A 63,665-nucleotide genomic window follows, 5' to 3' on the forward strand; every position below is an offset into this window, starting at 1 on the left:
TCTCTCTCTCGAATTGAGGCCCCTTCACTACTTTGCATATATTAAGCTCGACATTTCCTAAAGGATTTGTGTTGTTTTACGAAAACTAAGGCAATGGCAAGGGTAATATTTTTATGGGGGACTAATGTGCATCTTAATACAGCGCACACACACACACACAGTGCTTCAGGCTTCTTCACTACGCAGCGTTTTGTATACTTGTGATTTATTTCTCATTAGACAGTGTTTCCGAAATTCTCTCTCTCTCTCTCTCCAGAAGTTTCGTGACTATTCCCTGGGTAAGCGAGGAACATGTCTCTTGCTTGTGTTTATAGTGTTAATATTAATACGTCATTTGCAGCGGGACTTTGTGTATGTGTCTGTATTTTTGTTTATGAGAAACCTTTGTTTATTTTATTCCAACACACTGCGCATTTTGATTTCATGTTTCTTCTTCTTCTTCTTCTTTTTCTTCTTCTTCTTCTTCTTTTTCTTCTTCTTCTTCTTCTTCTTCATTGCGATTTCTTTTGTCTGTGTGTTCTCATCTCCTCAGGTTCTTCAGTTGATGTTCAGGGACATGGCGTCTTTCTGATTGCTTGTGGTTGCTGAATAAAGTGAGTGCCTTCCTGCTTAATCTCTCTCTCTCTCTCTGAAACAGAGCAGCAAAATAGATACCTGGTTGTCAGTCGACTGTCGAAAGCAGTGGCGTTAACCAGAAAACTCGAAATACTTGCAAAGAAACTTCTATAAACTTGAACACAACTCGAAAAGTTCCGCTGCAATGGAGGCAAAATCTTAAACGCTGTACACACGCTACCAAGAAACATGCACCTCGCTTGCCAGGGAATAGTAATGAAACTTCTCAGAGAGAGAGAGAGAGAGAGAGAGAGAGAGAGAGAGAGTGCACAAACAAAACTCTCAAAACAGAAACAAGTGATTTACATCCAACCGTCATCAACAAACGGTACCGGAAATATTCCCCCGATAAATGTTATCATTATTAATTTTATTACATCTCGAACAATGAATCGTACATATAACTTCACATAAAAGAGAGACAAAATCAGGTGAAATCATTTCGACGCAGGACAGCGTTTAAACAGCTTTGCTCTCTCCCAGAATAATAGAGGCTTTATTGAGTGAAAAGGATAAAAATCCCCCCATGTTGGGAGGAACCCCGTGACGTCATAACTCTTTAGCTCAATGTCGCTGATAAAGATTCACATTGAAAATTCAAACGACGGGAAAATGAAATACGCATTTCGGACGAAATGGCTCGACATTATGAACGCCCCTTCCCCTCGATATGGGGCATGGGGTGAGGGAAGGGGTTGCGTGTCATTGCAGTCTTCTGTTGGTTGGGTGGGGTGGGGGGGGGGAGGGAATCGCCATTTTATGGAAATTGGTGCATTTTAAACTGTTCAGCTGATGCTTCCCGTAAATGGACATGCAAGTATGTGTGTGTGTGAGAGAGACAGACAGACAGACAGATTGGAAAATGGTAGCTTATTGGGAGAGAGAGAGAGAGAAAGAGAGAGAGGAACACTGCAATCACTGTCATGAACATTTGTTTAAAGCGAACTTCATAGGTGGTGTTGTTTTCAGTCGAGGCGAATTTGATCAAAGAGGAGGTTGTTTGATTGAAAATCCGTGTCTGGGTTATAAACCTCCATAATATATGATATTAAGGTTTGCTGACTTCGACAAACAACTCAAATTGGAACACATCTTAATCCGGGTAACATTCCCTTCCTCTCTCTTCCTATTTCTGCTTAAATATGACTTCGGGTCGTGTGAAACATTGTTACCTTCAGCCTCAGAAACAAATCTTTTTCTCTGCAAGAAATTATGCTCATAAATGGCAGGCGTTTTTTTTTTTTTTTTTTTTGTTTTTTTTTTTTTTTTTTTGGGGGGGGGGCGGGAGTCGCTAACCACGGCCACCTATAGAGCCGTACGCTAACTCTCCTAAATCTCGGAGCGAGGCCGTAGAGTAGTAATTAGTATGTTTGGTATATAATAGGGGAAAAAGGAATGTGCGTTTGGTAATTTTGCTCGTGCGCGCATTCAGAAACCTACCTCTCTCTCTCTCTCTCTCTCTCTCCAGTGGCAGTCAGAGATAGCCATGTTCCCTAAATCCTCAGTCAGTTTACAATGTTGATAACTTTCTGTATATGTGGATTATTGATTTTCTCTTGAAAGACAGTATAAACATTGTATCTGGGGGTTAGTCGACTGTGGTTATTTTGATCATTAAGGCTGTTAGCCATGAAATTGCATTATGGAATAAACGATAATTCTGTTTATTGACGAGAACAATAAACAGAATTGCTTCCTGAACCTTAACCTTCACTTGAACCCAAAATTGAACCTAATTTGAAAATTCAACCCAAAATTGAACCCAACCTCAAAATTCAACCCAAAATTGAACCTGATCTCACCCTTCCCACCTTGGGAGTTGTCCTAAGCTCCTATCAAAAACAAACACATGGTGTAGAATAATATAAAGTAATCCTCATTGAGTTCACAATTACCCAAAAGAAAGTAACCTTATTTATTCTCGAGGCTTCAAACTTCACAAATCACCTCTTCAGTAAACCTGAAAATAAAGTATATAAATTACTTATTCGTAAGATATTTGATGACACAATGAATACAACTGTACTAAATCTACATAGTTTAATCTTGTGATAAAACTGTGAACCTCAAAATTAAAAACTATACAAAATTAAAACTATCAAATGCACACAGCGACAAGACTGGGCAGTTAAAAAAAATGGTGGAGGAAAAATCTAAAAAATCCAGTGACCTCAGACAGTCCAGGATCCCGTCAGTCCCTCTCGAAGTATCACAAAAATCAATAAATAAATATATAAAATATTTGCGCAACATTTCTCCTGTTTTATATATAGTGGCTGGCACCAACTGGCAGATATTAATTCATTCACATGAATAAAAAATAAAGTCTCCCACGAACTCACGAAATGACATTTGTAATGCGTGCTGCTGATGGTAGGTTATTAGTCATGTGTTTTTATTTACGACGATTTTGTCCGGAAACTGCGGACACAATCAGCTGCTGAGAAGGAGAGAGAGAGAGAGAGAGAGAGAGAGAGAGAGAGAGAACCATATAACGCCCCAAAAGGAAACTCTTAGGGGAAAATAAAAAAGCATAGAACTGAAGTCTACGGTTGAATATTTCATGCGACAGACTTTGCAAATGGATTCACGAGAGACTGGGTCTATATAGTCGCAGGCAGAAAGGTCAGTGTTTCTTATTTGGGGGCTCCATCTGTAGGAAATCCGCTCATTTCGGTGCCCCGTTTCCGCTGCCGCTTTCGCCAGAGAGAGCAATGTGGTGCCACAACTTCCCCAAGTCTCCTTGTGGATATATTACAGTGCTGTCGCTTCGAAAGTCTGGCTTCGACCGGTAGTTTCTAGTGGCAGTTTCTGATCGTGAACTTCGGAATAATCAGAGGGCGTTTCAAGACGTTCTCCCGAAGGGCCTAAGGCTTCTTCCTCTCCCTCCGATATCTGGGGGGAGCTTCCTGTGTAGTCTTGGCTGTGTAAAAGTCCTCCTCACGGAGCCCCTGAAACAAGTGACTGAGGAGGGACAAACGAACCACCTGATAAGTGGAAATGAGTGCAGTGACAATGCAAATCTCAAAGGTGTAGTTCCTTGTGTGTGTTCTCTACACCAGTGACAAATGAGTGTAGTGAATGCAACTCTCAAAGGTGTAGTTCCTTTAGTGTGTTCTCTACACCAGTGAAAAATAGTGTAGTGAATGCAACTCTCACAGGTGTAGTTCCTTGTGTACTATCTTCCAGAGAGAAATAGTGGTAGTGAACTCTCAAAGGTGTAGTTCCTTTAGTGTGCTATCTACACCACTGAAAAATAGTGTAGAGACTGCATCTCTCAAAGGTGTAGTTCCTCTAGTGTGTTCTCTACACCAGAGAAAAATAGTGTAATGACTGCAACCCTCAAAGGTGTAGTTCCTTGTGTGTGTTCTCTACACCAGTGAAAAGGAGTGTAGCAAACTCTCAAAGGTGTAGTTCCTTTAGTGTCTTCTCTACACCAGTGGAAAATGTCTTGCAACAGAAATCAGAAAGTGGTTCGGTGTAGAAAATGCGTCAGCCAAAGGACCACTCGATGAACTCCTAAGGAAATGCAAGAATTCTATCGAGAAAGTATAAAGGGTAAACCCCCCCAAAAAGTTAAGTGAAATCCCAAAGTGATGTTTCAGTGAAGACTTTGAGAGACAGTGCTGAAGAGTTTGGTGGTGTTTCTGTGTGCTTGACCTTTTGAAAAAACCTGTCCAGACAGAAAAATAGCTCTTAGAAGAACCTGTTCAGACAGAAGAAGAGCTCTTAGAGGAGAACCTGTCCAGAATTTCTGCTTCCCTGTAAGTACCATGATGATTTCCCGGTTCAGAATTTCTTTGCCCTGAATGTCAACTTTCAACTCGAGTTCATTTCATGACTGTGAATGCCAGGGTGAAGTTTCTGTTTACGAAATGACTTGGTGATGTGATATTGTCTAATCCAGACGGACTGTTGTAGGGTTCAGGTCAAATCTTGACGTTTCACTTAGTGTCCACTGCAAGATAACGTGAGAATTTCTGAGTGGCTGAATCCAGTTGCTGAATAATTCCTTTTGTGCTTCTTCCATAACACGTATATACATACATACATATGTAGCCACATACACACACTTACGTACAGTTATTTCTATTCTAAACTTCCTTAAAAGAAGAAGAAATCTTGCTGAGCCACTACCTTTTCAGGCCAGTACACATAGGGGATCTTTCCTAGAGATAGTGAGTGACCTCCCCCCCCACCCCCCAAAGGGTCACTTACTCTTTTGACCCGGTATGGATCCACTAATAATGATCTGCCCCCCCCCCCCCCCACCCCCAGATATACTAGCCCTAAATAACGACCCCAGAAACCCCCTGGGGATCACTAACCAGGAAAGATCCCCCCGGGAGAAGGTTCTACGGAGGAGGCAAAATTCCTTGAGAACTGCAGTGGCAGTCTCTTGAACAGTAGTGGGTGGCAGCCTCTGAAAAGTAGGTGTTTTTTTTTTTTTTTTTTTGCTTTTTTCTTGTATTTTCTTTCTTTTTATATAATTTTCTGAGTTTTTTGCTCTTTTTCTCTATTTTTCTGAGTTGTTTTTTATCTTTTTCTCTAATTTTTTTAGTTTTTTGCCTTTTCCCCGTATTTCCGCTGGTGTATCACTGAAATATTGAAATGAGTATGTGACTGATAGAAAGTCTGAGAAAATCACAGCTGTTCTAAAACAAAACCCAACTATAATTTGATTTGCCTCCCAACAAGGCACCTGCCTGGATGGATGTGCAGATATATATATATATATATATATATATATATATATATATATATATATATATATATATATATATATATATATATATATATATCTATATCTATATATATATCTAAATCTATATATATATATATATATATATATATATATATATATATATATATATATATATATATATATATATATAGATATATATATAGATAATGAGCGGATTTCCTACAGATGGAGCCCCCAAATAAGAAGCACTGACCTTTCTGCCTGCGACTATATAGACCCAGTCTCTCTTGAATCCATTTCCAAAGTCTGTCGCGTGAAATATTCAACCGTAGACTTCGGTTCTATGCTTTTTTATTTTCCCCTAAGAGTTTCCATTTGGGGCGTTGTATGGTTCTCTCTCTCTCTCTCTCTCTCTCTCTCTCTCTCTCTCTTCTCTCTCTCTCTCTCCTTCTCAGCAGCTGATTCTGTCCGCAGTTTCCGGACAAAATCGTCGTAAGTAAAAACACATGACTAATAACCTATCATCAGCAGCACGCATTACAAATGTCATTTCGTGAGTTCGTGGGAGACTTTATTTTTTATTCATGTGAATGAATTAATATCTGCCAGTAGGTGGCAGCCACTATATAGAAACAGTCCAAATGTTGCGCAAATAAGGCCTTTTTTGTATACGAAACTTCGAGAGGGACTGACGGGATCCTGGACTATCTGAGGTCACTGGATTTTTTAGATTTTTCCTCCACCATTTTTTTAAACTGCCCAGTCTTGTCCCTGTGTGCATTTGTATAGTTTAATTTTAAGGTTCACAGTTTTATCACAAGATTAAACTATGTAGATTTAGTACAGTTGTATTAATTGTGTCAAATATTTTGCGATTAAGTAATTTATATACATTTATTTTCAGGTTGAGTGAAGAGGTGACGGACTCCTACTTTACCTGATTTGTGAAGTAGACCCTTGAGAATAAGGCTACTTTCTTATGGGTAATTGTGAACTCAATAAGGAGTAGTTTATATTTTTCTAGACCAGGAGATCTGATTGTATTTATTTTTGATAGGATCTTGGGACAACTCCCAAGGTGGGAAGATTGTTGAGAATATGTGTGTAGTTTTTATGTCTTTTATTAGTTTACGTAAGCATTTCCTCTTATAATGTATAAGCAAAGAAGTAATGACTTGCTTTGCGACTGCATTTTGTCTCCACGATCTTAACGAGAGGTATTAAAGAAAACAGTTCGATTCAAGATGGCTGCTGCTGGCCTCACATTTTTTTTTCTGAACCAGATTGTCTTCATTCCAGCCTTGTGATCGCCTCAGGATCTACAGACCTGACTACCCAAACAGACCTCTGGAGGGGAGACTTGGATAAAGAAATTGAGAGAGAGATCTTGGTATACTGACGACACCGATAGCACAAGTTCCCTGCCTCCTGATTTCGTCTTGCTAGAAGAATAGCCCCTAATTTAACGACCAGAATACGACCAGAGAATCCCAAGACAACCAACAGATGATACTATATAAGTCCTGATCTCGGACAGGAGTATGGCTGGCTACCACTATGGAAGAGGCGGTTTGGAATTAAATATAGAGATGTCTTTGGTTTAGACCAAGATATTTCAATATTTACCTCTTCTCTAGCTTCAGAACACGTCTGTATTGGTAAGGCCAAGTCCAGAGGTCCAAGCCTTTGCCTCTTGGTCAAAAGAAAGTTTTGAGTTCGCAAATATTCATGTGTATATCAGATATTTTGGTTTCTTTGCCTTTTAAATGAAATGTCGTCCCAGTAATATATGATAACATCACATACGATCACTTTGGCTAACTATCTGAGTGTATGTGTGTTTGTGTGCGTGTTGATGCACATTAAATGTGTAATAACAGTAGACGAAACGGATCTACTATGTCTCCCATTGCCAATGAAGGTGATACTTTTAAGGAATTGGAAGTCCTGTAGAATTCATCCGTAGTTTCGAAGAACTCAATTAATACCTACAAGAAAAGAATAGAGATGGATTTTAATAACAGCCAAATCCGAAGTAAAATTCGCCCAGACATCCAAGTCTCCTTTCCAATACTTTTTTTGTTTTCTGGTTATAGCTAATCCCATAATGGTCACATACTCGAATAATCTGGGAGGGTTTACAATACACGACATTAATTTGCAATAAACGTCATCAGCTTGCAATACAAGACATCATTTTGTAATACACGACATCAACTTCCAACACAAGATATTACCTAAAGTCTAATTTTCATGGTCTACCTCGCAATAATAAGTCGAAGTCGTTTTCTATGATTACTCTCATAAGAAAGAATAAATTTTAGGGATGACTATGATATAAATATTTTCTTTTTTCAGGTCTTCAGAGAAAATTTGCTATTTCTACTGTGTGTGTGTGTTTTTTTTTTTTTTTTTTTTTTTTTTTTTTTTGCAAAATGGGTGTCATTTATTTGCAGGTTTAGCTTTTATGCCTTATATAATATGATTTTTAGAGGTTTTAGGCTGTCTAGTGACATAATATCCACAAAATGTCTGAAGGATTTTTCCTCTAAACAGAAGGATCAAATTTAGGCAAATTTTTCTCTCTCCCTAATCATCGATCTGTCCTCGGAGTTTCCGCTAAAGTTGTTGCTCGTTATTCTCCAGTTATGTACTTAGTTACTGTTCAGTTTTGATAATTTTTTATGCATGTTTCAGGGGGATAGGTATACAAGCACATTCACGGACGGAATTCTCTCTTAGAACAATAGTTTTTTTGCCAGAACCAAAGATTCTTCATTCCTCCGGTTGCTGAATTTCACGTTTTTCTTTATAAAATCATATATTTTCACTGTAGAATCATACAAATCACAGAGAATATGCGCCATTATAGTAGTAATAACGCCTGAAAATTGCATGAGCCTGTCTTGATTAGGTCATTTTTGCTATTTTTTTAATTGTAATACAAGGCTTCAGCTTACAATACACGACATTAACTTGTAATACAAGACACCAAGTTGCAATACACGACATCAACTTGCAACACGTGGGAGAATAAAAGTACTTCAAGAGTGACTAATTGGTATTATGTGCAACATTAATTGTGTTGCAGTTTTGCGATTTAACTCTAAAACAGCAGACTGGCCTGTGACTTGATATTTTTCAATAATTGGTAAGAATTTCATCGCATTAATATGTAGCTGTTGCTCACGGGAAGTATTCTTTGACTTAAATATAAAACTGGAATGTTAAACCAAGGTACAAGCGAGGTTGTCCAGGTAAAATGAAAGGTATTTTCTTTTCTTAAGATTTGGCAATCGGAGAAGTATTCCACCTCCATCTGGGATCTTGTCTTTGCAGTGATCTCAAGTTCCTCCTGTGGCGACTGTGTTGTTATTTAGGAAGAATTTTCTTGTGTTTGGCAGCTGTCAAAAATTGAAGCTTTTATATGTATAGTTTTAGGTGATGAACATAGAAGTAGCTATAATTTGCGATTGATATTGCAGTGAAGCATTTATCGAGAAAACTGCTGTGGATAGTTTAAAAGGAATGGCTCTTGCTTCTATTGATGAAATGTATGCAAATCACTATTTATAGTTTCCTTGTAGTACATTGTTTTATAGGTAAATCTGGTGGTTGAGGTTGTATTATTTTCAGGAGTTGGGGTCTTTGTTTATGGAAGAGTATATAACATCAAATGAGTTTTTACTCATCTTGATGACCTGCAAGTCAGGTGAGATATAACCACAATACGGCAATACTACACAGAAACTGTGAAATATAGTTTTACGCCATTTCACCAGAATTGCTGTTCTTATAAGGAAATTTATTTGTTGTACGTAGCTGGCGAGTTAAAGTTTTTTTATTTAGGGGGTGGGGTGGGGTTTATCGTGATGCATTTCGTAACAGAACCCAACTGGAATGTTAGCTTCAGCTGACTGCTTATGAAACATTTTAAAGTCTGGAATTCAATAGACTTTTTACGTTTGTTTGAGAGGGACTTGGGATAATCGTTCACTTATAGTCAGTCATTCCAGTTATTTTGAGGCACGATCACGGAAGTCGGAGCTCTGAAAACGTGTGTCCAATAATAAAAACTACTGTAAACTTTACAGGACATCTTAACAGTGAAAACATGAGGCCCATCTATTCGACATCACACGAGTGAGTGGAATGATGAGGTCATCGCCCACTAAACGGTATGAGAATGGTCCGAGGTCATCATTCCTCCTCCTCCTCTCTCTCATCAAGCCTCACAATATAAGTTCTCACATTTTTAATATAAGTTAACGATGGTATCTCGGATAATTCGTCAATGCAGCCGAGTTATTCAATACATAGCTATTCCTGAAGTTCGTAGGAGAATGATGTGTGACGGAGAGAGACCTTTGAAATGTTTGACTATGGAGTGTGTTTGATCGTTAACGTAGTTTTAATTTTTTTTTGAATGTGCAATGCTGTGCACAGTTTAATTTCATTATATTAGGTGGTAAAAATAAACTCTGTTAAGTCTCTATTAAAGCACTGGATTTTACAAATGTCTTATCAAAGCATTTTAAGATGGAAATGGCGCACCGCTCTCCAGTCTCTTAGAATCTGCTGTCAGTCTCGTTCAATATCAGGAAATGGTTATAACAGAATAATTAATCAGTTGCATTTGGGCATTATTGAATGGCATTTCTGATGTGATGCTACACGACACCACTCAAGTGATGTTTTGAAGAGAGAGAATTTCATTGGTTTCCATGGCCCCCAAAGCACCGTTAGGGGTTTGTACCGTAAGTGCACCTCCTCCCTCACGCCCGGTGCACGGAAGGCATAACTTAAGATTCCCAACCTGCAACCCCTTTCATTCATTTTACTGTACCTCCTCCTCCGTTCATATTCTCTTTCTTCCATCTTACTTTCCTTAACCTTATTCTAATCATTGTTTCATATTGCAGGTGTACTTGGCTATCGGCCTAAATTGTATATAATGTGCTGTTGTTCCGAAGCTTATAGTAGTACTTGAGGAATTGACTGGTACAATTCCTTTGTAGTTTTAGGCCTATCCTACTGTCCCAAAGATTACGTAATCACTTGAGGAATTAAGTGGTACAATTCTCTTTTAGTTTCTCGTCCATCTATAATTATTTGCATCAAATATTTTATTTATTTATTTATTCATTCATTTTTTTACAGAGTGAGCTTCACTTCAGGGCCATTTCGAATCAAGTCATGTCAGTTCAGTACATCCATAAAGACAGTTGATACAACTCATTATTATTATTATTATTATTATTTTTTTTTTTTTTTTTTTTTTTTTTTTTTTTGCTCTATCACAGTCCTCCAATTCGACTGGTGGTATTTTATATGTGGGGGATTCCGGGTTGCATCCTGCCTCCTTAGGAGTCATCACTCTTCTTTACTATGTGTGCCGTTTCTAGGATCACACTCTTCTGCATGAGTCCTGGAGCTACTTCAGCCTCTAGTTTTTCTAGATTCCTTTTCAAGGATCTTGGGATCGTGCCTAGTGCTCCTATGATTATGGGTACGATTTCCACTGGCATATCCCATATCCTTCTTATTTCTATTTTCAGATCTTGATACTTATCCATTTTTTCCCTCTCTTTCTCTTCAACTCTGGTGTCCTATGGTATTGCGACATCAATGAGTGATACTTTCTTCTTGACTTTGTCAATCAACGTCACGTCTGGTCTGTTTGCACGTATCACCCTATCCGTTCTGATACCATAGTCCCAGAGGATCTTTGCGTGATCGTTTCTATCACTCCCTCAGGTTGGTGCTCGTACCACTTATACTGCAAGGTAGCTGATGTTTCTTGCACAGGCTCCAGTGGAGGGCTTTTTGCACTGAATCATGCCTCTTTTTGTACTGGTTCTGTGCAAGTGCCGAGCATTCAACTTGCTATGTGGTTTATGGTTTCATTTTTCGTATTGCACTTCCTACATATGGGAGAGATGTTATTTCCGTCTATCGTACTTTGAACATATCTGGTTCTTAGGGCCTGATCTTGTGCCGCTGTTATCATTCCTTCAGTTTCCTTCTTTAGCTCTCCCCTCTGTAGCCATTGCCAATTGTCATCGCTGGCTAGTTCTTTAGTCTGTCTCGTGTATTGTCGTGCATTGGTTTGTGTGCCAGTCCTCTGTTTTTTCTGTCTTTCTCCTGTCTCTGTATATTTTGGGTCTTCGTCTACTACTTTTAATTAGTCCCATTCTTCCATGCACTCTTTAGCCACTCGTCTTCACTGGTTTTTAGATATTGCCCCAGTGCTCTGTTTTCGATGTTAACGCAGTCCTCTATACTTAGTAGTCCTCTCCCTCCATTCCTTTCGTGTTATGTATAGTCTGTCCGTATTTGCTCTTGGGTGTAGTGCTTTGTGTATTGTCATATGTTTCCTGGTTTTCTGATCTATGCTGCGGAGTTCTGCCTTCGTCCATTCGACTATTCCTGCGCTGTATCTGATTACTGGCACTGCCATGTGTTTATGGCTTTTATCATATTTCCGGCGTTGAGTTTTGACTTGAGTATCGCCTTGAGTCTCTGCATATATTCTTTCCTGATCGTGTCCTTCATCTCTTGGTGTTTTATATCCCCTCCTTCCATTATTCCAGGTATTTGTATCCTGTCTCATCTATGTGTTTGATGTTGCTCCCATCTGGTAGCTTTATTCCCTTCAGTTGTCGTTACTTTGCCTTTTTGTATGTTGACTAAGGCGCATTTTTCTATTCCAAACTCCATCCTGATGTCCCAGATACAATCCTTACAGTCTGGATTAGGGTATCTATTTCCTTGATGCTCTTACCATACAGCTTGATGTAGTCCATGAACATCAGATGGTTGATTCTGTTGCCTCTTTTATTATTATTATTATTATTATTATTATTATTATCATTATTATTATTATTATTATTATTATTATTATTATTATTATTATTATTATTATTATTATTATTATTATTATTATTATTATTATATTATTACATAGATAATTCAAGTCATTCGATTACTGAATAAGACAAAAAAAAACCGTCATTCAATTGATTACTGATGCTAAATCCAAATAGAGAATTAGATAAATCGGTAAACCCAGTCCCTTAACACACACACACACACACACACACAAAGAGAGAGAGAGAGAGAGAGAGAGAGAGAGAGAGAGAGAGAGAGAGAGAGAGAGAGAGAGAATGTCCCCCAACAAAGTGAAATCTGTTACGCGCTCTATTATTGCCAATTCGTCGTCTTGAAAGAATCAGCGGTCGTGAGTTTGCAAAGCTCAAAAGAGTTGATATAGAATCTTGCTTTGTAGTCAATTAGTATCGATAATCAATAAGTAAATCGAGAAATTGATAAGTAAATCGAAGACACCATCTTGAGATTCATAATTGCGGTATTATCGGTATATCTGAGGTAGCTTTTGTATTATAGGAATTATGACGAAATGTCGAGTCATTCATATCTGTGATTGAGCAATTAAGAGAATTTCAAAATGAACTAGAGATCTGAATGATCTGACTTATGGTATTTAGCCTCTGCTGCAACAAGATCATCAAAACTCAAAAGCCTTTTTTCTATACTTTTTGCAAGATTATCCTCTCCAACCTTACGTAACTGAAGGGTCGTAATGAGGATTTTTGTATCATCTGTAGATACTTCCTATAGGTCTCGTCTACATCGATGTTTTGTATAAAAAGAAAAAAAATACAGGCTTTCCCACAGTATAAACACTGACCTTAAAAAAAAAAAAAAATTCAACTTCTGATCTTGAAATACACTTAGAAGAAACTGGCTCATTTTCCACTGTGGCTTGACGTTTTGCACGTCATTTGCTTATTAGGAGAGTTCGACAAGACAAGTGGATGTTACTTTAGTCATGTTTAATCCTTCTTAGGTTCCAGAAATAAGAAAATAAGCTATTATGCATTGTTGTGAAAATTAAATAGTATTAACAGGAACTTTTAATGCAAATATTTTATGAAAAGTTTCAAATTTCCAGTAGTCAAATATCTGCGACCTTCAGTTACCTTGAGATTAAACTACTTGATATTATATCTAATTTCAAATGGAAAGTGCTCAACACAAACTACATTTTTGTGGGTGAATCGTTGTTCTGACTCCAATAGTTGCCATGTTATGATCATTTGAAGTGCATTAGTACGTAATTTTGGTGACAGAAAATTTTGCTGACGTACTTTATATTTTGCTTCATAACTTTTCTTTTGGTCAACAGATACAACTTGACAGGATGCACCATCGAAAAGCTCATGAAATCCTGATTTGGAAAAAGTATATTGTCAATTTAACTAAATTTTTTGTAGGTTAGCCATTTTTTTCCCATATTCTACTGGACTTTATTCCTAGTGATGTTTCATCATAAAAAAATACATCTTAAAATCGATGTTTTTTCGATGTAGTACCAATATTTCATAGCGAAATGTTATTGAGTATAATAAATAACATTAATAGAATATATTATAGCAAGAAATTTCATTATTGTTAAAAATGTTGATATTTATAGTGGCGATTACCGATAATATTCTACACCTCACGACATTTTCGCAATGAGATGCGAAGTAATGTTTCTTCATAAAAATCTTAAAATCGATGTTGTTCCGATGTATTGACTAATATTATATAATAAAATGTTAGTAAATATATAGAATAACATTTCTAAAATATATTTACGTAAGGAATATCATTAAAAAGTTAAAGATATGGATATTTATTGACGCCATCGAAGGCGACATCACCGAAAGTATTCGTCATCGTCAAAATGTAAACAAACTTTCGCACTAATTATTTTGCCAACATTTTCGTCTTCTGGTCGAAGAAATGTGCATATTGAACCGGTAATGATGTGGGTATTAGTAAATTTACATGAATTATAATATAAACAACGGACATAACGGTTATTAGTGATTATTTGAAGGGTAAATAAGGCTTTGATAACGGTCGAATAAGGGTGAATTAAGCAAGAATAGTCTCCGTCTTTCTGCCGAGCCTTCCTTGAGGTGTCGGTGTGTGACGGATTTTAAGGCATAATTAAGCAGTAATCACGGAATTATAAGTTAATTAGGGTAATTATGATTAAGTAACGGATATTAAATGTCACTTCAAGGCTAAATAAGGCTTTAATCATGGTCAAATAACGCTGATATGAGAGAGAATAATGGTCGTCCTCTTACTGCAAACTAGGTAGGGGGAAACACCAGCGACTACCAACCCTTATCACGGTGGACAGGTCTTATTCACTCGATATTTAAATGGTGAAACAAGAATACAATTACAACTCCAAGCATACCATTCAAAAGATTGAAGTTTCGTCAACATAATGTGATATAGGGTAGATTACCACGGCAGGCCAACCAGGCCACCTACAATCAATGTTTGCCACCCTCCGAAAAAGTACATTATAACGCATCCTGACACCCCAGATGGGCATCAGTCGCGACTTGTTGTTGGTGAGAAACGGAGCTAAAGACCTCTACTCTCCTTTCGAAGTAAGTATTTTCTCCAAAGTTAGAAATTAAGGCCCAAATTTTAAGATTTAAACAGAGGGTACTGAAAATGGCGCCCACGGCAGTGGAAATCTCACCAAAACGCTTTAGAAATTTTTACTTACAACTAAAAATGTTTCGAAGATTGACGCCATCTCGATGTTTACGGAGTCGCTTGTGTCAACAAACTTTCCATTTCCTGTGATAAATCCGCACACCACTTGTACCCACAGACGCTGGAGCACTTTTATCACAACAATCGAAACACGATTTCTCACCAACAACAAGCCAGGAGTAAACAGCTGTTTTGGTAGAAGATGACGAGAAGCGTGCTCTTAGCTAATTTTTAAATAAGTAGTAAAACATCAATATTTTACATATTTATGATGATTAATTTGAAAATATTCGTTATTGAAAAAGTAACTCGACTCTGACTCAAATTTAAGTAATTATTTTTCTGAATTAGAACGTTCTTTTAAGTTCTGTATTATGACGTCACGACATCTTGACTTTCGTACCTATTGTAAATAATTGCTATACTCAACTGTCATTGCAGAACAGTTTACCAGTTATTCATGCAGATTGTTATCAGCTATACATGTAATTGTTATAATCGTAATGCGCATATATATCTTTATTATTTACTTTTTGGATATATGAAGATGTTTTACTGCTGGATTATCGCCGTATGTGACGCAATCGTTTTCGGTCCATGGGCCTTTGTCTGTTTTTTGCACCATAAGAAATTATGGGGCCGAATTTGCAATGACCAGAAAGTCGTTAAAAGAGGAAAGTTAGCATTGAGGGGCATATGTTTTGACTGAGAAAAATACAAATTTATTCAATAGCTAGCTTGTAAAAATACTTGGTTATAAAAACTTGATTGGACAACTAAGCAGCATGTCTACTATGGTTTCAGAGGACAGTGCAAGCAGGTTTTTGGGCAATACCTATTTCTGTAACGAACACTCTTTAACAGAACGAGATTTTGCTATAGTGCATTTACACCAGTGCCGTAATTTATAAGGGTATCGTGGAATCACTAATCGTAAAGAATAACGACACTTGTCCTTGTACCAAGAGACAAAAACTCCATTATGCAGAAATGGATACGAACACGTGTATAAAGCTCCACCTACCCTCTCCCCACCCCCCCCCCCCCCTCCACCGCCATCCCTTTTCTTCTTCGTTCCTCCGCCTTTCCTTTTCTCTCTCTCTCTCTCTCTCTCTCTCTCTCTCTCTCTGTTGCCATTCGGTATGTGTTGACCCTCCAAAACTGGGTATAAGACTACACACACAAAACGTTGAAATTGGTGAAATTAGGCTATGTATTGGAAGTATATATACATAAATATTAAAGCAATTTATCATTATTGCATTACTATGACAACTAGAATTCATGGAAACAGTTTATAATAATGGAACGGCGTATGTGTGAAGCCTCCACTAATGTGGAAACGATGATTTTGCCATTCTTAGCATGCAAACATTAAAGGTTACATTTATTTCTGGCATAACGATTATTAAAGAAATTCAAAATATAATAAAGACTGAAAATCAATGAAAAAGTGCTAGCAAAAACAAAAAAGCAAAAAAAAAAAAAACGTAGTCGTTCCTCTGCACTATGGTTTTCGGCAGCCAGATGTACGAAAACGTTAGAAACATTTGATTTGTTCCGACACGGCATACAAACTTCGGTCCTTTTACAATAGGAAGGTACTAGCGGCAGCTGGATAGGTCGTAAGCTTTCGAACAAGGGGTTCGGTAGTTAACTGCTTGTCCGACAGGCTGCGCGCGCGCGACTGGGAGGTAAACAAATCACTTTTGCTTTCGGCCTCACAGCGAGTGGACGTGTGTGTTCGACGCTCTCTGCCCGCTTCTCGTCGTTTGCTTTCTTGAGTATTTGGTTGTGTTTGTGTATGAAAGAGTTCATTGTAAGTACAATCATTTCTCTCTTTTCATATTAATTCAACTGAAATTGATAATGATGGAATCTCCTCGCCTCGCTACCCCACGGAGACTATGCCCGGGTACCGAAGGGCGTAAATGCGGGAAGTTCCGCTCTTTCCCGGAGATAGACCCTCATATTTTGTTGGCGTGCTGCCGGTGTCGGGGCGCGAATGCACCCGAGCCGAGCCTTGTGATGTTTGTAATGATTGGTCGGAGGCGCAGTGGACTTTGTATGAGGGCAGGAAGAAGCGAAGGCCTGCAAAGGAGTCGTCGGAAAGCTCTCCCGCGACTCCTTTGGTGACGGACACTTCGTCTTCTTTCCTGCCGCCCGCTCAACTTCCACGTCTCGCGCCTTCCCCTTCGGGGGGCGGGGGGTGTCTAGGTCCTTCTCCTCTCCTGACTTGTCGAGTTGTGGAGGAGGGCGCTAGATACCCTGACGTCGAGTTGTACTCTGGGTCCTCTATCCGTTCGTCTTCGCGCGAGCGGGTAGAGGATCCCCCTAATCACCCGACTTTTGCCTCCTCAGGTGCGGTTGCCGCGAAGGATGACCTCGGGCAGGTGTGGGCATCGTTGGGGCTGCAGGGCGTGCCGAGTGTCCAGGGGCTGCTCTAACCATCTCGCTGGCTCCTTGTGGCGGTCACCCATGCAACGGTCACGACCACCACCACGACCCTTACAACACCCGGCTAGAGCTTACCACCTCCCACCTGGGTGTACACCCAGCACGCTGGTCTCTGTGACACCCACTACATCGGTGCAGGGGCCAGTCGCCGTAACTCGGGGGAGTGTGATGCCGCCACCTGGGTTTGCCGTGCTGCTGCGACCGGACTTCGTGTGCCCGAAGAGGCTAGCCCCTGGACCTCCCACCGGTACATATGGATGGTCTGTGCCGCTGGTCCCGCCCATCTGGACCGCCTACACAGTCTGCCGTACCTGCCGTACCTGCCCAGCTGCTGTCCACGGACGTGACGTTGACAACTGCTGCCGTTCCTTCCTGTACCTGCTCATGCTGTCTCTTCTGCCGTTCCTGTGATGCCTGCACCTGCTGATGTTGTTCCTGTTCCTGGCGCCGCTGCTCCCGATGCTGATCTGTTCGGACAGGTGCGTCCGGGCCCTGTTGCTTCGGCAACAGCAGCCCCGGCTCCGTCCTGGATGACAGATCTGACGTCGGTCCTGAGAAGGTTGACGAAGAAGAAGAAGAAGAGGAGGAAGGTGTCGTCGTCGTCTTCATCGTCTTCTTCGTCGTCGTCGTCGTCGTCTGCCGCCTCTTCCCCTTCTTCTTCTAAGGCTCCCCCGCCGAAGAAGAAGAAGGTCGCCTCCCCCCCCCCTAAGAAGTCTCCTTCGGGAACTTCTAAGGGCCCGTCTCGCTCTGGTGAGACGGGGGGTTCTTCCGCTGGTCACCCTGCTAATTCGGGGGCAGGACCCGTCTCTTCTTCCGTAAGGAAGAAAAGACTACGGCGGGGACCAGAGGAGTGCCGGCTAACACCGGCACTTCCTCACCTGCTGTCAGTGGTTCGGCCACAGCAGCAGGATCCGTCTCGGCCGCTCGTTCGCGAGAGGTACCGAGTGTACGGTCGCCTACCAGCGACCGTGCAGCCAGGAACCAGACCTCTGAGTCCGCTCAGCGTCAGGTTCACGGCACGGAGCGGAAGACTGGTGATAGCCGCTCACGCGACTCTCACCAGACCAGCATCTCGCTCTCGCAGCGAGCAGCTGGCTACCCGGGCGGACGTGACGGTCCATGACCGGCCACGGGCTGAGGCTGGGAAGAGGTCCCCCCGTTCGCCGGCACCAGCCACGGCTGGTACCAGCGACGTGACGCGCCGTGAGGATACGCACCGGTCTCACCGTGACAGTGGAGCTCGCCGGTCGCCTGACCGTCACTCTCACAGAGAGCGATCGGGTACGGCGACCAGCACCAGCTCCTCTGACACACGAGACCGGGGCCGCTGTTCTCGGTCCAGCCGTTCTCCACAGCGAGACGGCTCGACTAGGCCTGCAGCTCGATCGCCACCGCGGGTTGGCGATCGCCTGCAGTCTTCCAAGCACACTGGTTCTGCCAGCACGAGCGAGGAGGGAGCGTCAGGTCTGCCTCTCCCATACCTTCAACCTCTCGGGTTACGCCGGGAGGGGCGAGGTATTGAGGAGTGATCGTGAGGGGTGCGCCCCTCAGGATCCCACCACGTCGTCATACGTACCAGGCACGGTTCTCGGACCAGCCAGGTCGTACGCACAGGTGGTTGGAGGAGACCGAGAGGGGTCTGTCGCTGTTCCTCCCCTCGAGGGAGGAGGGTCTCGGGAGATGCTCCTGTTTGAGGGACTGGATGGTCCGACTCCGCAGGACGCAGTTACTCCTGAGATCCAGAGGAACTTTGCCGAGGTTATTGCGCTGATTCGTCAGCACAACGACCTCGGGAAGGATCGCCGCTCCCACCATCCGAGCCCACGTCCCGGCTCGAGTCGTTCTGGGGCCCGAAGAGGGAACCCAGACCGACGGTGGGTTTGCCGCGTTCTGAGCTTGCAGATCAGTGCTGGACCAGGTGGAATCGCTTGTCTCCGGACAAGACGGTTCGCTCAAGTCTGGCAGGTCGAGCAAGCTGCTTCCACCTCCTCTGCTGCGACAGCGGCGTTTTTACGTGCCATCCGAGATCCGATGCCGCCCAAACAGGTGAACCCGGAGTTAGCCAGGCTGACTCCGGGTGTGTCTCTGCAGCAGCTCCTGTCCGAGAACCTATGGTTCTCGCAGCAAGAGGCACTCGGCCTGGAATCTACTGCCATGGCAGCTTTCCAGGCCGTCTCCTGGTTAGATCTGGTTGTGGTCCCTCACAGTATCTAAGGTCGCAGCCAACTCCGGGGGAATTTTCTCCCGAAGATGACTCGGCCTTTAGGAGACTTTGCCAGTCTGGAGGAAGAGCCATATCCTTCCTTGCCACCAGACGGTGAACCTGTGGGCCAACCTGGTTCTCCGAAGAAGGGACGCTGTCCTGACTCGGGTTTCCAGGGCGGCCAGGCGTGAAGCGGCGTTGGGTCTTCGCAACGGACCTCTACGGAGTTCCACATCTCTCTTCCCAGGAGAGATGGTGGACGCTGCGGTGGACAGACGGCGCATGACGACAGTGACCGTTCTGGTTCACCAGGCAGTCTCGAAGGCTTCTGGGCAGCCTCGGACTGCGGCCAAGTCTAAGAACTCGGCTAGCGCTTCCTCGGTGGCTAAGACGGTAGCTGCGTCGAAGCCCCGGGGAAAGACTCTGTCTTCTTCGACTTCTACTAAGGGGAGCCGTAACCAGCCCTCCTCCCAGCCCTCCTCCTCCCGTGGAGGCTCGGGAAGAAGTCGAAGAAAGGGGGGAACGTTAGGGACGGCGTTCCCCCTCACCTGCTGCCGGAAGGGGGGGGGTGCCTGGCCAGCCATTGGGCAACTTGGCAGTGCTACGGCGCCGAGACCTGGATTGTAGATGTCCTTCGGGAGGGATATCTATTACCCTTCGATCTCGGCCACCCCTCACCTCCAACCCGTCCAACAGCAGTCGTACGTCCAGGGTCATCGAAGGACGTAGCATTGAGACAGGAGATCAAGACCATGCTGAGCAAGAGAGCTGTAGAAATCGTCACGGATCAGTCACCAGGCTTCTTTTACAGTCGACTTCCTGGTGGAAAAGTCTACGGGTAGGCTGGCGCCCGGTGATAGATCTCTCTCCTTTGAACCGGTTTGTTCGCCAGACCCGGTTCACGATGGAGACGGCACGTTCAGTGCTCGACTCCATCAGGGAGAACGATTCATGCTTTCAGTGGACTTGAAGGATGCGTATTTCCAATACCCATTCATCAGTCCTCCAGAAAGTACCTCGCTTCATCCTCGACGGGACGGTGTACCAGTTCAGGGCACTTTGCTTCGGTCTCTCACCGCCCCACAGGTGTTCACGCGAGTGTTCACTCTGGTGTCTGCTTGGGCCCATTCGCACGGGATACGTCTGATGAGGTATCTCGACGATGGTTAGTCCTGGCGAGCTCCCGCTCGCAGTTGCTACAGGACAGGGATCGACTGCTCGAGTTCTGTCGCGATCTGGGGATCGTTGTGAACTTCGAAAAGTCCGATCTCGAGCCCAAGCAGAGGATGAAGTACCTGGGTATGCTGATGCGACACGGTAGCAGGGCGAGTCTTTCCCGCAGACTCGCGGATCAGCAGATTCAGGGAGGCAGCCAACCAGTTCCTGTCTCGGCAGGAACAGGTAGCTCAGCGATGGCAAGTCGTGATCGGACACCTGTCGTCACTCGAGAAGTTAGTCCCTCACGGGCGTCTTCACCTGCGGTCTCTTCAGTGGAGACTAAAAGGAGAGGTTGGTCACAGGCGACGGGACCCCCAAGCTTTCCAGTGTCACTGACAACCGGAGGTGAGGCAGGACCTAGCCTGGTGGCTGGACGACAGGAACCTCTTAAGAGGAGTGCCTCTGCGCACTCCCCCCCCCGGACATGCAGCTGTTCTCAGACGCATCGACCGAGGGATGGGGCGCACACCTGGAGGAGTTGCTGACTTCAGGAGTGTGGGATGAGAACGAACAAAGCACCTTCACATCAATGTACTGGAACTCAAGGCAGCGTTCCTCGCCTCTCCAAGAGTTCCAGGACCGCTTGATGGGACACTCAGTGGTGTTGATGTGCGACAACACCACGGTAGTGGCCTACGTCAACAAACAGTGGGGGCCTAGTGTCTCTCCCGTTGTACCAGTTGACTCGGCAGGTGCACGAGTGGGCCGAGGCACACTCATAGAGCTGTCGGCACGCTACATTCCAGGAAGAGGAATGTAGTAGCAGACACGCTCAGCCGTCGGGATCAGGTGATAGGGACCGAGTGGTCTCTACACCAGGACGTGGCGGAAAGGCTCTTCGACCTGTGCGACCAGTCGTGGATCTGTTCGCCACCCGGCACAACAGGAAGCTCCAGGTGTTCTTCTCGGCCGTGCCGGACCCATGGGCAGCTGCAGAGGACGCTCTCCAACACCCGTGGGACAACCTCTTCGTTCTATGCCTTTCCCCCGTTCAGCCTGATTCGCAAGGTGATCAGTCGAGCACTGGTCACCCCGAATCTCAGGATGATCCTGGTGGCTCCCAAATGGCCACAGGCCATTTGGTATCCGGACCTGCTGGCTCTTCTCGCAGGAGAACCGAGAGAGATTCCCCCTTGGCACAACCTTCTCGCCCAGCCACACGTCGAGCGGGTACCACCGAGCAGTCCAGTCCCTACGACTTCACGGCTGGCTGTATCCACCATCTCTTGCGAACGAGGAGGCTTTTCTCGTAGCGCAGCAACAGAGATGGCTGGAAACGTCCGTCAGTCCTCTGCACTGCCTGTACCAGGGGAAGTGGGCCGTCTTCTGTGGTTGGTGTCGTAGACGGGGTCTATCTCCTCTTAGAGCCACTCTTCAGCAGGTAGCGGATTTCCTCGTTTTTCTTCGCCGAGAGAAGCTCTCTCAGTCCCCACAGTCAAAGGATACAGAGCCGCTCTGGCTCTCGTCCTGAAACTGAGGGGATGGACATCTCGAACGTTCGAGATCTCCTTGCTTATGAGGAGCTTCGAAAGGTCTTGCCCACCCAGGGAACTCAGGCCCCCTGCGTGGGATGTGACTCGTGCCTTAGGAGTTGACTCGAACGCCGTTCGAGCCACTCCGAGAGTCGTCAGACAGGGATCTGACCCTCAAGACCCTCTTCTTGCTGGCCCTGGCATCGGCGAAGAGAGTAGGGGAACTTCATGGTCTTTCCTATGATGTACGACACTCCAGGGGATGGGGATCTGTGACGCTCGATTTCGTCCCGAACTTCGTTGCGAAAGACTCAGAAACCGTCGGTCCCTGACGACAGGTTTGAGTCCTTCACAATTCCCTCCCTAATGGACTTCACCGATAATGATGCGGATGAGATGCTGCTTTGTCCTGTGAGGGCGCTACGGCGCTATCTGAAGAAAACTCGACACCTCAGGCCTGAGTGTCGACGCCTCTTCGTTAGCACCGGGGTAACCAAGAAAAGAAGTATCCAAGAACACTCTTTCGTTCTGGCTGCGTGAGGTCATCAGGAGGGCGTATGAGGCTGATGGTTAGTGTGACGACATTCCGTACGTCACCCGTCCGAGAAGCTCACGAAGTCAGAAGATTTGGCCCCTCGTTGGCGTTTTCGTAAGAAACTTCTCCGTGGCGCAAGGTCCTGAAGGCCAGGGGTCTGGTCTAAACCAGACTACCTTTACGTCCTTACTAACCTTCGGGATATTGCCCACAGGTCCTTGGATACCTTTTCCTTGGGACCCGTGGTGGCTGCTCAACAAGTTGTGTAGCTAACCCAGACCCTCGCAGGCTGAAACAGCATCGAGTCCTGGGTGACTGTGTGGATGGATGTGTGAGTGAGTGAGTGACTGGCTCCCTCTTCCATCCATTTTCCTCCTCCTCTACCTGTGGGCAGAGGGCCACGGTCGTCACTACGCTGGATGAGGACGAGATGCAGGTGAGCTATATGACAGAGCCCCATCCTATCCCCTTTCACTAGGGATAGGAGCAGAATATCCACCACTTCCTTCTACAAGGGGGGAAGTGGATGCCTACAAGAGTCAAACCCATGACTTTATATTTGCTCCTGTACAGGAACAAGTTCTTACATTGCTGGTACGAAGAGATACGCTTGCCTCTCTCTTAGTACTCGGTCCAGAGGTCTGACCATTGATCCTGCGGTGCACACCCCGATCAATCGGACCAGAAGGCGTTGGATCCCTCCCTCGCTCTTACGACCAGGGAGGCTTCCAAGGTGGGCGAACACCAGTCTGTTCACAAAAGACTCAGATTCCTCCACCAAGAGTGGAGTCTTCCTATTGTAAAAGGACCGAAGGTTTGTATGCCGTGTCGGAACAAATGACAATTTGTCCAAAATTGCATTTTTCCTAACTATACAAAACCTGAGGTCCTTTTTACACATAGCCCCACCTCATGCCACCCCTCACTCTGCAGTTTTTGCTTGGGCCAAAAGCAAAAGTGATTTGTTTACCTCCCAGTCGCGCGCGCGGCGGACCTGTCGGACAAGCAGTTAACTACCGAACCCCTTGTTCGAAAGCTTACGACCTATCCAGCTGCCGCTAGTACCTTCCTATTGTAAAAGGACCTCAGGTTTGGTATAGTTAGGAAAAATGCAATTGTTCCGACACGGCATACAAAACCTTCGGTCCTTTTACAACTAGGAAGGTACTAGCGGCAGCTGGATAGGTCGTAAGCTTTCGAACAAGGGGTTCGGTAGTTAACTGCTTGTCCGACAGGCGCGCGCGCGCGACTGGGAGGTAAACAAATCACTTTTGCTTTCGGCCTGCTGGCGTGTGGACGTGTATCATCGCTCTCTGCCCGCTTCATCGTCGTTGCTTTCGCATGATGGGGGTTTTTCTTTTTCGATGTATCTAGTGAAACTGAATTGTAAGTACAATCATTTCATTGAATTCAATTGTGAATTAAAGGATCTTGCTTCACAACGCCCTCCGATTACCCGAGTGCCGGGTCTTGAAGGGCGTAATTGCGGGGCAATTCATTTTCCCAGAATGATCCTCTCTATTGTGTTATGCTCGGTGCCGAGGGCGGGAGCGCTCGCTCCGAGCGTATATTGGGTTGGAAATGTGTAGATGAAAATCGTAAGTAAGACTCTTTTCATTTATATTTTTGACCTGTGTGCCCGTTGCCGAACGAATCTATCGGCACGGAAACTTATTCAGTATGAAAGTGGAATCGCAGTACAGTATCTTTTTTCATTTTCATAGATTATTTTTATTGTAGCAATACTCATTTTGGATCAGTTTCCGAGCTTGCCCGGAGATTGATCCTTCCCCCTTTTTATTTGGAATGAAGTGAAATCGCAAGTACAGTTCTTTTTCATTTTCATTTTTTTTATTGAGATTGCATTGTTGACTGGGATCAATGTTCCGCTATTCACGGGAATTGATCCTTCCCTTTTTGATTGTATGAAGTGAAATCACAAGCGCAGTAGTCTTTTCATTTTCATATATCTGTTGATTGCATCAATTCATTATGGATCAAGGTTTCCAGAAACCTTGATTCATAAAGGTAAGGAATGAAACCTTTCACCTTTGCGCTCGGTACCGAGGGCGCAAATGCGCTCGATCCGAGCCCTTTTTCATTGTGAAGTGAATCGTTTTGCAAGATGCATTTTCATTTTGTTCCCTATTTTTGATTGCATCAATATTATTTGGTTCAAGTTCCGCTCAGTCAGGGAATTGATCCTTATGCCTTGTATTCGTGCCGATGGCACGATTGCTAGGGCCCTTAGTTTGTTGTCGGGTACATGGGTACTGTGCGGGGGAGGGGAACGAGAACCCCCCGCTCAGTTCCCACTGATGACTCTTCCCCTTGGGGGGGGGGGGAGTTTATCGGCGTTCTTCTCCTCGCCCGATCCGTCGAGCGCGGGGAAGGGCGCTCGGTGCCCGATGTACATTTGTATTAGGGGTCTTCCACTCGTTCGGGAGGGATCAAACCCCCGCACGAGGGGAATTCCCCCCCATTAATCGCTACTACTTTTATTTCCCCAGGTGATACTGCCACGAGGGTGGACCTTGGTGAGGTATGGGCGTCCTTCCAATTGCAGAGCGTGCTGGTGTCCAGGGGCGGCGGTTCTATGTCTGGGCCGACTGCGGTCACCCATGGAGTGGTGACCACGCAACCAGGTGACGACGTCCCTCCTCACCTGGTGTACTCGCCTCACGTGGTGACAGTCTTGCCTACAGCCGCTGTGAAGTGCCTTTCGCCGTACCGAGAGGGGGGCGTGCCGCCGCCGCTCGTGGTTGCCGCGCTGCAGCGACCACACTTCCGCTGCCCTAGATCTCGCCCCTGGACCTGCCGCCGGTAACAGGATGTTGCTGGCTGCTGCTCCACTTCCTGTGTTTCCGGTGCTGCCTGCCGTACCTGCCGATTCTGGCTGGCTGTCCCTGCCGTTGCTGCGCTGGCTGTTCCTGCCGTTGCTGCGCTGGAGGTCCCTGCCGTTGCTGCGCTGGCTGTTCCTGCCGTTGCTGCGCTGGCGGTCCCTACCGATGATGTGCTGGCCGTGCCTGCGGTTCCTGAGATGCCCATACCTGCTGATGTCGTCCCTGTTCGTGGTGGTACTACCCCAGACTTTGGTCTGTCTGTACAGGTGCGTCCGGGCCCTGTGGCTTCGGCTACAGCAGCCCCGGCTCCGCCCTGGATAGCAGATCTTACGTCTGTCCTGAGGAAGCTGACGAAGAAGAGGAGGAAGGTGTCGTGGTCGTCGTCTTCATCTTCTTCATGGTCGTCAGCCGCCGCCTCTTCCCCTTCGACTTCTAAGGCTTTACAGCCGAGGAAGAAGAAGGTCGCCTCCTCCCTCCTAAGAAGCTTCCTCGGAAGCTTCTCGGGACCCGTCTCACCTCGGTGGGACGGGAGGGTTTCTTCCGCTGGTCCTCCTGCTCCTTCGGGAGCGGGGCCCGTCTCTTCTTCCGCAAGGAAGAAGACTACGGGGACCAGAGGGGTACGGCTAACACCGGTACTTCTCGCCTGGTGTCAGTGGTTCTGCCACTGCATCAGGGTCCGTCTCGGCCTCTCGCTCGCGGGAGGTACCGAGTGTACGGTCGCCTACCAGCGACCGTGCAGCCAGGAACCAGACCTCTGAGTCCGCTCAGCGTCAGGTTCACGGCACGGGGCGGAAGACTGGTGACAGCCGCTCATGCGACTCTCACCAGACCAGCTCTCACTCTCGCGGTGAACAGCTGGCTACCCGGGGACGTGACGGTCCACGACCGACCACGGGCTGAGGCTGGGAAGAGGTCCTCCCGTTCGCCGGTGCCAGCCACGGCTGGAACCAGCGACGTGACGTGCCGTGAGGACAAGCACCGGTCTCACTGCGACAGTGGAGCCTGCAGGTCGCCTGACCGTCGCTCTCACAGAGAGCGATCGGGTACGGCAACCAGCACCAGCTCTTCTGACACTCGAGATCGGGGCCGCTGTGCTCAGTCCAGCCGTTCTCCACAGCGAGACGGTTCGACCAGGCCTGCAGCTCGATCGTCACCGCGGGTTGACGATCGCCTGCAGCCCTCCAAGCCTGCTGGTTCTGCCAGCGAGCGACGAGGGAGCGTCAGGTCTGCCTCTACCGTACCTTCAACCTCCTCGGGTTACACCGGGAGGAGCGAGTTACGGAGGAGTGATCGTGAAGGGTGCGCCCATCATGATCCCACCACGACGCCCTACGTGCCAGGCACGGTTCTTGAACCGGCCAGTACGTTATGCGCAGTGGATGGGGAAGACCGAGAGGGCTGTCGCTGTTCCCCCTTCTTAGGAGGAAGGTTCTCGGAATATGCTCTTGTTCGAAGGGCTTAACGGTCCCACTCTGCAAGATGCCGTGACTTCCGAGATCCAGAGGAACTTTTGCCGAGGTTCGGCGCTGAATCGTCAGCACAATGACCTCGGGGAAGGATCGCCGCTCCCACCAGCAGAGCCACGTCTCGGCTCCAGTCGTTTTGGGGCCCGAGAGGGAACCCAAATCGACGGTGGGTCGGCCGCGATCGGAGCTTGCCGACTGTGTTGAGCCAGGTAGTCTCTCGTCTCCGGACAAGAAGGCTCCCTCGGTTCGGGACGGTCGAACAAGCTCCTTCGCCTCCTCTACTGCGACAGAGGCGTTTCTACGTGTCTTCGGACATCGTAGTTATATATCCCTTCGGTCCTCCTGAGGTTTCGACCTCGACGAGGACTGGAATGAGTCGGAGCGGTATCGGCTCTCTCCTGTCAGGTCTCGATCAGCCCCAACCAGACGACGTTCACAGTGGAAGGACGGCATTCCCCCTCACCTGCTGCCGGAAGTGGGGGGGTGCCTGGCCAGCCATTGGGACCCGGCCCATCAGCAGGCGTACGTTCCAGGGGCATCGAAGTACGTAGCATTGAGACAGGAGATCAAGACCATGCTGAGCAAGAGAACTGTAGAAATCGGTACGGATCAGTCACCGGGCGTTACAGCCGACTCTTCCTGGTGGAAAAGTCTACGACAGGTTGGCGCCCAGTGATAGATCTCTCTCCCCCGAACCGGTTGGTTCGCCAGACCCGGTTCACGATGGAGACGGCACACTCAGTGCTCGACTCTATCAGGGAGAACGATTTCATGCTTTCAGTGGACTTGAAGGATGCGTATCTACAAATACCCATTCATCAGTCCTTCGGAAAGTACCTCCGCTTCATCCTCGACGGGACGGTGTACCAGCTCAGGCCACGTTGCTTCGGTCTTTCAACCGCCCCACAGGTGTTCACGCAAGTGTTCACTCTGGTGTCTGCTTGTGCCCATTCGCACGGGATATGTCTGATGGGGTATCTCGACGATTGGTTAGTCCTGGCGAGCTACCGCTCGCAGTTGCTACAGGACAGGGATCGACTGCTCGAGTTCTGTCGCGATCTGGGGATCGTTCTGAACTTCGAAAAGTCTGATCTCGAGCACAAGCAGAGGATGAAGTACCTGGGTATGCTGATCGACACGGTAGCAGATTCAGGGAGGCGGCCAACCAGTTCCTGTCTCGGCAGGAACAGGTAGCTCAGCAATGGCAAGTCGTGATCGGACACCTGTCGTCACTCGGGAAGCCAGTCCCTAACGGGCGTCTTCACCTGCGGTCTCTTCAGGGAGACCAAAGGAGAGTTGGTCACAGGCGACGGATCCCCCAAGCCTTCCATGGTCACTGACACAGGAGGTGAGGCAGGACCTAGCCAGGTGACTGGACGACAGGAACCCCTCAAGAGGAGTGCCTCCGCGCACTCTCCCCCCGGACATGCAGCTGCTCTCAGACGCATCGACCGAGGGATGGGGCGCACACCTGGAAGAGTTGCGGACTTCAGGAGTGTGGTACGAGAACGACAAGCACCTTCACATCAATGTACTGGAACTAAAGGCAGCGTTCCTTGCTCTCCAAGAGTTCCAGGACCGCTGATGTGACACTCAGTGGTGTTGATGTACGACAACACCACGGTGGTGGCTTACGTCAACAACAAAAAAGGGGGGGCCTAGTGTCTCTCCCGTTGTATCAGTTGACTCGGCAGGTGCACGAGTGGGGGCCCGAGGCACACTCAATAGAGCTGTCGGCACGCTACATTCCACGGAAGGAATGTAGTAGCAGACCACGCTCAGCCGTCGGGATCAGGTGATAAGGACAGAACGGTCTCTACACCAGGACGTGGCGGAAAAGGCTCTTCGACCTGTCGGGGTGACCAGTCGAGGATCTGTTCGCCATCCGGCACAACAGGAAGCTCCAGGTGTTTTCTTCTCGCCGTGCCGGATCCAGGGGCAGCTGCAGAGGACGCTATTCAACACCCGTGGGACAACCTCTTCGCCTATGCCTTTCCCCGTTCAGCTGATTCGCAAGGTGATCAGTCGAGCACTGGTCATCCCGAATCTCAGGATGATCCTGATGGCTTCCAAATGGCCACAGGCCATTTGGTATCCGGACCTGCTGGCTCTTCTCGTAAGAGAACCGAGAGAGATTCCCTATTGGCACAAACCTTCCTTCCGCCCAGCCACACGTCGAGCGGTACCACCGAGCAGTCCAGTCCCTACGTCTTCACGGCTGGCTGTTATCCACCTTCTCTTGCGAACGAGAAGCTTTTTTCGTTGCGCAACAACAGAGATGGCTGGAAACGTCCGTCCAGTCCATCTGCAGCTGTGTACCAGGGGAAGTCGGCCGTCTTCGGTGGTTGGTGTCGTAGACGGGGCCCATCTCCTCTCAGAGCCACTCTTCAGCAGGTAGCGGATTTCCTCGTTTTTCTTCGCCGAGGAAGCTCCTCTAAGTTCCCACAGTCAAAGGATACAGAGCCGCCTTGTCGCTCCTCCTGAAACTGACGGGATTGGACATCTCGAACTCGTTCGAGATCTCCTTGCTTAGTAGCAGCTTCCAAAGGTCTTGCCAAACCAGGGAACTCGAATGAACCTCGTCTTGCTGTGGACCTGGCATCGGCGAAGAGAGTACGGGAACGTCATGCAGAAATGATGTGGATGAGATGCTGCTTTGTCCTGGGAGGACGCTACGGCGCTATCTGAAGAGAACTCGACACCTCGGGCCTGAGTGTCGACGCCTCTTCGTTAGCAATGGGGTCAACAAGAAAGAAGTATCAAGACACTCTTTCGTCCTGGCTGCGTGAGGTCTTCAGGAGGGCGTATGAGGCTGATGGTAGTGACGACATCCGTACGTCCCGTCCGAGAACTCACGAAGTTAGAAGTATTGGCCCCTCGTCGGCGTTTCGTAAGAACTTCTCCGTGGCGCAGGTATGGAAGGCAGTGGTCTGGTACAACCAGACCACCGGCAACTTCTCCTTATACCTCTTGGATATTGCCCATAGGTCCTTGGATCGGTTTCTTAGGACCCGTGGTGGCTGCTCAATACGTCGTCTAGCGAACCCAGACCCTAGCAGGCTGAACAGCATCGAGTCCTGGTGTGACTGTATGAATAGATAGTGATGAGGAAGTGACTGGCTTCTCTTTCTATCTTTTCTTCCTCTCTACCTGTGGGTAGAGGGATACGGTCATCACCCTGCTGGATAAGGACGAGATGCCGGTGAGCTATACGACAGAGCCCATCCTATCCCCTTGCACGAGGGATGGGAGCAGAATATCCACCACTTCCTTCTACAAGGGGGGGAAGTGGATGCCTACAAGAGTCAAAACCATGACTTTAACTTGCTCCTGTACTAGGAACAAGTTCTTACTTTGCTGGTACGAAGAGATGCGCATTGCCCCTCTCTTAGTACTCGGTCAGAGGTCTGACCATTGATCCTGCGGTGCACACCCCGATCAATCGGACAGAGGCTTGGATCCCTCCCTCGCTCTTACGACCAGGGAGGCTTCCAAGGTTGGGCGAACACCAGTCTGTTCACAAAAGACTCAGATTCCACCCACCAAGAAGTGAGTCTTCCTATTGTAAAAGGACCGAAGGTTTGTATGCCGTGTCGGAACAAATGACAATTTGTCCAAAATTGCATTTTTCCTAACTATACAAACCTGAGGTCCTTTTACACATAGCCCCACCTCATGCCACCCCTCACTCTGCAGTTTTTGCTTGGGCCAAAAGCAAAAGTGATTTGTTTACCTCCCAGTCGCGCGCGCGCGCCTGTCGGACAAGCAGTTAACTACCGAACCCCTTGTTCGAAAGCTTACGACCTATCCAGCTGCCGCTAGTACCTTCCTATTGTAAAAGGACCTCAGGTTTGTATAGTTAGGAAAAATGCAATTTTGGACAAATTGTCATTTTTGGACAAATTGTCATTTTATCTACTTTAGAAATATCTGTAATTTTTCGGGGTAATTTGGTTGCAAAAAAGGGAAAATATACATGAATTAAATCAAAATTTTTAAATAACAAAGTAAATTTAAACTAAATAACGAGTAAAGTAAACAGTTTAGGGAATAAAACTTTGCAGTTTCGTCGTCTGTCGTCGTCTGCTGTTCGTAATTGTGTTTATGGCGCGCGCTCTTAGAAACCAGGAACAGCAACGGGTTTAAAGTGCAATGTGGAGTGAACTGAGACCAAAATGTGTATATAACAATCAAATAAGCACTGTGAGTTTCAGTTGTGATGGCAGTAAGGATAAAAACCGCCGATTACAAGGTAAGAATGAATTCAGTTCAAACCATAACCCCGGGAATAACAAGTTTCATACTTTCACTAATATAGGCAACAAAATGTTGTTTCATACAATCAACTTACCTGTCAGATATATACATAGCTAAGACTCCGTCGTCCCCGACAGAAATTCAAATTTCGCGCCACTCGCTACAGGTAGGTCAGGTGATCTACCGGCCTGCCCTGGGCGGCAGGACTAGGAACCATCCCCGTTTTCTATCATATTTTCTCTGTCGCCGGTGGTATCAACATTGTTGTTATTACCTCCTGACTTAGATTCATTTTTCAAACCTTTGATCAACGTTTTTTTCGGCTTTTTGGTGACGTATTTGGATCGTGTTTTGGCATTCGCTACTGTGGACTGTTTTTGGAATAACTCTTTTGGAATTTTCTCAGTATGTCTGACATCTAATGTGAGTGTGAGAATGTGTGTGAATGTAGGCTGCAGGGTGAGGATACCGAAAGCTTCGGTTGATCCTCACACTGTATGCCGTAAATGTAGGGGGTTTCAGTGTTCTGCTTTTAATACTTGTAAGGAATGCGAGGGATTGAATGCAGAAGAGTGGAAGGACTTTGACTTCTTATTTGAAGAAGTTAGAGAGGGATAGAATTAGACGATTGAAAGGTGTGAGTTCAAGGCCTATTGAGCCTTTCACTGATAATTCTAATCCTACTGATGTAGATTCTCCCTATGTATCTCATTCTCAGAGTGCTTTTTCGGATTCGGCATCGGAAATCGCCAATCTGAAAGCTACAATTAGAGATATGAAGTCCAAGATGGCGGACTTCAAAGGTAAGGCTAGTGAAAGTGAACATTACTGTGAAGTGAGTTCTCCCAGTGTTGTGGAGGGGGCGTTTGATCGTCCCTGCGACGCTCCCAGGCCTAGACCTCTTCCAAGCTCACAAGCCCAGAGGAGAAGGAAAGTCGAAAGCCTTAAGGAGGTTGTGGGGGATCCCCAACGGTCAGACGTCCCTTCAGCTAGCTCTGCTTCGTGGCAGGCGGCTCAAGGGCGCTTTAGAAAAAGCGTCATTCGCGAGTGTTTTCTCGTCATCCCTCCCTCTCCTCACCCTAAACGAGGGTGGAAGGAATCGAACTTGTCAAGACCGCTGAAGCGTCATATGAAGCCTGACATAGATTCTAGTCCAGAGCGTTTCTCAGATGACGCTCCGTCATCTAGCAAGAAAGCGAAGGGGGCGTCAGCGTCACCTGAAGTGTACGCGGAAGTACCCTTTCCTTCTTCCCTTTCCTTCATTTTCTCCCCGAGTGATGACGAAAGACGTCATGCACTGGACGTGGGAGAAGCGTCAAGAAAGATCATCATGGCAGTTCAAGAGCAACTGTCATCTCTAGTGGGAGTTTTTAGCGCCACGTCGGAAGGACGTGACGCTTCCAATTAAGAAAGTCTCGTCCTCTCTCACCTGTTACGAACGGAAGCGTCATACAGACGGGAATAAATGGCTAAAAAACGTCTACAGAAACGTCCTAGTTAGAGGAGCGAGAACAGGAGCTTACGAGAGATGTCGTAACGCCAGAGAGACGTAAGACGTCTTTTAGACGCGAAGCGTCATTGGAAAAGGAACATAGACATGACGCTCCGTCCAATATTATGACGCCAAGTAGGACGCCTTTGGAGAGCGGAGCGTCTTCCAGGCGCGAAAGCGTCATCGAGACGTCAGCAAAAGACGTCATCCATGACGCTTGGAGGCGAACGGGAAGCGGTCATGTAAGCGGGAAGCGTCTTCTAAAATTCTAGAGAAGCCGAAGCCTATGACGCCTTCAAAGACTATAGAGCGGGAAAGAGGAAGGAGTATCATTCCCTTAGCCCCTCTCCTATTAGGAGTTTGTCTCCTCAAGAAGACGAACGTTCGGAAAGGAGAGCGGAGAAGCATTGTGGATCCCGAGTTAGAGGAAAAACTCGGATGACGAATATAGTGGAAGGGAAGGTCTCTCTAACTATAAGGTGTTGACTACCCTACTATGGAGGAGTACGGAGACGAGTTGACTCCTGCCGCTCCTCCTTCTCCGCGCTCGCTTTTCTTTTCCAGTACTAAGACGAAGAAGCCTTCGTCTTTTTCTCAAAATGAAACCTACCATATCGATGAAAAGAGCTTTACATTCCTTAGACTCTTGGATGAAGTCTAAGAAAGACTTAGTAAGGACAGTCTTCTGTATGCCTCCAGCAAGATTGGCTGGGAAAAGAGGCGTTTGGTATCAGACGGAGAGAATATGGGTATTGCTCTCCCTTCTACAACCGAAACAGATTTTTCGACTTTGGTTGACGCTTCAAGGCGTCCAAGTCTCATTCTGCACGGATTACATGGAGTATTTCGAACTGGATCATCTCCTCAAGGGACTCTTTCGTGTATTGGAAGTTTTTAACTTCTTAGATTGGTCCCTTGGGGTGATGTCCAAGAAAGCACATGATTCGGAAGGAATCGAACCTGAAGCCCTATTATGCATATTGTCTTGTATTGACAAGGCGGTACAGATGGATCTTTTGAAATAACCTCTTTGTTTGGAGCAGGTCTTTTAAAGAAAAGGACTGTATATGGCGCCTTCTTAACTAAGGCAGTCTCACATGCTCAGAGAGCAGCACTTCTATATGCGCCTCTATCTGACTTTTTGTTCCCTTCTCAGTTAGTAAAGGACATTGCGCATTCTTTAACTGAGAAGGCAACTCAGGATCTGCTGACGCAGTCAGCAAGAAAGAAGAAACCTGTTTCTGCATCGGACAAGAAAGGACCCAGTACAACGGTGCAGCCCTTTCGAGTGTTCCGACCTCCAGACCTTCCACAAGGAGGAAGGCTCCAGAGAAAAGAGGTAGATCTGCTTTTCGTCCCTTTAAGAAAGGAAAATGAAGATTCTCTCCTCCAACGCACCAGTAGGTGCCAGGCTCCTGGGATTTGTGGAAGCCTGGACACTGATAAATGCAGACGACCGTCATCTTTTGGCGATCTTAAGGAATGGGATATCGTATCCTTTCCTGAACATGACTCCTCCCTTAAACGTCAATACCAGGGAACTATCAGCCACCAAATACAAGGATCCTGTGCTGAGGGATACTCTCATTCGATCGATGGTGGAGCAAATGTGGGACAAGAGAGCGATAGAATTGGTACGGATCAACTCCCCCGTAGTTTTTACAATCGCCTTTTTCTGGTGGCGAAAGCCTCGGTGGGAGGCTGGAGACCAGTACTGGACGTCAGCTCTCTGAACAAATTTTGTTCAGAAGGAGAAGTTCTCCATGGAGACTTCTGCTTCAGTCATGGCGTCATTACGTCAGGGAGATTGGATGGTGTCTTTAGATCTCCAGGACGCCTACTTTCACGTCCCGATCCACCCTTCATCGAAGAAGTACCTCCGTTTCATGACGGGGGGGGAAGGATCTCTTTCAGTTCAGAGCCTTGTGTTTCGGCCTGTCCACAGCTCCTCAGGTCTTCACAAGCCTGATGAAGAATGTGGCGAGGTTTCTTCACCTCAAAGGAGTGAATGTCTCGATGTATCTGGACGACTGGCTCATCAGGGCCAGATCGGAGAGGACAGTGCTTGGAGGACCTAAAGTTAACTCTCGATTTAATCAAAGCGTTGGGATTGCTTGTGAACCTCGAGAAGTCTCAGCTGACCCCCAGACAAGACCTAGTCTATCTGGGGATTCGGATGGATTCTCGGGGTTTTCGAGTTTTTCCTTCGCAAGAGAGAATCGCAAAAGGTTTGCGAATAGTCTCTCTCTTCTTAGAGAAGCAACAAACGTCAGCGGGGAATGGTTGAGCCTTCTGGGGACGCTTTCCTCGCTACAACAATTACGTCCCGCTAGGAAGGACTGCATGTACGTCCTCTTCAATTCTTCCTCAAGAGGTCTTGGAGCTGGAAAACCGACAACTGTCGGACGTTTTTCCCATTCCAGTGGAGATAAAGTCGCACCTACAGTGGTGGTTGCTCCCTCTGGAAGAGAACGATGGGATCTCTCTAAGAACACAGAACCCAGACCTAGTGTTGTTCTCCGACGCGTCGGAGAGAGGTTGGGGAGCGACATTAGGCTCAGAGGAAGTGTCAGGCACCTGGGAACCAGCACAGGTGTCTTGGCACATAAACACTGCAAAGAGCTCTTCGCCGTACATCTGGCCTTGAAGAGCCTGGAACCGCGTGGTGTCAAACAAGGTAGTGCAAGTAAACGTGGACAACAACCACCGCACTTGCCTACATTCGGAAATAGGGAGGACGCACTCCTCGGACCTTTACGAGACTCATCGAGAGGATCTATTTACTTTGGAACGTCTCACAGGAACATCTCCCTGCTGACAAGGTTCGTACAGGGAGTAAGGAATGTGAGGGCGGACAGGCTCAGCAGGAGGAACCAGGTCCTTCATACAGAATGGACACTACACGAGGAAGTGTGTCTCGATCTCTGGTCTCTGTGGGGAACTCCTCAGGATCGCTTCGCAACATTCATTTCAAAAGGCTCCCGTGTTTTTGCTCGGTCGTGGAAGATCCAAGAAGCAAATTATGGTGGACGCCTTCCTGGCTAAACTGGTCTCGAGTAGAAACCGTTTATGCTTTTCCCCCATTCAAAATCCTGGGGTGGGTTAGTAATGAAAAGTTTGCGGCGTCAAAGGAGACGAGGATGACGTTAATAGCCCCCTTTTGGCCGGCCCAGGAATGGTTTCACGGAGTGTTAGAGTGTATCGTAGACTTTCCAAGTATCCCCTACCAGAAAGGACGGATCTTCTCAGACAACCACACTTCAAGAGTACCATCAAAACCTCCCCGCTCTCGCTCTGACTGCCTTTCGACTATCGAAAGACTTGTCAGAGCGAGAGGCTTTTCTCTGCGAAGTGGCAAGCGCGATCGCGAGAGCACGCAGAACCTCCACTACGAAAGTATACCAGTCGAAGTGGGAGGTATTTAGAAGGTGGTGTAGATCCAAGAAGTTTGTCCTCTCCTCTACCTCTATAGCGGAAATTGCTGATTTCTTGCTATTCCTGAGAGTAAAATCTCATCTAGCCGTATCCACAATAACGGGATACAGAAGTATGCTCTCGGCTGTATTCAGGAACAGAGGATTAGATCTGGCAAATAACAAAGATCTCCACGATCTCATAAGATCTTTTGAGGACTTTCAAAGTCTAAGGAAACCAGTACCTCCGAACTGGAACCTGAGAGATCTCAAATATCTGTCATCGGATAGATTCGAACCTCCTCATCTGGGCATCGTTTAGAGACATAACTAGAAAATGCCTATTTCTATTATCTTTAGCTTACGGCAAAGAGAATTAGTGAATTACAAGCTCTGCAGGATAAAGTAGGATTCAAGGGAGACTCGCTATTTGCTCGTTTAAGACCCTGTTTTTAGCGAAAACGAGATCCCACGATCCCTGGCCTAAGTCATTCGAAGTCAAAGGAATGTCGAGTCTCGTAGGCAGAGAAGCAGAGAGGTCTCTATGCCCTGTTAGAGCGCTGAAGTTCTACCTTCAGAGAAAGCGTCAGTTGGGAGCTGGCTAGACAAGGTCTTTGGTGCGCGGTAAAAGACCCCACAAGACTGATGTCCAGAATGCTCTGGCGTTCTTTGTAAGAAACGTCATTACGGACGCTCCATAATGTCTGTCCTGACGAACAGTTACAACTACTGAGAGTAAAAGCTCATGAAGTAAGAGCGGTTGCGACGTCTCTCTCGTTTTATAAGAATATGTCGCTTAAAAACATCATAGATAGACATATTGGAGATGCAACTCAGTATTTGCATCTCATTACTTGAAAGACGTGCGTGTGACGTATGAGAAGTGTTTTTCTCTAGGTTCCTATCGTATCGGCAGATACGATTCTGGGTACGGGAGCCGACACCAATCCTTAAATATATAGACTGTTCTTCTTTTTGGATATGGCGAGAGTCTCTTCGAACAATGGAGGACTTAGGCTCGCACCGGGGCGGCCGTCTATGTTTGTTCAGTAAGAGAATCTTGTCATATCCAATTAGTTGGGTATAATTTTTTTTTGAAAATTATGTATGTGCGTAGTGTTTTGAGTTACGGTTGTTGTGACGAGTTCGGGGATAACTCGTAACAATCCTTAGTTCTAACATATGGTTAGGATCAGGTGGTCGGGATTGGTTGTGTGCTCCTTCATAAGGTGTATTGTCATATAAGTGGATCAGCACCCATTGACAAAGTCCTTTTAGGCTCTGCCGAGTAAGTGGATAAGACCCCATCGGCAGACCCACAAGGAAGAACTCTTGGCCATTAAGATTCCACTAATCCTTCGCTAAAGTTTCGTTGAGGGTGAATGCAGACTACAGGGCAAACCCCCCCCCCCCAAAACCCACGAAGTCTACCACCTAGCAGGTAGGGAAACCAAGGTTTTTCGGTTTTATACCTACAACATATGTTGTTTACCTGTCTATTCCATATAGTAGCTGTCTCTTACCCTCCACCGAAAGGTGCCAATCAGCTATGTATATATCTGACAGGTAAGTTGATTGTATGAAAATGATATTGTTATGTTACAATAAAGTTTCATACATACTTACCTGGCAGATATATACAATTAAAGGCCCACCCAGCCTCCCCCGCAGGAGACAGGTGGAAGAGAGAAAATATGATAGACGGGGATGGTTCCTAGTCCTGCCGCCCAGGGCAGGCCGGTAGATCACCTGACCTACCTGTAGCGAGTGGCGCGAAATTTGAATTTCTGTCGGGGACGACGGAGTCTTAGCTATGTATATATCTGCCAGGTAAGTATGTATGAAACTTTATTGTAACATAACAATATCATTTTTATTGTGCTGATTACAACTGCAATCTTGAGTAAGATCAATAAACGTTACATACATACGCTAACATTGTTCAAATGAGTGCTGGGAAGGCTGTGAGATGTGGCCGTCACTGATGAGAACCGTCCATGCAAACGTAGCCGCCATATTGGATTTCAAAACTGCCTTGAAACACAATTTTACGAAGAGCTCACATGCTTATTTTAGTTCGTATGGGGCTTTCATATATCACAATATGTTGACGAAACTTCAGTCTTTTAAATGGTATGCTTAGAGTTGCAATTGTATTCATGTTTCACCAATTAAATATCGAGTGAATAAGACCCGTCCACCGTGATGAGGGTTGGCCTGTCGTGATATTCTACCCTATGAAAGCCCCATACGAACTGAAGTAAGCATGTGACGCTCTTCGTAAAATATGTTTTCAAGGCAGTTTTGAAATCCAATATGGCGGCTACCGTGGGATGTACAGGTTCTGATCAGTGACGAAAATCATCTTTCCCAGCCTTCCGCAATCATTTGAACAATGTTAGCGTATATATGTAACGTTTATTGATCTTACTCAACCCCCCATTGTTGCAGTTGTAATCGGCACAGTAAAACAACATTTTGTTGCCTATATTACTGAAAGTATGAAACTTTTTATTCCCGGGGTCATGGTTCGAACTGAATTCATTCTTACCTTGTAATCGGTGGTTTTTATCCTTACTGCCATCACAACTGAAACTCCACAGTGCTCATTTGATTGTTATTATACACATTTTGGTCTCTGTTCACTCCACATTGCACTTTAAACAAGTTGCTGTTCCTGGTTCCTAAGCGCACGCGCCACAAACACAGTTACGAACGGCAGACGACGAAACTGCAAAGTTTTATTCCCTAAATTGTTTGCTTTACTCGTTATTTAGTTCAACTTTACTTTGTTATTTAAAAATGTTAATTTAATTCATGTATATTATCCCTTTTTTGCAACCAAATTACCCCGAAAAATTACAGATATTTCTAAAGTAGATACAATCCAATGTTTCTAACCTTGTCGTCCATCTGGCTGCCAAAAACCATAGAGGAACGTCTTAAGACCTCTACTTTTTTCCTCAAAGTCAGTTTTTCTCTTGAGTCACAAACTACGGCCATTATTTCCGGTTTTCTTTTGGGAAGGTGGTTGCACTATGGTAGAGGCCAGATGGCCATTTGGTATTTGACCCTAATGAGGTGTTTTGATTAATTTAATGACTATTTTTAGTAAACATTAGAATTGGGTGTCTATAATTTTGACGAGAGGTTTTTGATATTCATTTCATGAATGGTTGCATTATTTCACTATCCAAAATTGTTACATTATGCTAATGGATGTATTTGGTTTTCAGGTTTCTAGATGGCAAGACAGAGAAAGAGAGAGAGAGAGAAAGTGGTCCTGGAGAGTCACCCACAATGCACCGGGACGTCGGCAATGCAATGGAAAGGCGAAGGCTTGTCTTAATTGATGATGAACTAGTTCGATGATGGTCTGTCTAAGACCCTGTTGAAGTGGCTGATACATTTGTTTTGGCTTGTCCTTTAACGACGATATAAAGAGGTGATGTCACTAACTACACTGAACTATAAAAAATGCATCCATATTTTATTAGTCAAAACTGCCGTTCAGTTATGTTTTTCTGAGATTAATATAAACAGAAAAATGTATTTTTTTGTTTTATTGCAGAAACACAAATCAGACTAACTATTTTTACTAAAGAAATTACATGGCTTAGGGGTTGTGGTGTCAGTGCATCTTACACGGTGCACTGTAGGCATCTGTAGTGTCCCTCTCTCCAGTGTGTGAAGTGTGGAATGGTAAAAAATACCCCAATGATTGGCTTTAGAGCCGGATTTGTACATGTCAAAACACTAAAGTCATTAGTACTTATGAAAACACTTGTAATATGGAATTGCCGATTCACATCATGATGTATTTTGATTGCTGCGGAAGTACGGCAGGTTAAAGAAACTATGGGGTGCCTCTGCATTCTCTGCTAACTCAGCCTCATACAGGCAGTCCCTGGTTTTCTTAGGATTTTTGACAGTTTTTGACGATGTTCCTCTTGGCGACGATTTTTGGTTAACGACTCTACTCAAGAACAGAACCCCTATCGTAAACCGATACAAGCGCAATAAGATTGCTCAGTACTGAAGGTCATAAGAGTCAAAGTCAAAGTACGACCTTTTCTGATGAGAAACTGAAATCTATGCTTTATCATTAAATATTTGTGGAAAAATAGGCAAATAGAATGAACATTTAATGCTTTTACATTCTGGTTAGGTACACCATAAGCAAGTTTTGAAATTAGTGGGATCGTTTAGTGCAAGCCCATTGGGGATTACCGTAAAACATTAAACAAAAGACTGTAAATATCGTATAAAGACAATGACCCCCAAGACATACTGTGAATTTTTTGTTGTAACTTTATTACCGTTCACCATGAATTACTGTTGGACTTTTTCTTAGCCAAAAGTGTTACTTTTTTTTTTTTTTTTTTCCCCAGTGATTTTATTAACCGTCATCCATCGCTCCACCGATTTGCAGTTTCACGAAATTTATCATCAGGTTTTTGGCAAGAACCACTTGAGGAATGGTAAATGAATAAGTAGTAGTCCAAAACTTGAATCTTTTGTGATTTGAAGGTTCCTAGGTGGCTGAAATCAATTAAAAGGGAACTTTATTCCATGGCAGTTTTAAAAATCAAAATGCTGTAGATTCTAGCAACAGGAAATAGGGAAGTTTATTGACACAAGCAACTCCGCAAACATCGAGATGGAGTCAATCTTCTAAAATATTTAGGGTTTTAAGTAAAAATTTGAAAAGTTTTGGTGAAGTTTGCACTGTGTTGGCTACCCTTGTCATTACCCTCTGTTTAAATTCTAAAATATGGCCTTAATTTCTAACTTTGAGAAAATACTTACTCGAAAGAAGAGTAGAGGTCATGAGCTTCTTCTCTCACCACCAACAACTCGTGACTGATGACCATCTCCAGTGTCAGGACGCGTTTAAAGTACTTTTTCAAAGGGTGGCCAGCCATGATAGTTGGTGAGTTGGGCCAGTCCATGCGGTGTTTTACCCTAGTATAGGTTACTTTGGCCCATTCAGGCCAGGCTAGGCTGGCATGGTCGGGCTAGTTTGCCGTCATGATATTGAAAAGCGCTGGTTTAATCCAAGCTGCTCCAAAACATTTTGTGGTAAAACTGGTTTGGTAACCGTTAATATATTTGCTGTAGGGTAAAATACCTAATGGCTACCTGGCCTCTACCGTAGCACGACCACCCTCCCGAGAATCGCTACCTGGCCTCTTACCGTGAGCACCGCCACCCACCCCCGACGAATCAGAATTTGTGGCCTTAGATTTGTTGACTTGGGAGGGGAAAACTGACTTCAAGAGGAAATTAGTAGTAGAGGTCTCGAGGTGATGCTTCAACAGACGACAGCTCTGGCTCTTGACTAATGTCTATCCTGGGTTACAGGACGTGTTAAAGGACTTTTTCAGGAAGGTGGTCACGCTACGGTAGAGGCCGTCCATTCGGTATTTGACCCTATTGCCACCACGTTTAGCACCAGGCCCTTTGGGGAATGATCATAAGCAAAAGTCTGCTAGTGTGATGAACACAATCAAATAAAATAGAAATAAAAGCATGAGCAAAAGGCAGAGGGAACCAGTGGAAGTAATTGTCTTCTCCAGTTGTACCTTTTCCTCCTCAGCGTGAAGCCTTTTCTGGCAACGCTGCTACTTATCAACCAGACCGACCCACCATTGGCTTCTCCCAGACTGCTTTAGCCTTATATCCGACTTTGCTTCCTCCTCAGTCAAGACAAAACTAGTCTAACTGCTTAATCCAAACCTAAACCTAACCTACTTGAAGCGTACTAACCTTCATAATTACCTTGAAAGCGCCTCAGTGGCGTGGTTGGTATGGTGTTGGCGTCCCACCTCGGTGGTCGTGAGTTCGATTCTTGGCCATTCCGTTGAGGAGTGAGAGATGTGTATTTCTGGTGATAGAATTTCACTCTCGATGTGGTTCGGAAGTCACGTAAAACCGTTGGTCCCGTTGCAGAATAACCACTGGTTCCATGCAATGTAAAAACACCATACAAGCAAACAATCCATACTTACCTTGCAGAATCCCAAACACTTAAGTCTGAAGGAGACATCACAAGCTTTCTAGTTTCAAGAATGTACAGATAGTGTTTATTAATTACAAGAATATAGTATATTCTCAGTTTTCTATATTAAAAGATTATGCTTAGGGAACTCACAGATGATTCATCTCCTCCTGTCCCTTGGTAGTAGTGGCTTAGGCACACAGTCTCTGCTGGGTAGATGATCCCAGCTTAGCTAATCCAACTGCTTTGTAACTTTTCCTTCCTTATCCATTATGACTTACTCTCAGCTTTTGAGCTCAAGCTTTGCTGACTATGGTTAAGTCCTTGCCTTCTGTTACATTGATCACTCTTGAGCAGCCCTGTCATTGTAGGGATCTCACAATCTGTGACCTTCCCTGATGGGTCTGAAGCACAATGTGGACATTCGACTATTTTTACAATTAATGAGGTCTCTTAGGAGGAGTTTCTTTGCACCCGGCGTTTTCTTTCTGCTTCATGCGTAACTTCTTACATGTCTTGGGAAAACATGGCTTCTGATTCTTGAAGAAGTCCTTCCTTCTCGTAGTGCTTTGCAATGGCCCTGCAGGTCTTGTGTAAAAGCCTGGGGTTTTAGTAGCTCTGGTCTTCTCAGTGAAATGGCAGTTCATGCTTTATTACAATAAAGGTTATGTTGTGAAATGATGTGTTCATATAAATTTTTAACAGGATTTTTTTTTTTTTTTTTTTTTTTTTTGTGGTTTTTTTTTTTTTTTTTTTTTCTTGTTAGGCACCATTTCTTGTAGCTGAGGGTGCAGACAAGCTGCTTGAGACAGCAGCTACGGGAGAATAATTATCTCTTTTCAGTAGCCTGTTTTGTATCTGGACTTTCAGACCACTGGAATTTTTGGCTAGTTATAAGTTACAATAGGTTTTTTAATGTAAAAACATTTTCTGAAAAGGTCAAACAGTTTTGTAATAAACCTGCACACTGCTCCAAGTTTTCCAACCTTAGATTAAAAGGAATAGAGGAAGTAGTGCACTATCCTAATTCTATTCTCCTTGCATTTGTTTTAATTCTTTTATTTTATTATTTGTTAACTTTATTTTTTGTTCAATGGAAAACTTACTTTGGCAGATATATAAATATAGCTGTATTCTTCCGAAGGCCAGACAGAATTTCAAAAACTTCGAGGCCACACGCATTTGGCCGGGGGCCAAGGTGGTAGTACCCCATTCCCGCCGCTGGGATGGCGGAAGTATCAGGAAACCATTCCCATTTTCTATTCAATATTTTTTTCTGTCCGCCGGGTCGGTAAACAACCTGTTTACAGACCTCCGCCCAGGCCCAGGATTTTGGATTTAACCACGCATCTTTATAAGTATCTTGGATTGACTTTTGGTTCTTTTGGACTCTGGATTGTTTTGGATTGGCATAGAACGCGATAGTGGACTGTTTTTGGATTTTGGATTGGCTTTTGTATGAACGTGATGGTCGGGATCAAGTTCAAGTTGAGCTTCCAGAGTTGTGTGTGAGCGGAGTGATTGCAAGGTGGGAGGCGTACCGAAATCATCGGTTAGACCCCCAACCCCCCCACAGTTATGTAATGGTGTGGGGTGTAAGGGGCATGTTTGTTTTTTTGCTAAGTTGATCGTTGCATTGAATGCAAAAGTTTGACTATGAGGTATGAATGGAAGGTGTATGAATCCTATCGGCGTAAGCTAGAACGCGATAGGATCAGGAGGTCTTCCTCTAAAAGCGGTTCTACGAAAGGTAAGGGAAGTAACATTTCGCCTATATTAACACCAGTAGAATTTGCTTCACCTAATCCTGTGTTGTTGCCTGAGGGCCCTAGTTCTGTCTGGAGAAGGTAATCCCGCTCTGATTCTAGAGTCATTGCGCACTCTAGAGTCCAAAGTGTTGGCCCTTGAAAACGGCTCCGACTAAAGTGTGTGATCGTGCCCCTAGTGTTGTGGGAGGGGCTGTCAGATCGGCCCCATAATGCCTCTAGGTCTAGACTCTGTCGGACTCCCAGACCTCAGGGAGTGGGCATGTCGAAAGCCGCAAGAGGGTTACGGGGGCTCCCCACCGATCTGGCGTCCCTTCGGCAGGACCTGTTGCTACTTCCCAGGCTGCCAAGGAGCGTGCTCAGGCTCGCATCCTAAAGGACTGTTTTTCGTCCTCCGAGGCGCCCTCCCCGCGCAAGGGGTGGAGCGCTCGGAGTGACTCACGTCCGTTGAAAAGGACTTTTCCTAGGGAGGACGCTTTACGTCCCCTCTCTCCGCTCTCGTTGCGGTCGTCGCCTGCGTCGTATGACGCGTTTCCTCCTCAGAAGAGAGGTAGGACGTCGTCCGAGGACGACGCTGAGAAGCGCTTCTCGCGCGCCTCGGAGAGGCAGGTTGCTGTTCCTGTGAGAAGGAAGGAGGCGTCCCCCCGCCCCTCGTCTTCTCGCAGGCGCAGCCCTTCACCTCCTCTCGGTTCTTCACCTACGAAGAGTTTTCTTGCGTCGCTCCAAGACCAATTGTCGACCTTAATGGCTCGGAAGACTCGCCCAGCAGCAGTTGAGCCTAAGCGGCGGATTTAAGGAACGCTAGACTGCCTGTCAAGAGGACGAGGCAGTCTCCTTCTCTGTCTCCTCGTTCGTCGCTGTCTCCACCCGCGCGTCAGGACGCCTTGGAGGACGCTCGACAGGACGCCTTGGAGGACGCGTTTGAAGACGCTCGGCAGGACGCTCGTCGGGTGGCTTTGTTTGACGCTTTGCCTGTGGAGAAGGCTTTTGAGAGCGCTCAGAAGGACGCTTTGAAAGCGAAAGCTGGACGCTTGAGCGTCAAGCGTAAGGACGCTCCTCGAGAGAGACTTAGAGTTTCCTCTCTGGACGCGCAGCGAGGTCAGGAAGCTCTTCGTGGTTCGAGCTCTAAAGATCGACAGAAGGTCGGTCGCTTTGAAGAGGCGGATGTTAGTCTTCCTCGGAAGCCTTTGTTGAAGGCTAGACCCGCGGGGCGCACGCCCTCTCCAGAGGTCCTATCTCCTTTGCCTCTTCGGGAGGAAGGAGAACATAGTAGTCCGGCTGACTCAGTAGAGGAAGAACAGCCGTCAGCTTCGTCGGTTTCCGACTACAAGGTGCTGGTACGACTTTTACGTTCCTTGTTTGGGGAAAAGTTCCAGCCTGCAGCTCCTAAGTCTCCGCCCTCTCAGTTTTCCTCTTCGAAGTCGGGCAAGGTTTCGGAAGTGGTGGAGATGAAGACTCCTTATCCACTAAGAAAGCATTCAAGAAATTGCAGGAGTGGATGGAACGTCGGAAGGATCAGGGCAAGTCGACTTTCGCCCTTCCTCCTTCAAGGCTGAGTGGGAGAGGCGGCATTTGGTATGAGACCAAATCGGAAGTGGGAATTAAGATCCCGTCCTCCTCTTCCCCAAGGGGACTTTTTTTTTTGCTAGTCTGGTAGACGCCCAGAAGAGATCCCTTTTGTCGTCCGCGAAGATTTCTTGGACACCCACGGAGATAGACCATCACATGAAAGGTCTGTTAAAGACTCTGGAAGTCTTTAACTTCCTAGACTGGTGCCTAGGAGCCCTGGATCTTCAATCTAGGAGTCCTGATTCTTTGAGTCTGGGGGAGCTGTCCAATGTTGTCATGCATGGACAAGGCCGTCAGGGATGGTTCGGAAGAGTTAGTGTCTCATTTCGGCACTGCTTTCCTCAAGAAGAGAGCGCTATTATGCAATTTCACAGCGAAGTCTGTTTCTGCATCGCAGAAAGCAGAACTTCTCTTTGCACCTCTTTCGAGCCATCTCTCTTCCCCCAGGCTATGGTAAGGGACCTGGCAGTGAGCCTACAAGAGAAGGCTACCCAGGATCTCTTGGCCCAGTCTTCTAGACGTCCTGCAGTCCCTATCACGTCGTCGTCGGGACGACCTCCTAGGAAGGTTAAACCCTTTCGGAGCGCTCCTCCCTCGAGAGCTGCTCCTCGAGGGAGAGGACTTGCAAGAGAAGAGGTTCCTTCAAACCTAAAACCTCTAAATGAAAAGAAAGTCCTTCAGATGCCTGTCGGAGCCAGGCTAAAGTTCTTTGCTGGGAGCGTGGAGAGAGAGAGATACAGATGCGTGGTCCCTCAAGATAGTAGAACAGGGGTACAAGATTCCCTTTGTAGACCCTCCTCCTCTTTCAACGACTCCCAGAGATCTTTCCCCGTCGTATCAAGGGGAGAAACGCAGGTTCTTTTATCTTTGAACAAATGATCTGAAAGCGGTGGAGCAGGTCTTTTAGATCTTTTGGAACAAATGATCTCGAAAAGAGCGGTGGAGCAGGTCTAGACCTGGGGTCACCAGGATACTACAACAGACTTTTCCTGGTACCAAAACAGTCGTCGGGGTGGCGTCCAGTCTTGGACGTAAGCAGCTTGAATCTTTTCGTAGAAAAGAAAAAATTCAAGATGGAACACCTCAGTCGGTTCTAGGAGCCTTAAGACGGGCGACTGGGATGGTGTCCTTGGACCTACAGGACGCATACTTTTCACGTGCTATACACCCTCTTTCAAGGAAGTTTCTGAGGTTTATGAATAAGGGACAAAGTTTGGCAATTCCGAGCCCTTTGTTTCGGTTTAAGCACGGCTCCGATGGTATTTACCATGCTCATGAAAGAACGTAGCGAGATGGTTACATTCTGCAGGAATAAGAGTGTCCCTGTATCTCGACGATGGCTTATCCAGAGCATCGTCAGAAGAAAGGTGTCTGAAGGACCTTCACTTCACGTTGGCCTTGGCGAAGTCCCTGGGACTTCTAGTCAACCTCGAAAAGTCGCATCTGACCCCAACACAGTCCATCGTGTATCTGGGATTCAGATGGATTCAGTGGCTTTTCGAGCGTTTCCGTCCCAGGAACGACAGCTGCAAGGCTTAGAGAAAGTCTCGGCATTCCTGGGGAAGGAAGCTTGCTCGGCGAGGGAATGGATGAGTCTGCTGGGAACCATTTCCTCGCTGGAAAAGTTTGTTTCCCTGGGAAGACTACACCTCAGACCTCTCCAGTTTTTCTTAGCAGACGCATGGAGAGTCAGAGAGGATCTGGATGCGACCCTTTTCATCACGAATCGGTGAAGAACCATCTAAGATGGTGGTTGGATCCTCGGAAGTTTCAAGAGGGGTTGTCCCTAAAGCTTCTGAGCCCAGACCTAGTGTTGTTTTCCGACGCTTCGGTGTCGGGATGGGGAGCAACACTGGGAAGGGAGGAAGTGTCAGGCACCTGGAAGGGGGAACAGGTGTCCTGGCACATCAATGTAAAGGAACTAGCGGCGGTTTTTTCTGGCGCTACAGTCTTATTCCAACAAAAGGTTGCAGAGAAAGTAGTCCAAGTCAACTCGGACAACACCACAGCCCTGGCGTACCTAAAGAAGCAGGGAGGTACACTCCCGTCCTCTGTTTTATTTAGCGAGGGAGATTCTGCTGTGGGCAGATGCGAGACGGATAAGGATCCTGACGAGATTTATCGCGGGAGTCCAGAACGTCAGAGCAGACCTTCTCAGCCGACAAGATCAGATCCTGCGACGGAATGGACGTTGCACCAGGACGTCTGTCGAGAGCTCTGGAGACTGTGGGGTGTCCGTTAGTCGACCTCTTCGCGACGTCGAGAACAAAGAGGTTGCCTCTTTATTGCTCTCCTGTGTTGGATCCGGGAGCAGTCGCGATAGACGCACTGCTCTGGGACTGGACGAACCTGGACTTATATGCCTTCCCGCCATTCAAGATCATGGGGAAGTAGTAAGGAAGTTCGCGGCATCGGAGGGGACGAGGTTGACCCTGATCGCCCCGATGTGGCCCGCGAAAGAATGGTTCACAGAGGTAATGTCATTCATCATGGACTTTCCGAGGGACATTGCCCTGGAGGAAAGATCTACTCAGACAGCCCCACTTCGCAAGATATCACCAAAACCTCTCCGCTCTGGGCTGACTGCTTCAGACTATCGAAAAGCGGCCAGAGCGAGAGGTTTTTCTAAAGCAGCTTGCAAAGGCGATCGCCAATGCTAGAGATCGTCCCGAGAGCTGTTACCAGTCGAAGTGGCCTTCTTCAGGGGCATGGTGTAGAAAGGAGGGAATTTTCCTCTTCCTCTACCTCTGTGAGCCAGATAGCCGATTTCCTGCTATTTTTAAGAAATGTGCAGAAACTGGCGGTCCCGACCATCAAGGGATATAAGAGCATGCTGTCGGCAGTCTTCCGCCACAGAGGACTAGACCTGTCTGATAACAGGGATCTTCACGATCTCCTGAGATCATTTGAGACTTCCAAGATACCTCAGGCGAGGCCTCCTTCTTGGAACTGGACTTAGTCCTTAGACTGTTAATGTCGAGTCTTTCGAACCTTGTTTACATGAAGCGTCTCTTAGGAACTTGACTAAGAAGGCTCTTTTCCTAACTGCTCTGGCGACGGCGAAGAGAGTTAGCGAAATCAGGCCATTTGTAAGAGAGTGGGCTTCAAGGGGGACAATGCTGTCTGCTCTTTGAGTCCCACTTTCTTAGCAAAGAATGAAACCCGTCGAACCCTTGGCCAAGGAGCTTTGAAATCAAGGGTATGACAAGCCTTGTGGGCCAAGAACCGGAGAGAGTCCTGTGCCCTGTCAGGGCTCTAAAGTTTTTATGTCCAACAAGACTAAAGAAGTAAGAGGTCCCTCAGATAATCTCTGGTGTTCGGTTAAACGACCCGATATACCGTTATCCAAGAACGCTTTGGCGTTCTTTTCTGAGGGACGTCATTAAAGAGGTCATTCGTCTTCCACACAGATCGATTTGAGCCTCTTGCGAGTGAAAGCTCACGAGGTCAGAGCTGTTGCAACCTCGCTTGCCTTCCAAAGGAACATGTCGATCAAGGACATCCTTGACGCCACCTTTTGGAGGAGCAATTCAGTATTCGCCTCACACTACTTGAGAGATGTGAGAACGATATACGAGGACTGTTGTTCTCTTGGGCCATACGTTTTCTGCAGACACAGTCTTGGGGGCTGAAGGTAGCTCTCTCCCTATCCCTTAGTTAGGTTTAGTTAGGTTTTTTAGTTGTTGTGTTTTTTTTGGTTGTGGTGAGGCTTTGGTGAAGACCTCCATCTTTTAGCTTGTGTTCAGGGGGTCTTTGTTAGTTGGTCAGGTGGTGGTCAGTTGCTTCGTTGCCCTCATTTGTATGGCTCTATGCTCTTGTCACATTGAGGTCACGTCCCCGTTGACAGAGCATTCAGAGCGCACCAGCACTACAGGTCTCCACCTGGCTGGCAACTCTGATTAAGCACAAGCAGGCTGTAGTGACAGTAATCACAGAGTCTACTTTGCTAACAGGTGAGGAACCAAGGTGTATATCATCTACTTAATTTAAGTTTCCTACAAATCCTATTCTGTCTCTTCCCACCATCCGAAGGTGGGATTCAGCTATATATATATCTGCCAAGTAAGTTTCATGAACAAAATGTTATTGTTATAATCAATTAAGTTTGTTCATACTTACCTGGCGAGATATATAATTAAGTGCCCACCCACCTCCCCTCAGGAGACAGTGGCACTGATAAAAATATGAATAGAAAATGGGAATGGTCCTGATATCCGCCTCCCAGCGGCGGGAATGGGGTACTACCACCTGGCCGCCCACTGCGTGTGCCGCGAGTTTTGAAATTCTGTCGGCCTTCGGAGAATACAGCTATATATATATCTGCCAGGTAAGTATGAACAAACTTAATTGTATTATAACAATAACATATTTGTTTCTTTTTTAACAAAAGGTATCCATTCTTTCTGTACATATTTCCCTTTACCTCATCTTACTTCTTCCTAATGAACATAATGATCTTTGGAAGTTTAAATCTCAAGTCAGTGGCCCCTTTGGTGGACTTCTTGTTCCATATGAATAGGTTTCTTCATCTGAATAATAATAATAATAATGATAATAATAATAATAATAATAATAATAATAATAATAATAATAATAACAATAATAATACATTCACTAAAGGAAAAAGTCATAGAGTGAGAGGCCATTATTACTTAGAAGGTTTTGCAGTGCTCCATTATTTCCACCCAGCAGCTTATTGGAATTTGGTAGTCGTCAGTAAATTGTGATCAGTATTGTAATGTAGTTTGGCAAGACTAAAATGTGAACGTAGTGCTACTACTGGTGCATAACTGCTTTTCATATAGGGTTGGATAAATGGTTGTAAATTAAGCATGTTTTGTAGGTGGAAGTTAAAAGTTAACTGTGGGAAGGACTTTGCTGTCTAAGATAGGTCATTTTGCTGGTCATCTAACCACTTTGTTCAACATTTCACAGATAGAGGTGGAAGTTCTGGACCTTTTTTCACGTACAAGGAAGCCTCCTGTGGAGCCTAACATCTATCCTGCTGGAACCATATGAATCAACTCCAAAAACAGAAGTTGTCCCGATGGAGAAAGGCGGCGTCGACAGATGGTGTCGAAAACGCGTTTGTCTGTCAAGGTAATTTTGGACCAGTGATATGTAGCGTACATATTTGCACACAGAGTTGTTGTGACTTGAGGTTAGAAATATGATTTCCTCATTTCCTTTTTCAGATATTGATTAACAGAAAGCGGGTAACCCAGCACCTTCAATAACAGTTGGAAATGGCTCCTTCACTCACCATGTCAACCAGTTGTACCGAATGGGGTTGTCATCATCGTTCCCTCAGAACTTATCCTTGGAAATTGTGGAAGGCTCTGGTCTTAGGGAAAGTCAGGTTGCAGTGGTCTCCCTTCCTATACCAAGCAAATCTTGCTTTCGCTGCAACAATCGGTTTTTCAACAATTGATTTCTTGGCCAGCAAGTAAGATAGCGTTTCATTTTTAGACAGAATTCAAGACAGCCCCCGTAACAGACTTTGAAACAATTTTTAGCTTTTGATAAATGGAATTCATGTGAAAGTAATACTGTTTCTGTAGGTTATGGGTAATTGTTATTGACTACTTACAGCAAGTCAGTTGTAGCCATACAGGCAACGAGTGTGTTCAGCCGAATTCGGAGAATGGTTCATCTTTCACCCAGGCTTGAGTCTGGGCCATTTGACTGGAACACTGGTGATGAAGCAGACAGACACTTGTTCTTCCCAAAGGTCGTCAGTCTTTTGCAGCCAGAGGAACCTCATCCAACTTCAGTGGTGTGTCTGAGGATTGCATTTCTATATAAATGTTAGTTTACTTTTCATATAGAATCTATGGGTCACTTTCTACTGGAAACATATGTAATTGTAATAACCACAATGCTCTCCTAACTTCTTGAATTCCTCACACTTTTTGGATGACCTTGTCTCTACCAGTCTTCCATGTGTTTTCCTAAGAGTAACCCTTCCTGAAGTACCTGGAAGAAGGTAGTATTTGTTGTCATCCGTTATCTGCTGAGAATCTCCTAGCAACTGAATAGCACTATCATTCACTTTTATAGTTTCATAACTGAGGAAGATTTCTGTATGATTAGGTTTAAGGTGAGATTGTCTCTTCCAAGAGCTTCTTCACAACAGGCTGTGACTTTCAACCTTAGGTCAAACTAGCTACTTAGAAATTCTAGTTAGTGAAACAAGTAGTGATATGACTTGTAGCAAATTCCCAAAGTCCCATTGGTATTCATCTTCAGATTAGGAGGCTGTTTGTATTTAATTTAGCTCTCAATTTTTTTTTCACAAGTTGATTAAAATGATGTCAGTAGACAAAGATATCTACACTTTTTTAACAGGTTATTCGCCTTCTGTCATCAACTAGTACTATGGATTCATAGCTACAAAATTCTAAGATTTTTATGCTAAACAGTATTTTTGAACCTTCCTCCTGTTGTTTCTTCTTATAACAATATCTGTACCATTTTACAGGGTACTGACCACAAAGAGACTCACAGTAGAGAAGATGATTACAGTCACGTTGATCCCAATGACCCAGGAAACTCTGAACTTCTAGCCCACTTACAGGTACTGTTACTTATTGTAATTGTGCGAAATAGCTCATTTTTATCCATTACTGTTCCTTAGGAAGTTCCTTAGGAAAAATAATAGTATTCATATCACAAACATCATTTTTAATTTTGGGTTTTTAAAAAATTAAGTTACAGTGATCTGTTTTTAGTCTTGATGTACATTTACTGTGCAGTCGTCTTATATACAGAATGCAGTAGAAGTCGTCTGAAATCGTGTGTAGTATGTGTGGCTGAATTCTAGTCACATGTAGCCACTGTTGCCCTTTGCGAAGGCACATGCAACAGCGGCACATGCAGGCCAATCTGGCATTCAAGCTGGAGGAGACTTAGTTCAGGAGGAAAGGATACCAGCCATTGGGTAAGTTGGTTTGGACTTGAAATGGTTCTAGGTTCACTTCTTATTTGTCTTCTTTTGTCTTTCTCTTCACTTTAAATTTGTTGTCTCTGCTCCAGCTGGCCTTTTCTTGGCTAGCTGTCCAGTTTTTAAACGTTGCCTTCATTTTTACCTCCCTTTAACTTTTAACCTTATTACTATAAAAAAAAAATCCTTTGAGGAAGCCTTGCGAGAATACACACAAGAGACTGGTTTCATTGAAATAAATAACATTCACTGCTGATACTTTCATCTGTGTCTGTAAGTTGCTTAGAACCTGGATTAAGAGCAAATTCATCATCTTTCCTATAACTGTCTCTTTCTGGAGACCGACTTCCCCTTTGGAAGACTCTTGGGGTCTTGTCTGGGGACTTTGTCCACAAGGGTTCTCAGACGAAGGCTCAAAGAAAAGAAAAGAAATGGATACCAAATCACAGTTACAAAAAATGTAGCCTCATGATAATAATGCAATATGTGAAAAAAAATCAGGGTATGCAATGTAATCCAGTCAGAATCATCCAATGGTATAATAAGGAAATGTTCTTCGCAGATGTAAGTCAAAGGCCTTTATCTCCGAGACCTCAGAGTCCCCGTAGGGGGTTGGTGCCCCTCAGTGCTTTTACTATACCTCCATTCGTATTCTCTTTCTTCCATCTTACTTTCCTTAACCGTCTGCTACCAATTGTTTCATAGTGCTTCAATTGCTTTGATGTTTTCCTTCTTTTACACTTTCAGAACCTTCTTTACTTCTAGTTTCTCTTTCAGCGCTGAATGATCTCACAGATCCCAGCGCTTGGCCCTTAGCCTAAATCTTATACGTATTGCATTCCTTCTGTTCTTTTGTATCTTTGCTGTTCATCAGAGTAATGGAGACAACCCCAAGAAGGGCAGAAAGGGAGGCCCTTGGAAAGCGGCTGTTATGCACCTGAATTAATTTTAATAGTGTAATCAAATGAAGATTTGTCAGCAGCATTTATTATAAGAAGGAAAAGTTGAATAGAGAGGAGAGGATTGTAAATCATTGTAGAAAAAAAAAAGTCATTTGGTGATTGGAAGGGAAGGGAAGGAAAACGTATGGTTCTAGTCTCAGAAAACTTTTTTTATTCACTCACAGATGTGATAAGTTCAGCCTAGAAGACTTTGGCAGAAGTGTCTGTGACTTGAATTGACACTATAGTGTTTTTGATTGCTTAAAGATGGCAATAAGTTCCATGCCCTCTCCAGGGATAGCATCTCCCTCTCAGTCACTGGCCAGTCAGTAGGTCTTTGCATTGCTTGCAATGCACAATCATTGTGTCCATCCTTTTTCTTGTCAGTTCCTACAATGATTTGTCACCACTATCCTGTCTTAGAGAATTCCATTGAGTATTGCTCTGGCCAATCCTTCTGTGGCTTCTGAAGAAGACATTGCCTCCCTCAAGAAAGATCAAAGCCTGTGAAGTCCATGTCACGTCCTCCTCCAAGTGCCATCCTCAGAGTCGGCAGCCACTTAGTGTTGTTAAAACCATTTGCCAACTTTTACCTTTGTGATATGACCCATAAGACGGACATTCATTCATTGAGATCAGTTGTTGTGGCTGGCCGTCTTCTCTCAGCAGGTGGTTATATTTATTTTCATCCGATCTTCATGAATATATTCTCTGGCACATAAAAGGAATATCTCACCTAGAGTGGCTGTCTCCTTTTCCATAGTGTTTGGTTTGTGTCCATCTCTGGTGGGATTTTCTTTCCTTTCCAGACCCATTGCTTATGTAAGTACTCATTGTCTTGAGAGTCTTGAGTTTTAACTCTTCCTCATGGGAGCTCTCCGTTGGGCCTACTCTGCCAGCTGCCCTTCCTGGGTTTGGGGCTCAACTTCAGACACCTCGGCATTTTAGGACGTCATCTGCACCATCCTCCCTTTTGAATAGCAATTCAGGCTATATTAGGATAAAAAGATTTTATTTATTTATTTTTTGTTTTTGTTTGTTCATTCAAAAGTTTGCTGTTGACAGTGTACTGACATCTTAACCATTCTTGTACATCATCATTGGTCTCTTCCAGGACAATCGGAACGTCCTTACATTCAATTTTCAAAGCACCCCGACGGCCACTAAGACCTGAAAGGAAGAAGAGGGACCAGGTGGGAGGGACTGACTGCACTAGGAGACCAGAATGTCTGCCTTATTGTGCACATAGCACAGGCATCATTCCATGGTCCCATTCGTCATGAACCTGCAGGTGCGTAACTTTTTTTGTAGAGGAACCACTGATATATTATCTGAATAGCAAACTTAATTGGTTATGTTATGCTTCTTGGAACTGATGTATATTAATAAAAAACAAAACTTAATGTGGTATAAATTGTTAGGCTTCTTGAAACCTTTCTCAGTCCCCACTTGTCCTGAAAAGTCTTAAGCTGCGGATGAAGTAATCTCGACCTTCTATTTTCCACTGTTATACAGCATCAAGAAACTTGCCATCACCAAAACTTTGCTTTGGTCCTGTTTGTAAGAATGACAGAAATCTTTTCCTTTCTGCTTTTCCCAAAATCCAGAGTATACATATGTAACTGTTTTCCTCTGTCCTAATTTCCATTAGTAGTTCCACTGCTTAGTTGTGACATTTTTCATCTTTGTTGATGTTTTTATATGAGTGACCACGGGTGCTGGGATGCATTTTAAAAGTGACCTAATAAAGTTGCAAACTTGACACCTAGATGGACAAAAAGGAGATACTGCTCACTGAAAACTTCCCTTTCAATGAAGAATTGATATTTGAGAGTGAAACATTTTTGCTCTAATTTTTACATTGTGGTTGGTCATGTGTTGATGTAATTTGTATAGAAGTTAACTGTAGAACATAGTTGTTTTCAGTGGTATTTGATTTTCATTATCTTATAGAATTGTGTGATGTTTGTAAGACGAACATAGGAATGATCGTTATGTGACTAATGTCTCATGAATGATTTCAAGGTTCTTCCTCGGAAGTCGTACAAGCGCCTCAGTGGCGTGATCGGTATGGTCTTGACCAGCCACCTCGGAGGCCGTGGGTTCGATTCTCGTGCATTCCATTGAGGTGTGAGAGATGTGTATTTCTAGTGATAGAAGTTCACTCTCGACATGGTTCGGAAGTCACGTAAAACCGTTGGTCCTGTTGCTGAATAACCACTGGTTCCATGCAACGTAAAAACACCATACAAACAAACAATCGGAAGTCGTACAGGGAAGCAGCTCAGTCTGCCTTTCACCGAAGCAACCTTCCAGCGGACAGTTCTGCATACTAGCATTGCTGAAGGTCCAATTACTACTTGGAATCAGCAACTGTCCTTTCCATTCAAGTACACCCGTAGCTACTGTTGTTATAGTCTTACAATAGAGGTCTTTTCAAAGCTTAGGAAACTCAAGAGTTTTAAAATCAACTATTTCTTGATTTTTATGTTTTCGTGTATAATTGTTGCTAAGAGTATTTTTTATAAATTCCTTGGCAAATCTTGTTCATTTTACTTCCAGCTGATTTTTAACTTCATAATTGTTTTTCTTTTCCTCAGGTCATAATACAGCTGATAATTGGATGTCATATTTATTCCCAGAGCCCCAAATGGCAACTTTCCACCATCCAGTTAGCAGTCACTGACAGGTAATATTTCCTAATTTATTTTTTATTGAACGAGTTTTATAAGGTAGGAAGAATCTAATTCATTATATGTAGATGTGTTAGAATTTGGAACCATTTTTTTTTTTTTTTTTTGCAAACAAGTTTCTTGGAATATGCAATATTGTTTATTAGTAGTTTATTTATACTGTAGATTATTTATATTCTCAATACTAGTGTAGTATTGAGAATGAAGACACAAGGGACTGCCATAATATCTGATGAAATTTTATTTTGTTTTCACACACTTGTATTTTCACTTTTCTAGTTATTTTATTATGTTTTATTATAGAAGTTTGTATAGATATTTCATTGTTTGATTATAGAAGTTTGTCTATAGCATTTGATAAACTATTTTGGTTACCTTTTATTGGCTTTATGATGCATATATCTTTACTTTGCAACAATAGGAGTTCGTTTTCCCAGACGTCCCATCAAAACCCAGGAACCAAGTGCAAAGCTGCGATTCTATATTGGCCACCACTAGCTTTGAGAAGGCCCTCTGCCCCACAGTCTGATTTTTGGAATCTAATATATCATTTAAAATATCTGCTATCAGACTCTCGCGGTTTGATTTTCAGCTGTTGATGCCGTGTATGCTTTTCAAGTCTAATTAGGGAACCAAAGGTACTGCACCACTGGATGGCAAACTCACATATCATCGCACTTCGACACTTGTGGTTCTTGAAAAAGGAGCTTGCTGTCACTGTATCTATTCAAGTAGAGGAGGCAGAAGAACCAAAGGTGAAAATAGAGAAAGAGAGGGAGGAGGGGGGAAAGAAGAGACCATGAAAGATGATTCAAGAGTAGAAGAGGAACAAGAATATAAAAATGAGGAAAAGGGAAAACAGATGAAGGCAGGACAACATTTTTTGGGAGAAAGGAAGGCAAATCCTAAAGACTAGCACTGGGTAAGAAAGGTGGAAATGGTTCAGGAAAAAGGAAAAAGAAAGGGGAAAGTAAGTGGTAGAGGAAGAAGAGGAAAGAAACAGTCAAAATATGCCAGCACTGAACAGGCAAGATCTAGCTCGAGGAGCTCAGTCAAGTTGCTGTGTAGCAAATGACCTTCTCTGCTGGGGGGGGGTGAGAGTTTGTTATTGCAGATTTTAGGACAGTATTGCAGATTTTTAAGCATTTAGGAATCCATTAATTTGTTTTGCTTTTGATTGTAAGAAATATAGTTTTCATCATTACTAAGCAAAGGAAATTCCTGACATAGCTGTGTTTGACTCACAGCTCTAGGCTGGCTGTTGCAAATATATAATGTGTTGTTTTCAAGCATTGGGTTTCAAACTATTCAGTGTTACAGCCTCATTACAGTGGTTCCATGGTTCACCACTTGCTTTGTTGGGAGTTTTATCTTGGCTACAACCAAGTTTGGAAATATAGTAGTATGTTTAGCGCAGTTGTGGAATCTCCTGATCTCCAAATGTTAAAGAAAGAAGCAAATTTATTCCTGTTCTCTGCTCCTGACATCTCACGAATTCCAGGTGTCAAAGTTTTATTTTCTGTTCTCATATTTGTCGATCACCTTTCACCATAACTTGTCTCTCATGCAAGTTGATAGATACGTACTTTCACTTTGGAGAATTCTTGATTGTATTATGGTCTGTGGACTCTGTCCATAAGGTTTTTTAGTTGAAGACTGAAAGGGAGAAAGAAAAGCTTATTTATTTATTGTAGAGAATATCTTGATGAAAAATGTAACTCGTATTTTTTCTTCTTCTCTTACGTAGGCTCAGATCGAGAACAGTGAACCTAAAGATGTCATATCGGCAAGCAGAGAGCAGGAATCAAGTCTGTCCTCCAAGTATTCCCAGCGCCTTATTAGAACGCACATCCTGGACCTCTCGAGAAGTGAGAGTCCAGGAATCGCTTCATCCGGCCACTGAAGCTCCCTGTGGAGTTAATCAGTAAGTTTATTAGAAACTGGTTTTACATCATCAACAGAAACACATAATCTAGTCTTTCCTATCATTTGTTCCTGGCGTGAATATATATATATATGTATATAAATATAGATATATATATTATATATATATAATATATATATATATATATAGATATATACATATATATATATATATATATATATATATATAGATGAAGTGGGTTGGGTATGTATATATAGTATGGTCAGCTCTGTTTTTATATTGTTTTTTTTCAAGTGTTGTGGTCATACAGACTTAATCTTCCCCAATCTAATGTCTTCTTCTTCTTCTTATTTTCTGTAGATTCTTCGTGATGCCTTTTCATCCATTTCTCTTTGTCCCAGTTATCTATTATTTCTTGTAGCTGTTTAGTTGTACCTTTAACTGCTCCGTCTTCTTTTTTTTTTTTTTTACTTTAGTTTATGTTTAATTCTCTCATATATTCTTTTACTCTGCATTATCCAGAGGATTTCTCGTTTTCATACTGATCCCTGCCTGTATGGTTATCTCGTAGTACTACAGGAAGAACCTATATCGAACGATTTATTCTTCATAATAATGATCTCTTGAGTGGTAGGAAGGATGAACCCATTAGCCGTTGTCTTAATTGCGTGTCGATTATCTCTACACCTATAGGTAGTAGCATCTCATCATCTGCTGACCTATGGAAAAAGAAAAGTCGGAACACAAAGACATTCTAATAGTAAAGGTTAATTATAGAACAGTAATATTTAACCTAATTCTAGTCTACATGTCAACTAGTGACAAAGAAAGAAATAAACGAATAATAAACACCTTACATGTAGCGACAGAGAAAGCCACAGACCTGCCTGTGATTGTCCTTGGTGATTTCAGTGGGCATTTAGGTTTCATAGGGGCACAAGAACTTGACCAAAATGGAAAATACGTTGCGGACCTAATGGAAATATATGACCTAACGCTATTAAATGGAGATCCCAGCTGCAAAGGAGAGATAACCTGGAATAGAGGAGATCAGAACAGCGCTATAGACTTTGCCCAAGTCAACCAAAATATGTATAAAAACTTTGAATGTATGGAGATAGATGAGGGAAAATATGAATGTGACCTATCAGACCATCACCTCATAAAGGTCCAATTCAGAATGAACACTAAAGTAAGGAAGACATTCAAAAATGAAACAAAAGAAATCAAATATTTGAAAGTTACAGAAGAGTCTACCAGGAAATACCTCGAATATATAAAGTAAGCCAACAAGACAGAAAAGGAGATCTAACCCAGTTGGAAGAAACAATGAGTGAAGCAAAAACAAATAACCTAGAGATGATAATCAAAAGAAGGTTAAAGACAGGAAAGCAAGAAGAAATAGAACCAGTATGGGTCACCAAAGAAATAAAGAAAGAAATAAGCCAAAGAAGGATATATAACAAATTAAAAAGGAAAGCCACAAGAATAGAAGAAAAAGATACTATGAAGAAGTATATCTTAAACAAAAACAAAAAGTACAGATAATAATAAAGAAAGCCTATGAAGAATATGAAGAAAAGGTTAGAAATGAGATAATGAATGATAAAAACAGACACAGGAAAATCTGGGAATATATAGACATGCTGAGAGGAAAGACCACATCAGGAAAAGAATGGATAAGAATATTCGATGAAAATAAGCAAGAGATAAAGGACGAAACCCAAGGAAAAGAGCTGGTAAAATTCTGGGAAACAATATACCAAAAAGAAGAAAACAAAATAGGAGAGATATGGAGTGAAAGCAAGAAAGAACAATATAAACATGACATGGAAGAAATAGTGAAAAGATTAGGACAGCAGATGAAATACCATATATCTTTAAGAGAACACATGCATGGAGTGTATGGTCTAACAGACACAGAGATTATACCTTTGGAAGAAATCAACATAACAGACGAAGATGTAAAAAATCAACTCGAGAAAATGAAGGTAAATAAAGCACCAGGGCCAGATGGAATGAAGCCAGTTCTGTTCAAACTACTCTTACAAAGTAACAACCTTCAAAAAAGAATTGGTAGAATGTTCAAACAGCATACTGAAGGGCAGGAAAACGCAGAGAAGCTGGTTTTAGTAAAAAACAACACTTACGCCCAAGAAACAAATCCCAACAGTCAAAGATCTTAGGCCAATTGCTACAACAAATGCATCATATAAAATTTTCATGGGGATCCTGAATACCAAAATAGAAAAGCATGTTAGAAATATAGGAAAAATGAATGAACTGCAATCAGGCTTTACCGCACAAAGGAGGGGAATCGATAATTTATATATTTTACAATACTGCATACAAGAAACGTACAGAAGAAAGGACCCATTATTTGTAGTATCAAAAGACTTCCAAAAAGCATTTGACTCAGTTAATAGAAAAAAGCTCATTGAGGTCATGATGAAATATAGGCTGCATGCAGAAGTAATAAATGCAGTTGCAAAGATGTATACAAATGATGTAACAAGACTATGCCTTAACAATATAGAACAAAAAGAGCTAAATGTAACTAATGGAATAAGACAGGGATGCAATGGCTCAACCATATTCTTTCTACTAATATTGTACCTGATAATAGAAAAATTAGAAAATACAACAGAAGGTTTTAGAAATGAAGTAATAAGGATAGTGGCACTATAATATGGAGACGACGGATTAATACTAGGACACACACTAGAAGAAATAACAAAATCAATAAAAACCCTTATGGAAATCGCAAGTGAATGTGACCTAAACATAAACAAGGACAAGAGTAATATACTAATATACAACGACTGGTACAGTATCGATGATGTGGAGAATATGGAGCACATAGAAAGAATAAAAATAGTTAAGAATATTAAATACCCAGGAGTGGCAATCAACAACATGAAAGACTACTTCAGAGGACAGATAAAAAGGGCCCAAATTAAAGCAAAACAGATGGCAACTATGGCTAATGCAGTCATCAATAAAAGCTGTAGCAGAGTAAAAATAGGAAAACTGTACTGGAAAGGATTAGCGATGCCATCATGTATGCAATGGAAGTCATGAAACTTGACAAGAAAACTATAAATGAATATCAGAAGATAGACAATCAAGTATATAGAACAAATTTGAAGGCGCCAAGTTACACAGCAAGTTGTGCGTTAAGATCTGAAATAGGGGCCTCTTCCTGCCACTCAAGAGATATCAAGAATAAACTATTCTACTTGAAACATACACTGAAGAGTGGTGGAAATAGGCCCCTATTTGAGATAACCAAGGATCAGTATGAAAAAAAAAACCCCTAGCTAATGCAAGTAAAAGAATATATGAAAGAGCTAAACATAAATTTAAGTACCATTGAAGAGAATTTTTAAACAATTAGGAGAGAAAAGCATGGCAGAATAAATGAATGAAAAGTCAACGTTAAGAATCTACAGAAAATAGAAGAGAAGAAATCTGGTATGACAACACTGAAAAAAAAAACACAATGCTGATCAGCAGGGCCAGACTAGGTATACTAGGATTAAATGATAGAAATAGGATAAAAGGAGAAGATATAAATTGTTTATGCTGTGAGGAACAAAATGAAAATTTAGAACATTTCTTACTTTACTGTCCAGCATACAATGAGATTAGAAATAGATATAGTTTTATGCAGCAACCATATCGAGAAAATAAAGAGGAATTAGTAGCAAATATACTCTTATTGGTAGATCTACTGGGGGAGGAAGTGGAGAATAGGAAAGATTTTCTAAAAGAAATGTTGTGGTATTTCAAAGAGAACAAACACAAACAAAGGAGGAATAAAACAAGCAAGGGAGCCGTTTCAAAGACAAATTCCACCTTTTACTACTACTACTACAATCTGACGTCATCTAGAAGAAGAAGAAGAAGAAATGGTGCTGCTGATAAATAACCCGTATATATTTATTTAAGGTGTGTGTCGCGACGTGGAGACGGACGAAATATGAGGCCATTTTAAGGTTTAACAGTTCCATTCATCGTCCAGTTTATAGATGATACCAAATAGTAGTATTCGCCAAATAACTTAACCCTAAAGGAGCAACCTCCCTTTAGGGTAGCTGGATTGTCGTGGGTTAGGTACTACCTACTACTAAGCTGCCACTTGCCCTGACCCGATTTTAATTGAATTTTGCCTGATAATGGCGATGTCTTGTCTATTTCTGTCTAATTCCTTATTTATTTGACATTTCCCGTCTATTTCGACCGTTAGATTCGCCCCCTCTTGAGAGGACCTGAGGGGGGGGTGGGGGGCTGGACCCTAGAGAACGTGGCGTCGATAGTAGGCTAGGTGCCGTCCACTCGATGTATTACCTATTACTCTATTAATACCTCTTTTGTTCTCGTTAATGTGACTACCTAATTCATTAACCTAATATGGTATTCACTGACTACTATCTTACGGAGCGAACAGGCTAGGCTAGGGTAGGCTAGAGTACTTAACCCTAGGGTAGCGGCCGGGATATCGATACTGTCCATTCATCATAAATTTCTGGAGATAATTTGTTAATTCTAAAGAATAGTTCCGCACGGACTGCAAGGAACGTAACTGCAATACTACGACGTCACTAGGGATGGGGCGTCCAATGTATTTCGCCGTGTTTAGTACTGGCCCCTGGGTGTTAATTACAGCCGTCCAAATCAATATTACTTAAAATTCTTGTTCAGAAGGTAAAACTGCATAGAAAAACCGCAACTGCCGTAGTCAAGGCTGCCGCGGAATACTAGTAATATAGATCTACCGATAATTTATCCAAGCTTCTGTTAACGACTAGGCTAGGCTAGTGTACTGTAAATGACCGAGCGGCGACGTAGCGACTACCGATCTTGGAATGCGGCCACCTTCCCGAAAAAGTATACAGGCAGTCCCCGGGTTACGACGGGGGTTCCGTTCTTGAGACGTGTTGTAAGTCGAAAATCGTCGTAAGCCAGAACATCATGAAAAATCCTTAAAAAACCTTACTTTTAACGCTTTGGGTGCATTGAAAACTATGTAAACTGCATTCTTATTGCATTTTTCATCAAAAAACCCCTCAAATATGATTATTTTGCATTTTGGTGTCATAATTCTTCTGCCAGATGAGCGTTGTAGGCATCGTAACCCTGGAAATAATTTCTGATGAATATAATTGAAAAGCGCCTTAACCTCGGAATGTCGCAAGCTGAACCCTTCGTAACCTGGGGACTGCCTGTATACTCGATTTCGCTGCCATCAGCATCAGTCAAGAGTTGTGGCCCATCCAGGCAGCATACTGAGACCTCTCCTAAATTATGAAGCAATGGCAAAATTCAAGTGCTTTTTTTGGAAGTGGCCGCATTCCGAGAGAGGTGACTGCTATGTTGCTGCTCAGTCATTTGCCCTAGTTACCTTAAGCGCTGTTGACCGAAAAATCAACATAATTTATTCATTGTACATTTTGATTATTATTCTACCATTTATGTAGCTACAGACGCCACCCTACTTTCAACATATAACTGGCAATCATTCAGAGATACAGGATCGCAAATGTTAATCTTGTTCAGAGCGCTCGCCTGTGCCACCCTTATGTTCAGATTGTTTGTAT

General features: G+C 44.3%; 1 protein-coding gene across 14 annotated transcripts; it reads left to right on the plus strand.

Moving 5' to 3' along the window:
- The first annotated feature begins 6,280 nt into the window (after positions 1-6,280).
- On the plus strand, positions 6,281-58,131 carry LOC135200990 (uncharacterized). 14 transcript variants are annotated; one of them, XR_010311426.1, is made up of 8 exons: positions 14,064-14,148; positions 39,504-39,599; positions 50,539-50,703; positions 52,085-52,180; positions 52,374-52,543; positions 54,602-54,778; positions 56,088-56,176; positions 57,928-58,125. XR_010311426.1 is itself a non-coding variant. In XM_064229787.1 (6 exons), exons 3-6 carry the CDS (start codon positions 50,674-50,676, stop codon positions 58,106-58,108), a joined length of 396 nt encoding a protein of 131 aa, XP_064085857.1. In that variant the 5' UTR covers positions 6,281-6,303; positions 39,504-39,599; positions 50,539-50,673; the 3' UTR covers positions 58,109-58,131. The 14 variants fall into 14 exon arrangements, 6 of the variants coding, with proteins under 6 accessions (XP_064085857.1, XP_064085855.1, XP_064085860.1 ...); XR_010311425.1 differs by lacking the exon at positions 52,374-52,543 and having other exon boundaries at positions 14,067-14,148; positions 57,928-58,123; XM_064229787.1 differs by lacking the exons at positions 14,064-14,148; positions 52,374-52,543; positions 54,602-54,778 and adding an exon at positions 6,281-6,303 and having other exon boundaries at positions 57,928-58,131.
- Positions 58,132-63,665: the final 5,534 nt, after the last annotated feature.

This window comes from Macrobrachium nipponense, chromosome 27 (genome assembly GCF_015104395.2).
Source record: "Macrobrachium nipponense isolate FS-2020 chromosome 27, ASM1510439v2, whole genome shotgun sequence".
Taxonomy (NCBI): domain Eukaryota; kingdom Metazoa; phylum Arthropoda; class Malacostraca; order Decapoda; family Palaemonidae; genus Macrobrachium; species Macrobrachium nipponense.

What these genes read in the sequence shown, in the direction of transcription:
- LOC135200990 (XM_064229787.1), top strand. Translation starts at nt 50,674, where the DNA reads ATGGTGTCGAAAACGCGTTTGTCTGTCAAG. An exon ending in AACTTCTAGCCCACTTACAG is followed by an intron (nt 52,181 to 56,087) that starts GTACTGTTACTT and finishes TCTTTTCCTCAG; the next exon opens with GTCATAATACAGCTGATAAT. An exon ending in CAGTTAGCAGTCACTGACAG is followed by an intron (nt 56,177 to 57,927) that starts GTAATATTTCCT and finishes TCTCTTACGTAG; the next exon opens with GCTCAGATCGAGAACAGTGA.